Here is a 72,089-nt window from a genome sequence, read left to right on the forward strand (position 1 = left end):
AGGCAAAATGTTGGGGGTTGATGGTTGTGGGTTAGGTAGAAACTAGAAACACGAGTACAAATATAAAGAAAGAAATTATTAAAGTTACTGCGACTAATAATTACTCACAAGGTTTACTTATTCTATGTTAAGGATGGGAGGCTGCCACTCAGCTCCCAAGAGGCCTGATTGATTAGGAATCAGAATATACTACTCTAAACAGAGATAAAGAAAGAGGATAGAAAGATAATGACTTACCTTCCCATCTTTCATTGTGTATCCTCAAAATCACTGTTGCAAATGTTGGGGTGTTTGACTCTTTCGGAATAGTCGGATCATCTCGATAACCTTCATATTTCCGAGAACGACCTCCTCATCCTTTATGGATTAACTTGTTGAGGACCTTAAAAAGAAGTATTGACTCACAGTTAATAATTAAGCTTAAAACCAGTTACCACTTACAAGGCATGCATCCATATCTAAATTCATTTGACTATATTGCCTTTGGTAAACCTAAATCACTTGCACCTAGTTGGATCTCATATTGTACATCAAGGTGGATTTTTCAGTAAATATTGGTTCATAATTCGAACAAAAATGTCTAAACAAATTGCCTAAAATGAAAATTACATGGAATATGTTCAAATGTGATTTGTGGACCATTAAATAAGGACTACAGAAATTTTGAAGAACGATAGAGAGTTTATAACAAGTGAACTAGATGTTAAAGCTATGTCGCCCATCAATTACTACAAGTCTAGAACAGCTTGAAAGAATAGAACAATTAGTTTTTTTGAAAAATATGGTCCCATTCAAGGTTTAAGACAGATTAGAAGGAGGCCAACCTATCCAGGGCAGGCAATTTTTTTTTTTTTTTTTTGATAAGGTAAGAAAATTAGGTTGATCCTCTAGGGTAGGACCAACCTATCTCATCATTTCGAATGAGTGAGGTAAGTTGAAGCAACCGGCTTTCAAACCACCTTGAAAGAGTTGGACATTCATGTCCAATAGAAGCCATGAAGTCAGCAACCTTGTTGGCTTCACGAAAACAATATTTAATTGTCACTTCATCGAACAAATGAAGGTCTAATTTCACATCCTTGATAATACTAGAGATTTCCCAAGCAATTTGCCAAATACTACGGAGTGAGTTAATAACACATAAATTATCACCCTCCACAATTAACTTGGAGATTCCTAAGTGTTTAACGGCTAAGACACCTTTTAAAGCGAGAGCTTCCGCAACAAGAATACTATTAGATCCGCACTTTTTTGCTCCTAACACAACGACTTTCCCATTATGATCTCTTATACAATATCCTAAAGAAGCTTTATTGCCTTCCATTCTCGAACCGTCAAAATTTAGCTTTAGGAAATCGTTTCTAGGTTTTTCCCACCAGATTCTTCCTTACTAGAATCGATTCTAGTTGACTTGTCTTTTTCAGGGTTGTTGAGATCCTTATGTCTAGTCTCATTCCACATATTAATGCTATTATTACATAAAATAATAATTTTGCTGATATTGAAATGAACATTGTTAAAGATAATGTCATTTCTATAAAATCATACATTCCACCAAATAAAGATAATTTTAATGAAGTCATTTTTTGGAATTAAGTCTTTCAGATAATTGAGTTTCATAACAAAACTTTGACTTGTAGTATTATCATAATTCGACAAGAAAATGTTAAAGCAATTAATATTCATGTCTTGGATAACAGAACCAATCAAAGGACATTCGTAAAAGAAATGATCTTTGTTTTCAATATGATGGTTGCACAAAACACAATTAGGTGAGACATTAATATGACTTTTAAGAAGTCTGTCTTTCGTTGGAAGGCCATCAACACAGGCTTTCCAAAGGAAAAATTTTAACTTTGGAGGAATATTCAATTTCCAAATCCAGTGAAATTCACATTTTTCAAGATTTTGATCGAACAAACCTTGTGCCAACCATGTTGCTGTTTTTGTAGAAAAAATTTCATCTACGGATAACCCCCAAAGGAGCGTATTCGAAATATCATTATGTGGCAGTGGAATGTTAGTAATCTGATTGACAATATCGTTGTTTACTAAACTGGATAATTTACAAACATCCCATTGTTTATCAGAGGTTATGAAATCTTTAACCAAAAGATTAAGATCACGGGTACTCTCATCAACAATATTGCTGGTAATTGGGTGTGAAAAAACCCAATTATCAGTCCAAAATTTAATATTGCTACCATTCCCTATCTGCCATCTCAACCCTTTTTTAAATAGAGCCTGAAGACTCATAAGTTTACGCCATTGCCACGAAAAGACTGAATTAGGCTTATGATCAAAGAGTGAACAATTTCCCAGGTATTTTTGTGTAATTACTTTTACCCATATGCTTTCCTTATCCATAAAAATTTTCCATAAAAGTTTCATTTGAAGAGCTTTATTAGCTGCTTCCGAAGATTTTATCCCCAGTCCACCAACCGATTTCGGTAAACAAACTTGTCAACCAATCAAATTAGAGGAGCGCTGAGAAAGATTCTTATTCCAAAGAAAGTCTCGATTAACCTTATCTAATTTATTATGGATTGATGAAGGAAGGAGGAAGCTTTGCATTTGAAAAGTTCTCTTCGCGGCTAAATTAGCATTAACCAGAACTAGTCTACCTGCTTGCGATAATGAATTCGCTTTCCATTAAAATAATTGAGTGCAAGAAGATTGAATAATATTTTCAAAAGTATTCTTAGTCACTCTGCTGTCAATTATTGGACATCTTAAATACTTACCTAAATGAGCTTCTTCGTTCATACGAAGAATACCCCTAAAAGATTCACGAAGAGAGCAATCAATATTTCTAGTGCATTGAAAAGTAGATTTGTCAAAGTTAATAAACTGTCCAGATATCGTGCAAAATTTGTCTAATATAGACTTAGTAGTTCTACAACTCTGATTAGAGGCTTTAGCGAAAATGATAGTGTCGTCCGCAAAAGTAAGAAATGGAATTTTCTCCACCCCAGCTCCAATTCTAATACCAATATCACTAGAACTAAGTTAACTATTTTTTTGTAGTGATCTTGCTAAAACTTCGGCACACATAAATAAATATGTACGGCGAAAGCGGATCTCCCTGTCGAATACCTCGAGTAGGTCTAAAGACATCTCCTGGTGTTCCATTTACCAACATTGAGAAAGAAGCCGTTTTTATACATTCCATAATCCAAGAAATCCACTTAGAATTAAAACCCATTTGCTTAAAAATTTCTTCAATAAAGTTCCATTTTAGTCGGTCGTATGCTTTTTCCATATCAAGTTTAATCGCAATCCAACCTCCTTTGCCTTTTTTGCGTTTAAACGAGTTAAAAATCTCGTGTGCTAAAAGAATATTATCTTGAATGAAGTGATTAGGTGTAAAAGCACCTTGACAAGGGTGTATAATATTATGCAACACTCCGGAGTCGATTAGCTAGTATTTTTGAAATAATTTTATAAATTGTTGAACACAAACTAATCGGGCGAAAGTGGTTTGCTGTTTGAGGATTGTCAACTTTGGGAATCAATGCTATGAAAGTATGATTTATTTCTTTTAGTAATTTATCATAGTGGAAAAACGCTAAAACTGCTTTAGAGACAGAATTTCCTACAATATCCCAATATTTTTGAAAGAACTCGGCAGGAAATTCATCGGGACCTGGACATTTATCAGCAGCTAAACTAAACACAAATATTTTTAACCTCTTCCATACTAATACTACTAGTAAGAAAGTTGTTATCTTCATCTGTAATTAAGCCAGTAATAGACTTAAAATCCTCATTTTTGTCGAAGTTACAAAGTTGGTTTTTTGTAAACCTAATTTTAAACTCATCCGATATTTCTTGTTTAATAAGGTCTTTATCAGTAATACAAGCACCATCCTTATTAATAAACTGCTTAATGCCATTTCTACTACGTCTAATCGTGGCATAACTTTGAAAAAAACTTGGTATTGTTATCTCCAAAATTCGCTTTATTTATACAAGATTTTTGTTGCCAATAGAAACACTTATAGTCAAGAAGTGCATCACGCTTTTTCAGCCATCTCAATTGCGCGTTTTCTAAATCGGCAATATGAGAAGAGCCTAGTTGTTGTTGAATATTTTCTAACTTTTTTTCAGCAATTGAAAGTTGCCTAAAAATATTTCCAAAAGTAGACTGATTCCATTTTTTAGCCTTTTGTTTTAGAAATTTGCATTTTTGAGAAAGACAAAACATATACGATCCATGAAACTGATATTGCCAACAACTTTTGACCATTTTACTGAAATCATTCTGAAGAGTCCACATAAGTTCAAAACGGAAAGGAGGGGCTTTTTTGTGACTTTGGTTTTGGTTATGAAACTTCACTGAGATTTGGACAATGGTCCGAGCTAGTGAAAGCATGGTGGACAAACTGCATGTTTGGATATACACTCATCCAATTAGGAGAAGCTAAGGCTCTATCAAGGATTTCAAAAACATTATCAGAACCAGTTTTCTTTTTTCTCCAAGTAAAAAAATTACCGGAAAAGGGGAGATCTACACAATTAGTATTACTTAAGAAATTATTTAATCTTAAACAGCGTGCATTGGTAACCTTTGCACCTTCTTCTTTTTCACTAAGACTCTTAATCTCGTTAAGATCCCCTAATAATAAGAAAGGCAAATTAAGATTAAGGACAAAACTTTGGATCTCATTCCAAAAATCCAACTTTTCAGCCGGTTGAGCGGGAGCATAAACAAAAATGAGGCAAAAATTAACATTCTTCGTTAAGTCACACACTTCACAAGCAATGAATCTTTTCGACTTAAATATGATATTTAACGAAAAAGTCATGGAGATACTCTTTCCAAAATAACCATATACCGCCTGATAGTCCTGTACTAGGAATAAAATCACATTTATTAAACCCAAAATTAGCTATCAAATACGGTTCAGACATAGAAGTCGATTTAGTGTCACATATAGCTAAGATTTTAATCCCATTTGATGAGCAAAAGAAATTGAGTTCTTCGGCAAAATTCTTTCTTTTGGTGCCCCTAACATTTTAAAAGGCAATATTCATAATGGGTGATGTAAATCGTAACCGAGTTGCTTAAATAAAAGTCAGTCAAACCCAAAGCTAGTGAGATTCCAAAGCCGCACCGGAGTGGTAAAGCCAAATTATAAGGTTCATAAAGAACAGTGAAGAAGTGACAACAGACTTGAACTCCTCTCACAAAACTTTGAAATTGCTGATGAAAGATGGCAAATTTGCTTAGAAGACAATTTAGAACTGGTAAATACAGAGGGTATTCACCCTGAGCAATATCAAAGAACCTATGACTGAAGAACCAAAAAAGGAAAGCTTTGATAACAGCTAACCAATTAAGCTCATTTGCTAGGTTAGGACTGTGAATTTTACGAACACATCTATAAAAACTGAATCCATGATTGATTCTATAAGGGATAAAAAGGCCCCAACAAAGCTTAAATAAACCAAATAACAGGTTATCTATACTAAACAATTTCTGAAGACAAAATCTACCCAAATAAGCAATACATATTTGATAATATGCTAGAGTAGGCCAACAATAATACATTAAACTGTCAACAAGATGATTATTATCAACCTCAACACAAATAGATCTTCTCCTGGAAACTGAAAACATAGCAAGTTATGGAAATTCTAACAGAAACTTGTGACAAAACAATTCCTGCAGCTAAAAACACCCAGCTTAGCAAGGCCGATGAACAATCATACAAATGTGTCATCTTGACCGCAATGCTAAAATAAACATTCTTATCTGCAAAAATATTGACTGGAGAACCCTTGGCTTGGGAAATACCTGGTTCCAAAATTTCTTTAATGTAGACAACAAACTGACATAAGCTCTCCGGGGCTAAGATGGAGAGCAAATCAATGTCTACAAATAAAGAAATTGAAGGAATAGGCAAAAAATCGATATCCAAAAGGATCAAAGTCTCAGAACTGGACAGATTTATAGAGGAAAAACAACATACCCCTGAAAAATGTGACCAATTTGAAGATCTAGCAGTCAAAACGAGTTCCACCCTAACCGAGAAAAACAAAGACAAGGTTGTCTTCTCGAAACGGTACCTCGCCATTTCTTCAATTAACAACCACCACAAGAAAGGCAAGCTTGTCTTTGTGACACCTTCCAAATGGCTGAACTTGAGATTTTCCCCAAACTCTGACGATCTCCAACCGGATGAACACGAGAATGGATCTTGCGGCAAAACAGAAACGAGCAGCCCAAACGGTCGATCGATAACACTGCCGTCGTTCATCGGAAGCAGAATACAAGCCCAAGAGCACCGACTACAAGCTGGGTAACCATTAAAAGGACTTGAGCAAGGGAGATTCAAAATCCCAATAACAAATTTCTCAAAGAAGAGGGAAAAATAAGATCTGGAAAATGTGATGATGTTGATATGCAAATGAAAGCTAACGACTAAAGACGGAACATTTGCATAAATTTTACTAAACTGAAAGGGTACAATCAAAAGAGGGGAAAGAGCTGAAGACACATGAAGAGAGACATGGGAAATTTTTCTTGATTGGGATCTTTTTTCCAGATTTGGTTTTCTTTTTTTTTTATTTTCTTTTTTTTGGTTTTCTCATTTTAGAGAGTATTTTCTCTCTCTAAAAGTTTTCTCATTAGTGCAATTGATCTTAAATGCAAGGTCTTAGAAAACATAACTTCACTTTTGCATCCAAATAAGTGACCAGGAAGAAATGCAAACAATGGTCAACATGAAACATATTATGTCAACAGAATGGTGGAATATTACGTTTTATCTATTACTAATCAAACATGTAACTGGGCCAGGAAATAAAACCGCCAATATACTGAATGGTCCTCCCTCAAGACTGTCTTGCATAGTAAAAAGCAGAGTGTTTGTTCATATTACGAAACATTAGTTAGGTATATGGAAGAGCGATTTCAGTTTTACTAAATTGACCAAGTACACATGGGTATGGCTACCTACATCTGACACCCCGTCTCCCGCCTTATAATCTTGTTTCCGTACATATATAGAATTATAGATTAGTATCTCAGCTTTATTTGTGTTTCTGTTACCCTATAGAAGCCACTAGGACTGGAAGTAGCTATACATTCAGCTAGGTTGTGTGGACAAAATGTATTTGCTTAGAAAACTAGAGAGCACTGATCAAACTAGGGTTTCACCCTGTAGTCAAATAATTAACCTACTGTGAACATTATCAATGTTGTCCCTGAGAAAGCTAAAGAGAATCTAATACCTGCACATTATCAATGTTGTCCCGGTTCTAGAGAAGAAGTAAAAACCTATTGGCAAACCGCATGACGAGTTGCAAATAACAGAAGGTATGAGCACCAAGATTGCATTACAGAAATGAAAAAATATAACAAACCAAGGTACTTTATGAAGAAATCAATTATAATAGTACCAAGTATTTCAAATTACCCAATAAGTACGGAAACCAAAGGAGGGCAAGTGCAAACAGAGAGGAGAACTTAGTGCATTGAAGCCAGTGAGAGATGTAGCGGAAGTGTGAGAGCTTGCTGCATCACAACAACCTCACCCTTAATTATTATGAGTAAACATTCTCAGAATGCTATGTAGTAAACCATGGTATCTAAAACTGAAAAAAAAAAAACCCTTCTTCTAAGGACTTTCCTCAACAGTCATCAACATTAAATCAGTTACCTCAACGAGCATCATTTAACTCCCAGTCATATTATCAAAAGGGTAACCAACTTTAAGGGACTTGGCAAGGAGAGAAAACCCGAAATCAACACAACCTAAGTGGCAGTAAGAATTAGCAAGGATCCCAATGGAATACGAATCGGGTCTGGTACCAGCTAACTCAAGTTGCCTAGAAAGAGAAATGATAGTAGTGTGAGGTTTTAGACGTTTAAGTTTGAGCATGGCGGAGAATAGCCTGCTAAAATCGACGATCGAAGGTTGCCGATGGAAGAGACATCATTTGGTGGAATAGATTTAGGGGAATTTGAAGATAAGGAAACCCTAATTTACATTGTTCCCTCACATATTCCATAAACATACGAGGATCATCAATAGCAATAAGCTTGACATTAGTAGAATTGGAGAAATAACGGGATTTGAATTGAAAATTTAACAGGGAAAAGAAAACCCCAATTTGATTTCCATGTATGTACCTCAAAAATATCAACCAATACATCAACAACTCAAACTCAAAGATATAAAAAAAAATTCAATTGAAATAATAAACAATAAATAACACCCGAATTGAGTGACAAAATTAGGGTACAAACCTGAGATGAAAAGTCGCGAACGGTGGTGAGAGGTAGTTGCCAGTACAGTGGCCCGACGTGACTCAGCGATTACTAGATGAGGGTGATGAGTGGCTGATGCACATCAAAATGCCGCTACGACTGAAAGCATGACAGTAGAGGGTATTGCACTCAGGCAATTGGCAGTAACTGTCAATGCTATTGCGGAACCGGGAAGATATGGTGCACAGCACCTGGTGCAGGCCATCCCACAAAAGGAAGCTTCCATCCTCTGACAGCTCAGAATTATGGCTGTTGCAGTGTCACAGGAGAGTTAGTGGAGAATCTGGTGACTTAGCTAATAGTACTACCTAGCATGTGCTATTTTCTTAATATTGCTATTTCAGTAGAATAATTGTAGTGGTTATCCTTAGCCTCCAAGGCATTAATCCTATAAATAGCTGGCTGTAAGGAATTCTATGGTATGAAATGAAATATAACCTTCTTCCTCAAATTCTCTCAATCCATTGCAATTTATTTGCTTTATTCGTTCAGTACCCAGGTGGTTTTCTTAATCCATACCATTGCAGTTTGAATTAGTAAGTGGCCTATCAGTTTTATTGACTGAACAGCTACTAAGTGCATCACTTGGATATCAGAGATACCATCCTCTCGACCTGTGGAGTATACAATCAATAACCATTAGAGAAAACTTGAGAAAAAAATCAAGCAAAAACCCAAAAATTTTCAACAGTTCATTCATAACTCTCTTAACAAAAAACAAAAAAAACAAAAACTCTCCAAAAAAGAAAGCAGGTTCAAAACAGCCATGGAAGTGATAACTAATGATATTCAAACTCTCAAGGAGCAGATGGAGGTCATCACCAAGGCACTCTCAAATATTCCAGTTGACAAAATAGGTAACACACCCCATAATCCTATCAGATCTCCTACTATTAAATTTCCTACCTTTAAAGGAGATGACATTGATAGTTGGTTATTTAAGTGTGAGCAATACTTTACTGTGGCTGAGACTAATGACATAGAGAAGGTCACCTATGTGTCAATGCATTTGGAAGATAAAGCTTTAGCCTGGCACTTAGCTTACATAAAAAACAGAAACTCCCCAATTCCCTTAGGATGGAAAGAGTATAAGCTTGCTATTAAGGCTAGATTTGGTGACATGTATGAGGATCCCATGTCTGAACTAGTAGTATTAAAACAAACTGGTAAGGTTCAGGATTATCATGATGCTTTTGATATATTCATTAGCAAACTAAACCTCCAACCTGCATATGCATTAAGTTGTTTTCTTACTGGTTTGGATAGCAGCATCTCCTCCATGGTTAGGATGCTCAAACCCAAAAGCATACAGGAAGCCTTTGGCCTGGCAAAGCTTCAAGAAGCAGCCCTTAAACTTCAGAAAACCACCCACTCTTCACAAAAAAATCAACCCTTTCCTTCCTCAAAACAGTCAAAACCCCCCCTTCTTCCAAACCCTCCACAAAAATTGCCATTTACACCAACTCAGAAACCGCCCACCTCACAAGCCCCTCCACCCTATTCCAAACCCAGATACAGGCCTGTCAATAATGAACTAGAAGGCAGAAGAGAGAAAGGTATATGCTTTTATTGTGATGAGAAATACACACCATTACATGTGTGTAAAAACAAAAGGCAGTTATTTATGCTTGAACTAGAGGAAGCTGAAGAAAATGTAACAGTAGAGAATCCTACTGTAGAGGAAGACCCTGTCCTCATTGCCCAAATATCAGTTCATGCTTTGGCTGGTCATACTCATTGTCAAACAATGAGAATTCCTGGACAGGTGGGGAAGATAACGTTGAGCATCTTGGTAGATATTGGGAGCTCCCACAACTTCATTGATGTAGGGGTGATACAAAAGCTCGGCCTGAGAACTGAACCCATTCCCTCATTTAATATTTCTGTTGCAAATGGAGGAAAGCTTATGTGCTCTCATGTAATCCATCAACTCAAATGGAAAATAAGAAATACCGAGTTTATAGCAGACTTTTATGCTATACCCTTGGGTAGTTGTGATGCAGTCCTAGGTATACAGTGGTTGGAAACCCTCGGCCCCATTACATGGGACTTCAAGGAATTAACTATGAAGTTTCAATTCAATGGCAAGGGTCATATCCTCAAGGGAGCACAACCTACTAGCATGAAGATTCCTAGGCAGATTGACAGGGCTTTGGAAAATAGCTCTCAACTAGCAATCTTACACCAACAGCCTGTCCAAGGAGCAGAGTTTTTTGCCATACAACTCTCAAATACAGAAGCCTGTCAGGAAGACATTAATCAACTGCTGCATGCATATCCTGAAGTCTTTCAGGAGCCAAAGACTTTGCCACCCCTCAGGGAGGGACACAACCACAAGATAATCCAGAAAGCTGACTCAGTTCCCGTTAACATAAGGCCATATAGATATCCTATGGTCCAAAAGGACATTATTGAGTCTATGACTCAAGAACTCTTGGGAAGTGGAGTTATAAGGCATAGTACCAGCCCGTACACCTCTCCTGTGGTCTTAGTTAAAAAGAAGGATGGAACATGGAGGCTATGTGTTGACTACAGAGCTTTAAACAAACAGACTATTAAGGACAAGTTTCCAATCCCCTTGATAGAAGAGCTGCTAGATGAGCTTCATGGCTCCCAATTCTACTCCAAACTTGATTTAAGGTCTGGCTTTCATCAAATTAGAATGTCACCTGATGCCATAGCCAAGACAGCTTTCAGGACCCATCATGGTCACTAGGAATACTTGGTTATGCCCTTTGGGTTAACCAATGCACCTTCCACCTTTCAGTCACTAATGAATAGGATATTCCAACCATACCTTAGAAAATTTGTGCTAGTTTTCTTTGATGATATCCTTATATATAGTCCTGGATGGATGGAGCATGTTGAGCACCTTGAGCAAGTGTTGCGTTTAATGAAGGATCAACAATTGTATGCCAAACCTTCAAAATGCTGCTTTGGAGCAGTACAATTGGAATACTTGGGCCACATTGTCTCCAGGAGTGAGGTGGCAACTGACCCCTCTAAAATCTCTGCTGTTGAGGAGTGGCCTACCCCAGCCAATCTCAAGCAACTCAGAGGATTCCTTGGCCTCACGGATACTATAGAAGGTTTATTCAAGGCTATGGTAGCTTGAGTAAACCACTGACTAATCTCTTGAAAAAGAATGCTTTCCTTTGGGGAGATGCAGCTCAGGTTGCCTTCGAAAAACTCAAGATGGCTATGGTCACTGCACCAGTCTTAGCTCTGTCAAATTTTGCCAAACCATTCACCATAGAAACTGATGCATCAGGTGAGGGCATAGGAGCGGTGCTTATGCAAGACAACCACCCAATAGCATTCATCAGCAAGGCATTGGCTCTTAAACATCAGTCTATGTCAGTCTATGAAAAAGAGCTGCTGGCCATAATACATGCAGTCACTAAGTGGGGACAATATCTGGTTGGCAGGCCATTTATCATAAAAACAGACCATCAGAGCCTTAAATACCTTTTGGAGCAAAGGATTACAAGTCCATTACAACAAAAATGGCTCGCTAAACTCATGGGATATGACTATGAGATCCACTACAAGAAGGGAAAAGAGAATGTAGTGGCAGATGCACTCTCTAGAATTAAAAGTTCAGAGCTCAATCAATTACACCTTAGCACCATCAGTACTGATCTTTACACCACTCCAATCAGGGTGGAAAGAAGATGAATTGCTCATTAAAATCATTTCAGATTTGGTGAAAGACCCTGGTTCTCACAAGCACTATTCCTGGAGAGGTGAACAACTCAAGAAAAAAGGCAGATTTGTGGTCACAACAAAAGGGCAATTGACAGAAAAAATTATATCAATTATGCACAGTACATTACAAGGGGGACACTCGGTGATAGAGGCTACCTACCAAAGAATTAAGCAGAAATTTTTTTGGAAGGGGATGAAAGCTCAAATACACAAATATATTCAGAAATGTAGCATTTGTCAGCAATGCAAATATGAATCTATAGCCTACCCGGGCAAGTTACAACCTCTTCCTATCCCAAACTCTATTTGGACTGATATAAGCATGGATTTCATAGATGGTTTGCCTAAATCTATGGGCATGGATTCTATCTTGGTTGTGGTAGATAGATTGAGCAAAGCTGCCCACTTCATTCCCCTCAAACACCCTTATTCTGCCACAGAGGTTGCCCAAGCTTACTTCGACCATGTATACAAGTTACATGGCATGCCAGAAAGCATTGTCTTAGATAGGGACTCCATATTTCTCAGTAACTTTTGGCAGGAACTCTTTTCTGTCCAAGGAGGGATCTTAACCTTTCATCTTCTTACCATCCCCAGACTTAAGTCTTGAACAGGTGCCTTGAGACCTATCTCAGGTGTTTTTGCAGTGAGACACCGACAGAGTGGTGCAAGTGGATACCTGCAGCCGAATACTGGTACAACACTTCCTACCACTCTTCCCTCAAGGCCTCTCCTTATGAGGTGGTTTATGGCCAACCTCCCCCAATTCATCTCCCTTATCTCCCTGGGGAAAGCAAGGTCGACTCAGTAGACAGATCCTTGCTAGCCAGAGAAGAAGCTCTCCAAGGTATTAAATTAAATTTAGCTAGGGCCCAAAATAGGATGAGACAGCAGGCATCCAAACACAGAACTGATAGGGAATTTAAACCCGGAGAATTTGTTTTCCTCAAGCTCCAGCCTTACAGACAAACATCAGTGGCTAGTAGAGGCAATCAGAAGCTAGCCAAGAAATACTATGGCCCCTACAAGATCCTGAAGAAAATAGGGCCTGTGGCCTATAAACTGGACTTGCCCCCTTCTGCCAAAATACATCAAACCTTCCATGGCACCCCGCCACCAACTCCATCATTGCCTGATCATGACTCTGCCCCTAAGAAACCAGAACTTATTCTAGCAAAGAAGACAGTCAGAAGGGGTAGGATATCTGCCACTAAGGTCCTTGTCAAATGGAATGACTCACTGTTGGAGGACGCTACTTGGGAGTTCCTATATGATCTACAACAGTCCTATCCTGATTTTGATCCTTGGGGACAAGGATCTTTTCAAGGGGAAGGTAATGATGCACATCAAAATGCCGCTACGACTGAAAGCATGACAGTAGAGGGTATTGCATTCAGGCAATTGGCAGTAACTGTCAATGCTATTGCGGAACCGGGAAGATATGGTGCACAGCACCTGGTGCAGGCCATCCTACAAAAGGAAGCTTCCATCCTCTTACAGCTCAGAATTATGGCCGTTGCAGTGTCACAGGAGAGTTAGTGGAGAATCTGGTGACTCAGCTAATAGTACTACCTAGCATGTGCTATTTTCTTAATATTGCTATTTCAGTAGAATAATTGTAGTGGTTATCCTTAGCCTCCAAGGCATTAATCCTATAAATAGCTGGCTGTAAGGAATTCTATGGTATGAAATGAAATATAACCTTCTTCCTCAAATTCTCTCAGTCCCTTGCAATTTATTTGCTTTATTCGTTCAGTACCCAGGTGGTTTTCTTAATCCATACCACTGCAGTCTGAATTAGTAAGTGGCCTATCATTGACTGAACAGCTACTAAGTGCATCAGTGGTGGATTGGGAGAGTGTGAGATTGTGAAGGATGAGGGAGAGTGTGAGCCACCGTGAGGGATTTTGAGTTGGTATGTTTGACAGTGAGTCGGTGATTACTGGATGAAGAATGAGGGAAGGTTACTTGTTTTTCTTTTTAATAATATAATAGTGATAATTTATTTGCTGCGTTTTGGGGGAAGACGCCTCATATAGATCTATTTGCAGCGTTTGTTCACTAAACACCTCAAATAACTTTGTGTATTTAAAAAAAAAATTACATTTCTATTTGCTGCTACTTAGCTAAAACGCCTCAAATGAAGAGCTGCAAATTAATGTTTTTTTACTAGTGGCAGGAAGACTCTTCGACATGGAGTTGTTTCCACTGCCCACAATCCAACTGAAACAAGGCCGACGCAAGGCATTTATGTCCAGCCTTGAAAACACTCGTAAGACATTTGAAACCCATACTAAAGGTTTATACAAGGATTCAAATATGGCAATGCAAACTGAAAACGAATCGTGGTAGATGTGGCGCAAGTATAGCAAAGAGCAGTAAACAACCATTAGACTACGTTTATGGGTAGGTCTAAGGTGGGCTAGGTCTTGAATAAAGACAAAAGCATTGAAAAAGAAAAAAGGAAAAATAAAAGAAAAAAGCAAACCTGGTTTGCCAAATGCGTTCTACATGGTCTATTTTGGACCTCTTGGAACGAAATGAAGGACCTGGTCCTTTGATCCACGTGGTAACAAATCATTGGGGGATGAGAGTTTTTAACTTTAAAGACAAAGGCATCAGCATTTTTGTTTTCAAAAAGTTTTTTTTTTTTTTTTGTGAAATTTTACACATAAAATTGAAATATAATTTTACCAAAATTCATAATTTTTCATGATCTACAATTAGAGACCACATTTGATATACTTTAGAGCTTATTTTACTTATATTTTTGTTTATGCCAATCATTTTCAATAAATAAAAATAAAATTTTAAAAAATCTAAACTTTAACATATATCAAAAATATTAATTTTAAACTGCACAAAAATAAATTGGTCAAAAATTCGATTATTTGAATCATTTTTTTTATGTTGGTTAAAGCCGGTTAAGGGAGGGCTTGATAAAACAACAAAATCAGCAACTAGGTCTTCTAAATAGATTGAAACGTATATATTAATATTTTAATGCAGGAATTAGGTCTAAGTAGGGGTTCAAGACCAGCTGATAAACATGGTCTTAACTTACTCCATACTCCCTCCCAGTCGTCATAATGTTCCCCTTTGATAATGGCACGATACTTAAGGAAAAGTATTAAAATAGGAGTAAAAGAGTTGTGTGGGGTTGGTGATAGGAGAGAGGGATGGATTATTAGTAGTTAAATAAAGAATTGTGGGGCCAAAACATAAAGGAAAGTAATAAAATAGGAGTAAAAGAGTTGTGTGGGGTTTGGTGATAGGAGAGAGGAATGAATAAAATAAGAGTAAAAGTTTCTAAAAATAGAAAGGGAAACATTACTTGAATAATCCGTTTTGGGAAAGAGAGAACATTATAGTGACTGGGAGGGAGTATATTGCAAGAAATCGATAAGCTTTGAGGTTCAAGGTTATGATACCCATTACGGCCCTATTTTTGCATACCACCTAGAATTATAGTAGTCTTCAATATCTCCGCAATAACACTAGATGACTGACAAAAGGAGTAGCACCATTGTCATTCTCATGCCATTAAAAGAGTGAGCAGAATCATTTTGAAAGTGTTCTACTGCCAACTTGTATGCATTTACAGTCGACTTAAATAGGTTTTCAATATTTAGGGGTAATTAAAATGGAAAAAAAAAAAAATTGAAGATTGAAGAGTAAATAACAAATGTAATCCAGCAACTGTAACAAGAAATACCTTGAAGTCATGTTTTAACCTGATCGATGGATGAATCAAAGGCAAATTTATGAATCTTGGAACCTTGTTCAAGTAGAGATGGTAACGACATCTCCGCCTTCATTGATTCGCTCATTCATATTTTGAATAGAAGAGATTGAGTGAAAAATGGTGCGTGAATTTGGGGATTGAGGTACAAGAATCGATTGTTAAGTGTCTGCATTTCGGGAAAGTTTAAATTGCAGAAGGAGAGATGTTAAATGCCGCGATTTGTATTTTTTTTAGGATGAGGAGGCAGTGGATATATGGAGTGAGTGAAATTAGATCTGGACCATTGATCTTTAATATAATTGAATGGTTCAGATTTGAGCACAAATTCACCGTAAGAAACAAAACTTTTGAGCACAAACTCATCATAAGGAACAAAACTTACAAGATCTCAATTCTCTTTCTCTCTCTCTATATATATATATATACTAGTTGGTTGCACGGCATGCGCGCCGTCCCCCAAGTTATTCTAATCGTTTACGTTTCAAATGCGTAGTAGGGAATCTTGATTTGGTTTGGTTGATGGATACATTTTGAGTGTCGATCACAATGAAATTCTTGTCGTTATAATTTTCTATTGGTTGCACCGCGGCGCGATGCGCACGGTCCCCCAAGATATTTTGATCGTTGATATTTCATTTGCATGTTAGCGTATCTTTACTTGGTTCAGATATTTGTACATGTTGAGTGCAAATCACGGTGAAACTCTTGTAGTTATATTGTTTTGATTGTTGAATCGATTACAAACAAAATTACAACCGTTCATAACTTTGTTGAGAGCATGATATCCGAATATAACTACGCCTTTTGCTATTTAGATGGTTAAATGTTAAAAAACACAATTACATGGCATACATAAGACATTAGTATTCTGTTGTAGCTTCCGAAATAATATACACATATACCATACTATGTCCAAGTACACATAGATATTCTTAAACACGGTTCTCTCATAAAGTTCTACAAATTTTCACTCAAAACGTAAGTGTATCAACACATACTGCTCAAATAAACCTATTTACATAAACAATAAGACATTAGAATTATGTCTTAAATTGGGAAGTACCATAAACATAAGTAACTGAGCTAGATCGCTATTTTGGAGTTCTAGGTTCTTGGCTATATTTTGGGGCAAGTGGGATTTATCTCCAAATATAATATATAAAACTATAGTAAATCGTCTTCATTGTTTTTGCCTGAAATGGTAACTTTCACAATTACGGACTATGACATGAGATATTCTGAATTTCTACTATCCAATTAAGGTGCACGCAAGCAAGAAATGCAAATGTATACAATTGTTAGATCGTTTTATTTGCCTTCAATGTATGGGTCGTGATCGAGCTAAGTTCAAGGATCATTATATATATAAAAGAATCTTGATAAAAAGCTGAGGTGGCACAACCTCCTTTCAGAATTAAAGCAATGAAGCTCTCACATTCAACCTCACAAAATCAATTTTGTTTGAGCCAATCACGATTTTGCAATATGGCCACATCATCATGAACTGTACTAATTAAGCTGAAAACAAAGGGGCAAAATAGTCTGTCTCACGTCATTAATAACCTTTTAAACTAACAACCATATTCCGTGTATTTCAAATTCCAGTGCAATTTAACAATTACCCAAACTCATTCATCTCTTCCCCATGTCCCTTCATCTTTCCATCACCAGTCATGGAAAAAATAAAAATTATCTATCAATATGTTAAACGAATTTCACAAAATCCGTCCGAAGGAGTACCAAGTATAGATCTTGAGAAGCGGCTAATTGGCTTCGTCACTCAATGAATCTGTGAATCGACTCTCTGCGGCAGCGAATCTGCGACTCGATGCTTTAAGGCGGTTTTCTTCAGTTAGGTAAATCTATACTGTGTAATTTCCTTTACAGTTTGAGGATTTATCTATTCTTTCTCTCCTCAACAAATTTTGGCAAGATCGTTGTTATATGTGCAATGGGTGTTTTATAAGCCGGTTTAACAATAATTGATTGCAAGACAAATATGCATTTACACAATTGACTATTAAATGAGCGGGGCCTTAGTAATAGTTGAGTTTCTGTCAAGTTTACTCTCATGCAATAATTTATGTACATACTTGAACTTTGTGATCTCCTAAGATTCGGGTTAGGTTCTTGACATGCAACTTTTAAAAGATGACACCTAAAACATGTAGTTCACCTCATCTTATGGTATAACTTTTAACTCTAATCTTTGACTTTGTTGATGTGAAGATTAAGGTCAATACTGAATTCGTTTTTATTATTAGGCTATATACTAGATTTGCTACATTGTACACTAATTAGAAAGCCAATAATGTTGCAGGTCATGATATGAAGTGTCTGCGGGAGATCATTAGTAGATTAAACGAATACTACGAGAGCCAACATGAACAAGCTGATGGTTTCTTCCTCTTGGTTTCTATCTTGGTGTCCGAAATCGAAGGTGACGGAGTTAAATACGCATATGAACACCAACACTTAATTCATATCGTCAACTATGTATCCATTGATCACCGAGTGAAATCTCTCTCTTATCTGTTTTGCAGTTTATAAAGGCAATTCAACTTCCACGGGTCTTAGAAAATCAGATACTGATTATATGGATGTTATTCTCCCAAAATTAAGATATGATGCAGCAGAACTCTCACGATTTGTAAGTTTAACGTTTCTAAACAATATCCGTGTTTTAAGTTTGTAACAATAGATTCTTGCTGACCCTTGACTGTGAGTAATTATCGTCTTCAATATTAGTTTACTCTTTCCGTCACAATCATTTGCTCACCATCAATCAACTTAGAATTTATTGTCTATCCATTATTTATTGTATTTGTGTTTTGATCCTATTCTTTGTCATGGTTTTCTTTTAGTTATTAAAATATGGAATGCAGACATTTGGACTAAAACATTGCATTATAGATAGTTTGAGCACTTAGCGAGTTGGCGCGATGCAACAGTTTTATCTCTGTCAGTTGTTTTTATTGTTATCCTGTAAATTGCTGGGTTTGCCTCCTATTTTCATGAAGCTATTGGACATGGGTTTGTGAGGGAATGTGAAGTACTATAGTGATAATTCTATAACCATCCTTTACAAGCTGCTTACAGCTATTCATATTACGACCTCAGAACGAGCTGCAGGCCACGTCTATTGATAATCTTGCCAATGATTTCCAATGCATACCCGTCTTTGAAGTCACAGTTGCGCAGTTTGTATGATGACCATGTCGTGGGTCAGCCTCCTCAAATCTCCACGGAGAATGCAATACCACCAGTTTTGAGACAATCTACTTAAGTCTAGAAGGGTTGTGAATGGCTCTTCAACTGGCCATGTCAAATACACGGTGATTGGTTGAGGGTGTTGGGGAGAAATGTGAATATAGTGGCCATCAAATTGGACCTTTATTATTAAGGAAGAGGATGAGTAGTGTTTAAGAATATGTCTTAAACCCTTTTAAGCACACTTCTTTTTAGAGTTTGTACTTTGTATTCCAACTGTGGTAAAGTCTTTTGAGTTGGATCTTCTCTAAGTTCAGGAGTTATTGTGTGAGACGGTCTTAGACCGGTGAGACCGTTCCATTGTGTATAAAGAAAACTTATTTCTTAGCATTAAATTAATAGTTTTCTTATTAATATCGACCGTACCGTCTCACTGTGTGAGACCGTCTTAATCTATAATTTGTGCTTAATGTTTGTAGGTTTGTAACATTGGGTTTTGGAGTTCATGGGGTTACGGTTATATTTACGGTCTTTTAACTCCTCAAGTGCTCTTGACTTGAGATTTATTTTTTGCTTTCCAGTTTAAGAGATAAGAGTAAAGCTTCAAAGTTGTAACTTCTTATGAGTCGATGCTTTTGTAAATTCTTTTTGGAAATAAGGTTCTAAATGCAATGATTGTTTACTTATTCTCCTCTTATTTAGTTATAAGTAACACAAAGTCACCTAAAATGTTTCCAATTGTTTCAAATTTGATGTCCGTCTTAATCAGCTGCTAAGATGGCGCAAGTTGCGAGAGCTGCCATTACTGCAAAAGTTGTGGCTTAAGAGTGTCTTGGATTTGGTTGCATATCGTGACATGAGGAGTACAAATAAGCATTAGAAGAAGAGCAAGTCGAAAAAGCATGTGCCTCTTCAGCACTTTTATCATCAATAGAACCCGATTGAATACAAATATACATATAGTAAATTTTGTTAAATTTCTCCGCACACAGTGATAATGTTTGCCTTTGATACAAGTTAACTTATTCTCCATGGCCTCTATATCATCCATTTGTTTACATTTAAATTAAATAATTTTTACAAAGAATAAAAAAAGGTAAACAAACAATTTTAGCCGGAATAGCTAATATAAAGTCACTGATCAATGATTGGCTTGGAGTTTAGAACGTCTAAGTAACTCAAACCGTTTTACTAGACCATTTAATTTATGTACATAGATATATTAATATATATTTATAATGACCAGTTAAATAGTGAATCCGTAATGCATTCATCTCACAACTTTAACAAATAAATTTAGTTATTAATTTTTTTTTAACAATCCCGTGAATTTTCACGGGTGTTACACTAGTAGATCATTAAAGATGGTTGGACATTGTTTTTTTGCAAGTTTATTAAATCGTTCTCATTCCCATATGATTCCGTCGCTAGCTCCTCCCTTTCTCGTTTTACCTTGTCCTTTTTCCCTTCTATCGCCTCCGCATTTCCATCCTATCTTCATCTTTCTCCCTTCCCCATTTTCGTACCTTCTTATCCATCTCCTCATCCACACTCTCCATTTCCTCCTCCCTCGCTTCCCTCTTTTCTCCTTCTCCAACTTTCCTTGCCACCTCTCCCTCCTTCTCATCTACTTCTTTTTAATCAATGCATCCTCCTTCCCTTCCTCTTCTCCTTATCTTACCTTCCCTTTCTGAAAAAGTTCTGGCGCGAGTGCCTTTGAATTAAGACTTCCCTCTGGCCATTAGATCCAGACCGCATGTGAATTTGCCAGATAGAAAGATCTTTTAGAAACCGAATCAATTGCTTTGGTGATTGCCCCTTAGCCTTTTGTTTGGCTAAAAAGACTTCCCCTTCTGGATTCATGTCCTCCTTTTCCTTCCTCTCCTCTCACTATTTCCCTTTATCTTTCCCCTCCGCCACATTTTGATCGCTAACGTTGCGCATGCGAGCATATTAAACTATTGTTGTTGTACTCTATCGATGATTAAATCGTTTCTAAACAAAATTAGTGGGCTACCTTAATTGTTAACATTTTTTTTTTTGTTAAAAGGCAAATGACTACTTATGCTCTAGACGTAGCTAAAGTATGAGCAATCCTATTAAGACTCCTTGGACAATGACTAAGGGAGAAACAATGACACAAAGACACTAAAGACGTAAATGAGCGTAAAATGGAGGCTGCATCTTGATTGAAATCGCCACATCCATTGAGCTGGAGAACCAAGTTCAGACAGTCGGAAGTAGCATCAATATGTCGATATCCATGCTTAACAGCGTCCGTACAAGCAAAGAGAAGAGCCGAGGCTTCAGCCTGAAAAGCAGATTTTGCCCAAAAGGAAGTACGTCCAACATGAAAGATAGTTGCAGTACCATTTTGAAATAACCATCCAGCAGTAGCTTTTAAATTAGGTGTCCATGAGGCATCACATTTTATGCGTATGTGATTTGAGCAAATTACTGGACCAATGATGCATAGAGGAAAATGGTTTCGTAAAAGATAATCCGCATTCACATCCTCTAGATCAGCTGGTTGCAACTTACCCGTGTCCTTACATCGATCCAGTTCCAGTCGTGTATTATTGTTTGCCTCCGTGGTTATAGAAGAAAAAAGACGATAGTAGTCAATCGACCCATCTTGAAAGATGACCATATTTCTAAGACACCAAACATGCCAGAGAGTACTAACAAAAAGAGATATCGACGGAAGTGGATTGGGAAGCCGTCTGAAGTATTTCAGCCAGTTAATAACCCAATGCTGAATGGAAACACTATTTCCCACGTGTGACCGTATACCCAGTGATGATGCAGCCCAAACTCGGGAGGCCAAAGGACAATCGCGGAAAAGATGACTCAAGGATTCAGTAGGAGATTGAGAGGGACAAAGAACACAAGAATAACTCCATGGCAGATCCCGCCGTTGAGCTTCTTCCCCACATGGCAACGACTTAGTGTAACACCCCCATTTATTCAGGAGCCTTTAGCTAGACATTCCCAAGTAAATAAGACTGTTACCATCTCGGTTTCCCGAGATAGTGAATAACAAAGTACAACAATACCAAAGTACTTTAAATTAAAACTTTAGTGAATACATGTTTATTACAACTTAATCCAATCTTAAAACTTAATATAAAATAATTACAACTCGCAGCGGAAATAAATTAAGTGATATAATTATTCTATGTGATCTAGACTTCAACTATGGTCCAAGTCAAGCTCCCATCCCAATGCTCCCGAATCAGCTAATCTTTAGTACCTGTCAAATCTGCTCCCCATAAAACGGTTCACCGCAGGTGTTCACGAATACACAGTCAACCGCGAGGTTGAGTAGGAATAAAACTAAACAACAACAACATACAATTATCAATCCAATTCAATTCACTTTCATTGCACAACCCCCTGACAACGTGCTCCTTTCCTTTACTTAGCACAACTCCCTTAACAACGTGCTCACATTACTTTGGTACCCTCCCTTAACAACGTGCATCGCAAAATGTAATAGTACCCTCCCTCACAACGTACATATTACCAACACCCCAAAGGTACAAACTCCCTCAACAACGTACAACTGACTGTCGCACAGCTTTTCACAATAACCACATTCCAATCAACGATACAATCCAATTCACCTCATCAATATAACCGACACAAATCAACATAAGTCACCCTTCCAACCTTTACGATATTATCAACCAACACAAAATAATATAATTCTCCCTTTTCAACATATGAACAATTCCACTTTAACGTAAGTAATTCACCATACCAAAAATAGATAATTAAAAGTCGAGTTGAGTAGGATTATCCCTACCTGGCAAGCAATTCCAATTACGCAATCCAAATAAATAAAGCAAATCCAATCCGATTATAATTCTTCACAATTTCCGTCACCTATATAATAATAACAATTACAACAATTATAATTACTAACTTTATTTGTTTATTTATTTATTCCTTTTATTCAATTATTCAAATTAATTATTTATTATAATTATTAAAGGTTTATGATAACTAAAAACCCGATTTAACTACGAACCCGACTCACCCGAGCTAATTAAATAATTAAAACCCGTCACAAAAACAAACACACACCACCCTAACACGGTTTATAACCATGGCCAACACCTCTCTTAAAACCCACAAAACCCGACACCACAAGCCACCACAGCCACCACCCAGCCTCGACACCCCTAGCCCGCAACCCCACGCATCCAACTCGCCCTTAACCACCAGCTAAACCACCACCAACAACCCACAAACCCACGCCCTATCACACGACACAAACCGCAACACTCACCTGACATCCCATAAAACCCGTCCCAAAACCACCACCTAACACCACCTTCACCGCCACCTACAACCACTAATCAACTCACCAAACTACCCTCGACAAAATCCACCCAAAACCACCCCAACCCAGACCTCCTACAACCATTAAAAACCCCTCGAAACCGCCTTTGCCCAAAACGCGAGTCACTCCCCGTTTTCCCGTCACCACCGCACAACCACCATCTCGCCACCATACCAAAGACCACCAAAGTGGTCGACTCAACCACCCCAACACAACCCCTCTATACCCAGGTCACGACATAGCCAATTAGGGGTTCAATTACCCATTCCAATCACCCACAACCAACCCGTATAACCCCTCGACCACCACCTTTAGTCGCCCTAAACGCCACCCTACCACGGTCAATGACGGTCAACAATGGTCAGGTTATAAACTTGGCAGTCCAATGTCGCTATAGGTTCAATTCCCGAGTCCTATGGTGGTCTATATAAGTCATACTATCGATCTAAAGTTGCTTGCATGAAAAGAATATAAACCGCTTTAAGCTGAGTTAATTACCTCAAGTCGACCAATTGATTTTGTTAATTCTTCTTTCTTTCCGCCTCCTAAAGCTTCTTCTTTTTATTTGTAATTTATTTATCAGATTTAAGGTGGTATTTATAGTGTAAGATTTAGAGAATACGAGGCCAATTAGGAAACCATGTAACTTTCCTTATTCTAATTAGTAGTAGGAATTGTCATTATAATTATATCATTATTATTTATCATATACTATTAATCCTACCATAACTATGATTTCCTCATATAATACTTACTAATTTATTATTGCCATAACTTTATTATTTATTATTATAATCATAATTACCTTGATATATTATTATTAATTCCCGATATAAATCCCGATTACACTAATACCAATTTAATAAATTTGGCCCATATAATAATACCACATAGTCCAACACTCGATTACCAACTAAGCCCAAAGCAAAAACATTAGCTAACCCAATTCATGACTTGAATTATTAATTTATTATTTAATTAACGTCTTGTATTTATTATTAGAAATGTCATTTAATTACCCATTAAATTACATAAATTATTCTTATAAATTATTATTAAAATACGGAGTATTACAGTCTTCCCCCCTTAAAATGAACTTCGTCCCGAAGTTCGCCCATAACTACTACCAGAACACTTATAAAATTTCTCATAACGACTACCATCCAACACAATTATCCATTTATGATTATCACCCGTATCAATCATATCACAAGTTATACAAATAATAACTCAAAATATTTGTACTATTACATTCCTTCCCCCTAAAAATAAACTTCGTCCTCGAAGTTCGGAATAACAAACAATAGGAACAACCAAACCATTGTTGTAACGTCACCAAAACATGAAACACACATTGTAATATAAGACAATTATTATTTCCAACACAATACCCATTAATGGCTAAATGAATAACAAAATCTTTGATTTAGTTCTAAATAGCAAAACCACAACATACAAAAGATACTCGAACTAACTTTATTTAAACTCAACTACTTTACTTAACTACCGACTAAAAACGTTGCCAAAATAAATAACAATCTATAACAAAATAAAGACAATTGTTTAGTCTTTTCTTAATAATGATATCTAACTTAAACATGGATGCAATTATCGTGAACATATATATGGCTTAAGGCAACACATTCCGCATATCACTAGACATGTTATTCTACCTCACATAATTGACAACATCAAACATAATGTTCAAGAGATCAAAAACAAAACTTGTTATACATTTTACATGTTATAACTTCTAACAATCTTCAAGGCTAGGAAAACATGTTATCACTCCTAACAATCATTAATATATAATAGCATAACTACTTATTGAGAACATATACTTTTTAGAAAAATAAAGAAAGTTAATAAACCATTAGAAAAAAAAATCAAGTCAAAAACTCATAGGATCGATTTATAACATATTTTACAAACTACTTGATCGAAACAGAAATTTTACAGCAACTTGTCAGAAACTTAGGTCAACTTGTAAAAATCACCATAAATTGTCAAAATATTTTCTTATAACGTGGCTTACCAATTTAGAAACATACATGAGTCTATTAAACATTGGCGTTGGAATTATAACAATTAATTACGTAGTTTTTAAATGACAAATTTTACAAAAACATGGCGCGAAAACATCACTGTACAGGAACATTTCGACTACTGTCCACTAAAATATTTATTTCTGCTAAACAGTATATTATTTGAACATGAGACCAGTGGCATATGAAAGCTAACTCATAAAGATATTACTCATAAAATTTGCATACGAGAATTTTAAACAGGTAGTAAATGGCAGCCAAAATAATCAAGGGTAAAATTCCGGGAAATCAACTAAAATTACGTTCTTTACAATTTCGCACAATTCCCTTAATACTCCACATGTTAATCACACATGCCAACATATTTATCTCATAATCACATGTATATATCAATGCTTAAAACCATATCACATCCCCTCTTCCTAAAGGCAAAGTTACGTCCCCGTAACCACAGTCATCAATGAAAACAATATTCAAACAAGGCAAACAAAACTATTAAGGCAAACAAACGGTTTTTCATTTTAGATTACCCCACACTCTCAAATATTCCCTCAGGGTTACCGGTTCAAAACTGAAAGGGCCGGAAGTTTGGTTTGAGGGGCCCTACTCATCCCAAGCCTTAAGTGGCTCCTAACAGTTTCTACCCGAGGTTCATTTTATTAGACACATCCTATGTTCATTATTAAATTCATTGGTTAGGCTCGAGGATCGTTTTGCTCTGATACCACTTTGTAACACCCCCATTTATTCAGGAGCCTTTAGCTAGACATTCCCAAGTAAATAAGATCATTACCATCTCGGTTTCCCGAGATAGTGAATAACAAAGTACAACAATACCAAAGTACTTTAAATTAAAACTTTAGTGAATACATGTTTATTACAACTTAATCCAATCTTAAAACTTAATATAAAATAATTACAACTCATGTGCGAAATAAATTAAGTGATATAATTATTCTATGTGATCTAGACTTCAACTATGGTCCAAGTCAAGCTCCCATCCCAATGCTCCCGAGTCAGCTAATCTTTAGTACCTAACAAATCTGCTCCCCATAAAACGGTTCACCGCAGGTGTTCACGAATACACAGTCAACCGCGAGGTTGAGTAGGAATAAAACTAAACAACAACAACATACAATTATCAATCCAATTCAATTCACTTTCATTGCACAACCTCCTGACAACGTGCTCCTTTCCTTTACTTAGCACAACTCCCTTAACAACGTGCTCACATTACTTTGGTACCCCTCCCTTAACAACGTACCGCAAAATGTAATAGTACCCCTCCCTCACAACGTACATATTACCAACACCCCAGTGTACAAACTCCCTCAACAACGTACAACTGACTGTCGCACAGCAGCTTTTCACAATAACCACATTCCAATCAACGATACAATCCAATTCACCTCATCAATATAACCGACACAAATCAACATAAGTCACCCTTCCAACCTTTACGATATTATCAACCAACACAAAATAATATAATTCTCCCTTTTCAACATATGAACAATTCCACTTTAACGTAAGTAATTCACCATACCAAAAATAGATAATTAAAAGTCGAGTTGAGTAGGATTATCCCTACCTGGCAAGCAATTCCAATTACGCAATCCAAATAAATAAAGCAAATCCAATCCGATTATAATTCTTCACAATTTCCGTCACCTATATAATAATAACAATTACAACAATTATAATTACTAACTTTATTTGTTTATTTATTTATTCCTTTTATTCAATTATTCAAATTAATTATTTATTATAATTATTAAAGGTTTATGATAACTAAAAACCCGATTTAACTACGAACCCGACTCACCCGAGCTAATTAAATAATTAAAACCCGTCACAAAAACAAACACACACACCACCCTAACACGGTTTATAACCATGGCCAACACCTCTCTTAAAACCCACCAAACCCGACACCACAAGCCACCACAGCCACCACCCAACCTCGACACCCCTAGCCTGCAACCCCACGCATCCAACTCGCCCTTAACCACCAGCTAAACCACCACCAACAACCCACAAACCCACGCCCTATCACACGACACAAACCGCAACACTCACCTGACATCCCATAAAACCCGTCCCAAAACCACCACCTAACACCACCTTCACCGCCACCTACAACCACTAATCAACTCACCAAACTACCCTCGACAAAATCCACCCAAAACCACCCCAACCCAGACCTCCTACAACCATTAAAAACCCCCTCGAAACCGCCTGCCCAAAACGCGAGTCACTCCCCTGTTTTCCCGTCACCACCGCACAACCACCATCTGCCACCATACCAGCACCACCAAAGTGGTCGACTCAACCACCCCAACACAACCCCTCTATACCCAGGTCACGACATAGCCAATTAGGGGTTCAATTACCCATTCCAATCACCCACAACCAACCCGTATAACCCCCCGACCACCACCTTTAGCCGCCCTAAACGCCACCCTACCACGGTCAATGACGGTCAACAATGGTCAGGTTATAAACTTGGCAGTCCAATGTCGCTATAGGTTCAATTCCCGAGTCCTATGGTGGTCTATATAAGTCATACTATCGATCTAAAGTTGCTTGCATGAAAAGAATATAAACCGCTTTTAAGTCGAGTTAATTACCTCAAGTCGACCAATTGATTTTGTTAATTCTTCTTTCTTTCCGCCTCCTAAAGCTCCTTCTTTTTATTTGTAATTTATTTATCAGATTTAAGGTGGTATTTATAGTGTAAGATTTAGAGAATACGAGGCCAATTAGGAAACCATGTAACTTTCCTTATTCTAATTAGTAGTAGGAATTGTCATTATAATTATATCATTATTATTTATCATATACTATTAATCCTACCATAACTATGATTTCCTCATATAATACTTACTAATTTATTATTGCCATAACTTTATTATTTATTATTATAATCATAATTACCTTGATATATTATTATTAATTCCCGATATAAATCCCGATTACACTAATACCAATTTAATAAATTTGGCCCATATAATAATACCACATAGTCCAACACTCGATTACCAACTAAGCCCAAAGCAAAAACATTAGCCGAACCCAATTCATGACTTGAATTATTAATTTATTATTTAATTAACGTCTTACTTGTATTTATTATTAGAAATGTCATTTAATTACCCATTAAATTACATAAATTATTCTTATAAATTATTATTAAAATACGGAGTATTACACTTAGAAAGAAGTTTCCATAAGAAAATCTTCCATTTGTTAAAAACTGGAAGATGCCACAGAATAGATTTGCAGAAAACAGTTGTTGAAGAATCCATACGGGTCCTATCCTTTAATGATGAATGTGCATCCCACAATTTTGAGAAAGCCACAGTGTAACCACTCTTACTAGAGTAGCGACCATTAGAAGTTAAATTCCAATAGAGATAATCTGGGTCATCTTGCAACGGAATAGAAATGGAAAACACAAGGGGTGCAATATTCTGTCCACAAATTTGTTGTACAGCGTCATAATCCCAATGACCAGACTGTTGTTGAAGCATTGAGACCGCCCATAAAGGCTTTGCATGAAGGTCCATATCAGAAAGAGAATGAAGCTGTGCGAGAGATGAATTTTGAATCCATTTATCCCGCCATAAATCTAGAGACGAAGGAAAACCAATCTGCCATGAAAGATGGTTCTGTAACAATTGAATTCCCCATTGAAGTCCTCTAGCACCCCAAGACAATGATCCTGATAATGTTAAATCTTCCTGCATAATTGATTCTTTTGTGATTCGATATCGACATCCCAACACCTTACTGAATAAGCAATTAGGATCCGATATAATCTTCCATCCAAGTTTGGCGAGTAAACTTTGATTTAAACACCCAACATGACGAATTCCTAAGCCACCGTGTTGTTTAGAAGAATGTAGAAACAATCTACTACTCCAATGAACACCTTTCCCCGTCTTGGAACCACCCCACCAAAATTGTGAAATCAAAGCATTAATCTTTGAAGTCACACTTACCGGCATTCGAAATGCAGATAGAGAGAAAATGGAAAGTGAGGATAAAACCGAGGAGATAAGAGTTAATCGTCCAGCAGGAGATAAGAATACATTATTCCAACTAAAAATCCGCTTAGAAACCTTGTCAATAACCCGGGAGAAAATATCTTTCTTGCTCGAACCAAACTCCGTTGGTAAACCCAAGTATAAACCCATTGTGTTGCCACCAGGAATCCTTAGAATCTTGAGACAATCACTAATAGTACGAAGAGTACAGTTTGGACTAAACGTAACCGCCGATTTATTACTATTTATTATCTGTCCAGAATAGAGACAATATTGATCCAGAACTTCCCTGAGTGTAAGACAATTATCAATGGTAGCTGGTACAAAGAAGATTGAGTCATCCGCAAAAAGAAGATGTAACATTTCATGCGCAAGTTAACATCGTTCTTTACCGGGCAAAATTGAAGGTCGAAGTCAGTATATTTCCATTCTTATCGCAAAGACCAAGACAATATGCAACCAACATTCTAATAGTAAGAAAAAACACCATTTCACATCAAGATTTCACATCAAGATTACCACCCTCGTAGTACAAGGTATCTGTTTTTACATCCACACTATTCTACATTCCACTCCATACAATATTCCAATTGTATTTATTAGTAAAACCTACCAGATTATAACAGATGAGTAACTTGATGTACTCTCCGTCAGAAGCTCTGATCCAACCTGAAGTAAACGGAAAATCAACTTGATGAGTAACTTAATGTACATTCCGCCAATCTTTTCATCTTTTCCCTAGTGAAAAACCTGGGAATCACGAGTGAACGGAGGTTCTTGAGTGGACGGAAGAGACCGAGAAACGGAAGGTCATTGAGAGTGCTTTCAGATATAGACTAGATCCCCAAGTTCTCCGGGTTCAAACCTAAGCATAACATACTTGGACAACCGAGGTGGGTTTATAATCAGGTACATCGAACAGTTATCCGCCAACAAAGTCGCCTTCTGCAATGACTCAAAATCGTTACAGTTAAATCACACTTCATGCCGTGTTGCCTCGTTTTCGTGCTCAGGGTAATCTTGCAATGCAGTATGGTGTGCATGCACTCCTGGTGCGATGAGTGTAGCATCAGCTGCCTATTATGTAAGGTACTAAACAATAGTGTTAACAATAAAGATTAGCTATGCATGATGAGTGGAATCGTAGACTCGTATTTTTAAAATGCATTTTCTGGAATTTTCTTTGGTAAGCTAATTATGCAGCCCTGAATCAACTATGGTAAGTTTAGGAGCTAGACAAATGTTAAACTACTTTCTTAACTGCTACAAGAAAGCTTCACTGAACTCTAAGTCATTAAGTCGTTATTTAAATTGATTGCTAAGGTTACACTATTTACAACAGGACAGGGATGCAATGCCTAGAAGTTACCACTTCATATGCAAAAGTGATTCTTCGATATGTCGGTGTTTTGTTGTTTTTGTTGTTCGGCGAAGTTTGCACATTCGACTTGTGGATGACCTTCACTTTAATAGAATAAGAGACATTCTTATCCTTAAGTTCTTTGACGAGCTTCTTGATAGGTTTCATGGCGAAACTGCAGAAGTTGTACATATACGATTCAATTAAATAAATCATTTACTGAACATTATGGTTCTAACCAACCCAGCTCTTCAGGGATAACAGACAACAAAGAACGATATGAGATTATAAAAGTATTTGGTTTGTTCACAGCCATGTGATTCCAGACCTGTAGTGTGAAACAATTATAAAGCGGCCACAACAATCCGATACAACACTGGTTCAGGATCCTAAATGGTCAGCATGTGTATTAACTATTAACCATCTAATGCCAAAAGTTACACTGCAAACGCACAAATCAAACCTCTCTATAAACACACACCTGCAACACAAATAACCACACTATGTAGTACCCCTCCCAATGTTCAAATTTTAGAACACAAATAAACAGAGTCATTGGAGCCATCCCCCTCTAAACGACTCATTGCAAAGTCTTTATTAACCTTGCTCTAAAAATCCAATTACAATTGTAGCTAAGTTCCTGCTCACAATCCACAATCTACACGATCCCTGCCTCGAAACACCAAATTGAACGACAATCTGGTAATCACTTTCTCATGTACCCAGACAAACCACCACCACTAATGTTTTTCTTCTATTTAGGATCGCCATCTAAGCGAACTACTATAAGCACACAAAAGAGCAAATTTACACTATCCATCTACATACCACCTGATTAGAGGGTGGCCAACGCCAACCCGAATAGATGTACATACCTCCACGGACATCGGTTCCTTGGTCCATTAAATCAAGTTTTATCAAAACTCTAAAACTTCATTTTCCCTGCCAAAGAAAGAGGAAACATGAATGGCCAACCAGCCTAAAATCCTAGACTTAAGTGCTAAGATTTTGTTTCAGTGTGAAGGCACACATAAAATTGGGTTACCTAATGGGTCAAATTCTCTAGAAAGTTTTATATCATGACAAATAGCCAGAATAATACAGTTCGACTACAAAACCAAAAAGAAAAAGAATAACCATTGCTTATAGTTGAACTTACATTACTCCAACTTACATTACTCCGTGTCTAACAATTACCTCGGCCTAAACCTAAATGACCCGGTATGAATCCATAATTACCCAAATGGCAATATCAAAGCCAAATGATCGGGTTTGTTAGATCTAGGGTTTTTTTCCTGGAATAGTTTGTGGAATTTGAGATCTGTTTTGGAAGTGAGCAGAAAATATTTGTAGTACTGAAATCAGAAAGAGAAGGTTTCTGAGATTTACCTGATGCAGAAATTGAGCATAATTTCTTAAGAACAATGGGCTACCAGGATTCTCCTCCACCATTTTCTTGAGAGCTTATTAGGAAAAAATGATATTAATTGGATGTTAAGATTCAGTAGCTCCCATCAGTTTCTATAAATGTCTTAATATGATAGTATTAGAAAATGAGAAGCATTGAGGAAGGACTGCTTGGAGGTTTTCTTCGCAACTGAAGCCGTTTAGTAAGCGCGTCTTTCAAGATATCCGATGGTATAATAGCGCCTCAAACCCATAGTTGACAACAGTAGGGAACTTTTCTTACGTTGGTTTGACATCATACAATTCAACAGAGATTGAAAAACCAAATCCAATATCTGCTATTAAAGAAAATAAACAGCAACATCAACCACACTTCCAAGCAAATTACTTTTAATCTAGACTTTTATTATTATTACACAGTTGATGATAACATCATAGTCTACCCATAAGCAGTAAACTATTTTGATACTGTCGCATTCGAACCATGTCACGAGAAATGAGAATCACCACTCATAGCACTCGATAATTTTACCAACTAAACGCCTAAGGTAGCAAACATCTGCCGGTAATGTTTTAACAGTTTCTTAGATGCACTCTAATGAAAGTATTTGTCAAAACTGAAAAAAAAAAGTTTAAAAACTCGGCATGCATTATCCATTTATCCAGTATAGTTTGGATTTAAGCAGGGAAGGACTACAATATGAATACATCCTGTAAGACAGTAACTGACCTATTCATCAATAGCAAGGCCTTCACCAATGATCTTGCGACCAATGTTTCCTGCGGGTTTCTTTCGTTGAATGCCTCAGCCAATCTAAGCAAAGATTTAATTTGTCAAGTGCATTTAGAAATAAGAAAATATGTAAAACCAATCAAGAGGCAGCTTATAGTTAATTGGTTGTTCAATGTGTTTTTAGAAAGAATGCAATTCTAAACAAAACAATGAAAAAAATAGGGAAAAAAATGAACAATAGAAGCTAAAATACACAGGACTTCCAGCACTGGAACGCTCGACATCTGAGAAAAATACTCTGTAACATGTAGTATCTGTTAATGTACAGAACAGAACAGAACTCATCAAAAGTCTTTGATATGCTAAATGCTGTCATGATGAGGCAGATTGAATTATCACAATGGACGAATGCAAAGACACAGCGGCTGAACTAATAAGACCGTCTTAAACTGCGAGATGGCCCTTTGTTTGTTAAATACTCAGTTTTTTACTATCAATAGTGAGGTATTTAACAAACAAAAGAATCCTTGTACAGTGAACAACAGTCTCGCACAAATAGTAATCTTACCTTCCAGGCAGCTTGAAGAACTAATAAACCTCAGATTAACCCTAGGCACAGCGGCTCCTGTTTGATCGTGTTTTTTTTAGCTCATATTAAAGATGAATCTTGCAAACAGCAGGGAAAGTGGATCAAGAGCTTCACCAGGTGCCTTGTATACTGGTTGTTCTGTACTGCAGAAGGGAGCATAAAAATTGCAGTTTCAGTTTAGTTTTAGCGCTGGACTCTCCATACCCTTAAACATCGGGGTTTAAAACCATCAAACCAGGCATAACCGGAAACAACGGATATCGTAAAACAGTGTCACAAGTACTTCCTCCATTCAACTCCACTCTACCTATTTCTATTTTTTACACTATTTACAAATGCACATTCAATCTCGATTTTCTCTCAATACATAAGTGATAATATATTCATGTGGGATCTTGTTTGATTAAATCTTTTACGAAAGACATTAAAAATATCTAACTTTTATAATTTTTGCAAATACGTAGCTAACGATATTTCCCGCGTAAAACACGCATTGACGAACGTGAAAAAGCAAAGTGGTAGAGTGGAGTTGAATGGAGGAAGTATATCTCTGCAGAAAGGAAAATAGGAATACAACAACACAACTTGTTGGGTTCCTTATGTTGATGATAACATGCCCATTTGATTTGTGCTATCTTAGTTTACCTTTTCAGGATATATGATCATATCAAGCATGGATTAAGAAGTGTTGAAGTTGTTAATCATCCCATTGTATTAAGTCAAGTGTCATCTAATGTACAAGTGAGAAAGTAGAGTATATTAGAGTAATAGAAAGCGTCAGACATTTTATTCTTTCACGAGTAAACAAATTTGCTTGGATTATTGCCACAACTCGTAAAACTTGAAGTCCCTTTTATCTTTCAAAAGCTTTCACGTGACTCTTATTTTTCAAAGATAAAAATCAGATTTTTATTAAGGAGATGGTCTTCAATAAAGAGTGGTTTGAATTATTATTATTTTCAAAATGTTTCCTCTTTATGCAAATTCAACCCTTTGCTTCTTTAAGAAAACAAAGAATGCTTTTTGCCATTTTAGTGTTAACTTGTCATCATGTGACTTGCCTTTTCTCTCTTTGTTTTCTGAATTTGCATGAGCTTTTAAGGATATCTTTCAAACCATCTTTCCCTATTCTTGCCTTTGCAAAAGAGCCCTCTTTGGTGCAAGTTTTGGGTGATTGCAAATACCCTTCACATGTGAGGTCTTTGACCCTTCAAAACCCTAGCAACCTCCTCACCCATTTCCTCTATAAAAGGCGAACCCCTCCTTCATAAATCCTTAAAACTTCTTTCTGAATTTATTTTCAAGTTTGCAAATTTGTTTTTCAAAGTTTTAAAACCGTGTCATTTGCAAAACCTTCAAAGAGTCTTCAAGTTGTTACTGATCATGGCTCTATTTTTTTATACTAAACTCTCTTGCTTAACAATTGTTGATCTTGTAAAAGTTGTCCATCTCTATTCTTTGCTAAGAATATGTTAGTGGAAACTTGATCCTATAACATTCTAAGTGTGTTAGTAGAGTTTAGGACGGAGCAGTCTTTAACTCTTGGCAACCGGAGTAGGTTGCGAGTTAGCTTGTCATAAGAACGGAGTAGTTCTTGTACTAGCTTTACAACCGGAGTAGGTTGGTGTCTTTTATTGTAAGGGTCTTTTAGTTGTCGGAGTAGATCACTAAAAGAAAGCAATAAAAAGGTAGATTGGACGTAGGCACTTGAGTATTTGCCGAACCAATTCAAAAATCTCGTGTTCAATTGTTTTACTTTATTTCCGCTGCAATTTACTTTGTTTGTTTGTCTTGCTTTGCTTAACCTTAGAAGTAACAGTTCATCATACTGTCACATTTGGTCTGCAGTCGTATTCCACAAACTGAGACAAATAGCTAGAGTTAGAACGATTGTTACTTTCATACTTCAGCAAACATTCATCGTGATACCTAAGTATCTTCTCATCTCTTTTGTCCTCGTAACTCACTTTAATTCAATAAAGTTGAAGTTATAAATTTTTAAATAGTACCTAATTCACCCCCTCCCTCTCTTAGGTACTTGAATCCATAAACTCTACACAACTTGAACCTTAGCAAAGCATAAATCAATTTGAACTTATTCTATGATGCGGTTATTGTCGCTTAAACATTGTAATCTGTAATAGTGAATACACTATAAAATCATCAATTGATGCAGACGCATTGTGTTAGAATGATCAGAGCATTCATTGACATTGTTATAATTATGCGGGAGCTAATTCGCTGCACATCGAAACTCTGATAGAAGTGAAACCTAACAAAGTTTTATCATCAACGCTCGCTTATTATACAATGTCGAACACTCAAATACACTCAATTATGTTAATTGTGATGAACTCTGTTATCTTTTGAAGGAAGAATTAGATGGAAAGGAAGGAATGAAGGCTTACTTTCACTTACCTGTCTGTTATGGGAAAAATTCACATTTTCATATCGTTACACGTGGCAAGCAACGAGTGGACAATCAAGGCTTGAGAGGATCAATGCCGTGGATGAATCTGGGCCGTAGGATGAGAAAAACACATATGGGATATTAAAACAAGCGCAGTCAAAGAGGTTAAGGGTCAACTCACCTACTTCCTATCTTTGGGCGACTGGACCTAGAAGTCGGGAAACAAATTCTAGAGGAGCCTGATCCTGGAAGAGCGAGCTTGATTCTGGAAGAGCCTCATTCCGGAGGATCCTGACTCTAGAGGAGCCTGATTCTAGAGTGACTCGACTCTAGAGGAACCTGATTCTAGAGGAGCCTGATTCCGGAGGAGCCTGATTCTAGAGTGACTCGACTCTAGAGGAGCCTGATTCTGGAGGAGCCTGACTCCGGAGGAGCCTGACTATGGAGGAGCCTGACTCCGGAGGAGCCTGAGGAAACGACACTCTAGAGGAAGCAGCAATATTAGAGGAATAAAGATTAGCAATAAATGGGGGAATTAATGGAGAATTTGGACAAATAACGGCTAACATTGAATGGGGCATTTAGTTGAGCATTTAGTGCATTAAGTGGAGGAATTAAATGAGTAATAAAAGGAGTCAACCAACAAACCCCTATTTGAGTGTAACAACTTCTTGAAAAATAGGGAGGTTGGAGTAAATTAGGGGAGTTACAAGAGCAATAATGGGCTGCAATATAAGAGAGCATCTAGGGTTTATACACTATAAAAAGAGCAATAACCGCAAGGAAAAAGAGGGCATGACAACGTACAACAAAACACATATCCACACCTCACACCTTTCCATCATCATCTCTCACTAGATAATCTCTACCATCGTCATTGATCCATATCTACGCAACAACAACACTCTTGAATCCAGAAATTACACTCAGGCTCCAGCAGCAGTTCAAACAAAAACTCCAGTAGAGGCTCCAGCAGAAACTCCGACAGAGGATCCAGCACAAAACGTTCCTAAAGAGCTTTATTTCCTAACTTTGGTCTTGTAGTTCCACCGGAATAACTCCTAAAGAATTATAGTGCATACTTGGCGGGATTCCGACTCCCCCGCGGTTGTTCCCTCATTGGGTTTTCCGCGTCACCAATCTCTCGTGTCATTATTCCTTTACTTCGTTGTTATCTTTATTTTTGCTTAATTTTCATTCATATTTCACCATAAACTCACCGATAAATTAACCCGAGTTTTGAGGCTAAATAGAGTAGATCGCTTTGACCCACCACATAATGATTTAACAATATTTGGTCAATTTTTGGCTAAAACAATTTGGCGCCCACAGTGGGGCCTAGTGATCATTCTCTATAACCTAATTTCGCAAGCGCAATTTTATTCATTACCATGTCTGGAGCCAGTTCGAATCCGTCCAGTACCCAGGGAGCACCCCCTCAACCTTCTGGTGGAAGGCCTCTTCTAGCATCCACGGGACCAGTCACTGCGTCAATAGCAGCCAGCCAGATGGTCCCCGTCAGCGTTTCTCCCAAAGCCATGCCACCACCTTTCAAGCCACCGCAGGTACCTAAAGCATCAGCAGCACCCAGTGTGACGGAATCTAGCAGGGAGAGCGGCCCCAAAGGGAGTGAAGTCCTTACTAGGACCCGATCCGGGAGGCGAAAGATCGGGAGGAATTCCCAAGAAATCGGAGCCTCGCCACCATTCAATGCGAGTGGTGCTAGAAGGAATGGATACCCCGCACCGGGCCATTGAAAGCTTGAGGAAGGACAATCGGGATCTCGGGAACCGGATCGCAATGGGGCACAGCTAGGCCAAAGATCTGCTCCACTACCTCCACCTTCCGAGGCCCCGGTTTCACCACCGGTGGAGGATTTTTCCGCGATTTCATCGAATCGGTCACCGATTGGATCTCGAAGGAGTACCACCCGGAGGAGCCATCGAGCCCGGCGGATTAGGGTTCTTGTATTTTGATCGGCCACCCACCTACAAACGACTCCGGGTAGTACTTTATCGAATAGCTTGCCAGGGACTAACTTGCAATCTCTTGCGGAACACCCGTCCGGAAAGCGATATGATGGAATCCAGGATCCAAAGACTAACATGATGAATCCAAAGAAGTCGTCATTTCTCCGGAGGAACCTGGCTTGAGGAACCTCCTCTCACAGGCACCGAATGCCAACCAGGAACCATTATTCACACCACGCCTTTGGCGAGTCAAACAGCAATCGGTTCCCGGAGGAACCTGGTTCGAGGTACAAATTGTTGGCTCTTTTCCGCCTTCCTCTAACCCTCTTGCGAACAGGTAGCTTCGGAGCAAAGAATACCAGGAGTTAAGGGACCTGATGTACGATTTCAAAGTAGCACGACCCCGGAGAAGGCAAAGACGCAATAGCTACGCAGACTCCCCTTTTGTGGATGACATAGCCCTCGTTGGTGTCCCCAAAGGATGCGTACCACCAACCATGACACTCTACGACGGCACCACGGATCCTCTCGATCACATCAACCATTACAAGCAGAAGATGATGGTGCAACAGGGTCCCTGAAGGAAGCTTGTATGTGCAAAGGGTTCGGTCCACGTTGTCCGGAGCGACCTTGCGGTGGTTCGTCACCGCCTAACAAGAGCATAGCACGCTCACCGACTTAGTCAACACCTTCCACCAGCAGTTCGCTAGTAGCCGGAAACCAGAAAAACAAACCAGCGACCGGTATCAGATAGTGCAAGGATCCCAGGAGTCTACCCGAGATTTTCTGAACAGGTTCAACAGGGAGAAGGTGGCAATTCCCCGGTGCGACATAGCCACAACTATAGAAGCCTTCCGACAAGGGCTCCACCAGGACTCAGACTTATATAAAGACTTAACCAAGTATCCATGCACTACCTTCGAGGAAGTACAAATGAAGGCATTCGCTGTTATTCGGTTGGAGCAAGACTCAGGGCCCAGGAAGGGCTAGAAAGGCTCTTGTGGCAAACCAGACTCGGGAGAACCACTGTTCCTATATCTACCACTAACTGAGGTGGAAGTCGGTGCAGTAGTGGTACGACAGCAGGAAGAAGCTCAACATACATTATACTATGTCAGTAAGTCTCTGCTACCTGCAGAGACCAAGGCACCAGGAGGGGACCTAATCGTCCAAGCTTGAAGAGTCCCTGAAAGTCAAGTACCTGAAACCAGACAGATCCCCGGTTGCGAACCAGAATCTGGGGCCAGACACTCTCATTACCCTCTCATTACCCTGGGGGCAACATCCAAGCCAGGACCAGTATTTTTGCAGATCCAATAGATAATCATGCTAGCTGGCAGATCCATCAGACGACTCTGCTTCCAGAATAACATTCAGATAGAACAATTTCTGCAGGATCAACAAGGAGGTGAGGTATTCAGTAGTTGGTTGTTCGTTATCTTGCATTGTGATGCTTGGCAGGGTAGAGATCCATGGTCTGGGGGCAGTGCATGTCGTCGAACCATCAATGAGTCCGAATGACTGAGGATCCGGAGATATGCAAAGAACCGAATACAAACAACAAATTCTCACAGGTGCTTCCTCAAATAAATAAAAAATGATATACTTGCAATCAGTCAGGGTCCTAAAGCTGCCACAACAAAGAGTATCCAATGATGAGTAGTCCTACAACAAGCGAGATAAAATGAAATAATGGAAGAAAAACTTGCAAACAAAGAGCTACAAGAATAGGGGCATTCTCGCAACCCGCTTGGAACATAACTAGTTATTGCTCGGCAAGAGAAAGGTGATCGGGAGCAGGCTGTTTTGCATGCCCTCCACAAATGCCGAGCAAGACATGCGGGGGCAAGAACCTCTCCAACAATTCGCCAACAGACCGCATATTTTGGTACATAGTCTACCGGATGGAACTCCGTGATTCCGTTTTCGGGCTTTATCGCCAAAGACCTCTCAACTTTTAAGACGACATATGTTGGTACACAGTCTACCAGATACAACTCTGCCGGGTCTCAGGTTTTGCTAAATGTTCCTATCTTTCTAAGAGCCCTGATTTCTGATTAAACTTAAAAAAAAAAAAAAAAATCCTTTTTAGGATCCTACTCAAATCTTTTGACTTTCTTCCATTAGCGTGCTCAAACTTTTGAACTATAAATAATTTTTAGCATGTTTTAAGCATTATGAATCTTAAACCCTAAGCTTATCTATATTACATTCTCAAGACCTACTTTTAAAGCATTTCTGAAATCATGTGTTTTGGAGAAATGAGCTTGCAAAAACTAATCTGATGGAGTTTGTATGTCTATACAGTGAAGCGTGGGCCTATGGCTGAGTACCCATAGATCGGACGAACGAGGCTCCTGTAGTACTCAGCACCCACGCAAGCGGGGCCCCTCTGAACAGAGTAGGCAATTGAATCCTAGAGCCTCCAATCAACGAAGGCCGGCAACAAAACAACGAAAAAAGGTGCACGCACGATAAAACAAAAGTACGCCAGAAACGGCAGAATACAAAACAAACGATAGAAAACTCGCGACATTATAACACACGCTCAAACGTGATCATTCTCACGACACATTGATAGACATTGCATTCATAGCATATAAAGGTCACAACGTGTCTAGCCACCATATAGAGTGGATCATGCATTAGTATATCGTCGCATACACCTATGTTGCATCACTGACATTTTTTCGATACAGTTTGCATACTAACTGCAGGAGCAAGTTCTGCTCGAGGTTCTCACCGCCAGAATCACCCTTGACATTCAGAGGCAGAATGGTAAAGTCAGGAGGGGGCTGGTCCCAGCCGGACCCTGCATCCACCAGTTCCATCTGCTGGACCCAGCGTCCATCAGCATCCACCGGTTGGAATCCATAGGTCGATATCTACAAAGCATCTACTTGCTGCTACTTCCAGAGTAGGAGAACCGTAGAGAGCCTGAAAGAAGATCCTGGAGGAGGCAGCTTTGCCTACCTGTCAACTTCACTCCAATGAGAATCTACCAGCAGCGCTCTGCCTGGGTAACTACATAACCTTACTTCCAAACCAGCACAAACAAAGAGACCCAGAAATCAGCCTGCCAGAGCCATATGCTACGGTCCAGCAAAAGCGAGCATATTAGACTACCAGGAGCCTCGAGTAAAAGTCTCGGTACAGAGAAGGGGTTCAGAACTAAGCCCGGTGTATCCAGCAGGTAGGTATTTGTTCTAGCAGAATGACGACCACATCCAGAACCTGAAAGACTAATTTCCCTCCTCATCTTGAGCCCGAGGAGGAAAATTGGGGGCAATTGTTATGGGAAAAATTCACATTTTCATATCGTTACACGTGGCAAGCAACGAGTGGACAATCAAGGCTTGAGAGGATCAATGCCGTGGATGAATCTGGGCCGTAGGATGAGAAAAACACATATGGGATATTAAAACAAGCGCAGTCAAAGAGGTTAAGGGTCAACTCACCTACTTCCTATCTTTGGGCGACTGGACCTAGAAGTCGGGAAACAAATTCTAGAGGAGCCTGATCCTGGAAGAGCGAGCTTGATTCTGGAAGAGCCTCATTCCGGAGGATCCTGACTCTAGAGGAGCCTGATTCTAGAGTGACTCGACTCTAGAGGAACCTGATTCTAGAGGAGCCTGATTCCGGAGGAGCCTGATTCTAGAGTGACTCGACTCTAGAGGAGCCTGATTCTGGAGGAGCCTGACTCCGGAGGAGCCTGACTATGGAGGAGCCTGACTCCGGAGGAGCCTGAGGAAACGACACTCTAGAGGAAGCAGCAATATTAGAGGAATAAAGATTAGCAATAAATGGGGGAATTAATGGAGAATTTGGACAAATAACGGCTAACATTGAATGGGGCATTTAGTTGAGCATTTAGTGCATTAAGTGGAGGAATTAAATGAGTAATAAAAGGAGTCAACCAACAAACCCCTATTTGAGTGTAACAACTGCTGAAAAATAGGGGAGGTTGGAGTAAATTAGGGGGAGTTACAAGAGCAATAATGGGCTGCAATATAAGAGAGCATCTAGGGTTTATACACTATAAAAAGAGCAATAACCGCAAGGAAAAAGGGGGCATGACAACGTACAACAAAACACATATCCACACCTCACACCTTTCCATCATCATCTCTCACTAGATAATCTCTACCATCGTCATTGATCCATATCTACGCAACAACAACACTCTTGAATCCAGAAATTACACTCAGGCTCCAGCAGCAGTTCAAACAAAAACTCCAGTAGAGGCTCCAGCAGAAACTCCGACAGAGGATCCAGCACAAAACGTTCCTAAAGAGCTTTATTTCCTAACTTTGGTCTTGTAGTTCCACCGGAATAACTCCTAAAGAATTATAGTGCATACTTGGCGGGATTCCGACTCCCCCGCGGTTGTTCCCTCATTGGGTTTTCCGCGTCACCAATCTCTCGTGTCATTATTCCTTTACTTCGTTGTTATCTTTATTTTTGCTTAATTTTCATTCATATTTCACCATAAACTCACCGATAAATTAACCCGAGTTTTGAGGCTAAATAGAGTAGATCGCTTTGACCCACCACATAATGATTTAACAATATTTGGTCAATTTTTGGCTAAAACACTGTCGATTCCCTTCCGCTTTTGCCTTGTCTCTCCACTTTGGGTTAATTATTCGCAGGTGAGATGCCTCTTGTTTCCTGTGTTGATCATTTTCTTTAGGCAAAACATGTAATTTGTTTTATATACCACAGTAAATCATAACCGAAAACATTCAAATAAGGAGAAACCCACATCTTAGTGACCTTAGGTAATCAATTAAGCTGACTTATTCATTTATGATCAAACTTTCAACATATTACGAACCAATAAACCTCAAACTTTCTCAAAATTAGTATAGGCAACTTATCTTAATACCCAAAAGCTTATATACCCTTCAGCTCAATCATTTATTTACGTGGTATAAAAAGGTAAACAAATGATTGGGAATGAGAGTATTAATTGTTTAGTTATCTCAATACCCCCTCTGTCTCAATTGTTAGTTTACCGAGACTAAAAACGTAAACAGATGATTGGGAGGGAGGGAGTAATAGTCTAGTTATCTCAATACCCAAAAGCGAATAATCCCTCCGTCTCAAAAAGCAACTTAACATACCATGAATGACCCACCTAAGTTATATGGCTTTAAGCATATGCTTGATGAAACAACCACAACCTTCTCAAATTTAAAATCGATTGTGTCAACCCAGATACATAATTAACCTTACTAATCGTAGTTCTACTTCAAAAACACGAGAATATCCAAGCGTGATACATAATTACATATCAATATTTGCTAGGCACTAAACACATACAATCATAAAAAAGAAAACCCCTAAACATATATAATCATGGAATAAGCAATTTGATAATAAAGAAGTGGTAATTTAAATGAGACAAAAATAACTAAACAAAAATCGTAAATGATAAGAATAGGAATCAATATACCAAGTTGAAAAGCCAGATTACAAAGAGAGAAGAGTTGTGAATAATAAGGATTTTTTTAACCTAATGATGTCTACCCAGCGGGCATACGTTAGAAAAATAATAAGGATTTTTCTAACCTATTAAAGTGTGCCCAATGGGCAATTCTTTTAACCTATTAAAAAAACAATTAAGGATTTTTTTAACATATTAACGTGTGTCCGTTGGCACACATTAGAAAAATAATGAGGATCTTTTTTAACCAATTAATGTGTGCCCAGCGGGCACACGTTAAAAAAATAATAGATTTTTTTAACCTATTAATGTATGTCCAGCCGATACACGTAAAAAAAGATAATAGGAATTCGTTCCTTAGACCTAATGTTTACTATTGTAAAGTATAGAGTACACGTCACTTATGAGTTGTGAGTCTGTGACCGAATTATCATTATAAGAAATTTGATCACTATTCATTATAATAGTTGAGTATATTGCCAGGAGGGAATTCGATCCCTAAAGCTAATGATGACTGTAACTCTATGGTTGACCGACTGACCTTTATAAGGAACTTGATTATAATTCATATATTATAATACCTGAGTATATTCCTAAGAGGGAATTCAATCTCTAAAGCTAATGTCGACTGTAATTCTATAGTTGATCAATTGACCTTTATAAGGAATTTGATCACGATTCAAATACTATAATACTTGAGTATATTCCTAAGACGAGGGAATTCAATCCCTAAATCTAATGTCGACTGTAACTTTATAGCTGATCAACTAACCTTTGTAAGGAACTTGATCACTTGAGTATATTCCAAAGAGGGAATTCGATCCCTAAAGCTAATGTCGACTGTAAGTCTATGGTTGACCGACTAACTTTTATAAGGAACTTGATTATAATTTATATATTATAATACCTCAGTATATTCCTAAGAGGGAATTCAATCCCTAAAGCTAATGTCGATTGTAACTCTATAGTTGATCAACTAACCTTTATAAGGAACTTGATCACGAATGTCGACTATAACTCTATAGTTGATCAACTAACCTTTATAAGGAACTTGATCACGAATGTCGACTGTAACTCTATAGTTGATCAACTAACCTTTATAAGGAACTTGATCACGAATGTCGACTGTAACTCTATAGTTGATCAACTAACCTTTATAAGTAACTTGATCACGATTCATATATTATAATACCTGAGTATATTCTTAAGACGAAGGAATTCAATCCCCAAAGCTAATGTCGACTTTGTAAGTCAATAACTGACCGATTGGCCTTTATAAGGAACTTGATCACGATTCATTTATAATAAGTACGGAGTAGTTGATTATCGAAAAGGAAATTCGATTGCTAAAGCTAATGTCAACTTGCTTAATTTTGTACAACATATTTACAATAAAAATATCCTTACAAATATTTATAATATTTAATTTAAGTAAATTCAATTTACAATTAGAAAAAAAAAAATAACAATTAAAAAATCAAAACAATCTAGATCCTATCTATAGTTTTAGACTTTCAGTCAATACACGTTTATTATGTACCAGACTCATCATCTTCCTTCACTTCATATTCCTACTCCATTAATTTAACCATCAACGACACCCAATTAATGGCCTAACCTTGGCAATATAAATACATCATTCTACAACAATGGAAATCATATTCTTTTCAACTATCCCTCCCTTAATCAAATACTCCATATTCAGTATGTTTAACAAACACAATAAAACTTCCCAAGCCTCCCAAAGTAGTGCCATTGAAAATATCATTTCGGATTCTTCGAATTCATCTGATGAAGATAACAATGGCACTATTAACCCAACCGAGCCCGATACAAGAAAAAAACGCAAATATAAGAAGAAAAATTCAAATACACCGGATGTAAAGCCACTGCTTGCTTTCATCGAGTATACTAATAAGGAAGCTGAAGATAAACTTGCAAAAGATTCGAACCGATCTTGGATTTGCAAGTTTTGTCATACTAGGGATAAGAGTACATATACTAGAATTCATGCCCATTTCTTTGGTTTCGGTGGCAAAAAATCTGATGGTAAGCGTTGCCCAGTGATGGAGAATAATCCAGCGGAGTAAAACAAAGTAAAAAAGGCCGAGGCAGAAAAATTTGGAGTGTCAAACACACTAAAAAGTTCGGTCATTATAAAAAAGCCTAAAAGAGAAACATCCAACCCACTTGAAGCTGCATTCGGCTTAGTAGAGAGGGATGTTGTTGATCAAGCAATAATGCGTTTCTTTTGTGCAAATGGCATTGCATTCAATGCTATGCGTAGTCCGCACTTTGTTGATATGGTAAACGCCATACGGCGTGCTCCGGGGGATACAAACCCCCATCCTACGAAAGGGCAAGGACGACCCTACTGGATGAATTGAAAAGAAAGGTTGATAAAGATCTAGCTCCGATCAAAGATACATGGAGCACACAAGGAATGTCCATAATCTATGATGGTTGGTCTAATGTTAAAAATGAGCCACTTATTAATGTCATTGCTGAGAATAGCAGGGGCGCAATGTTTATGAATGCTTCCGATTTTTCAGGGGTAGTGAAAACAGGCCCGGTGATTTCAGATTACTTGATAAAGGCTATTGACGAGGTAGATCCTTCAAATGTTGTTAAAGTTATAACTGATAATACGGCTAACTGTATTAGCAGGTAAAGAAATTGAGAAGGTGCATAAGCATATTTTTTGGTCCCCATGTGTGGTCCATACAATGAATCTAGTGTTCAAAGATATTGCAAAAACATTCCCTTGGTTGAGTGATACATATAAGAAGGGAAAGCTGTTGAGTTTATGGATTCAAGTACCTAAGAGGGGGAGGGGGTGAATTAGGTACTATTTAAAAATTATAACTTCAACTTTATTGAATTAAAGTGAGTTACGAGGACAAAAGAGATGAGAGGATACTTTGAATAATATTGAAAGACTAAACAAGTATCACGATGAATGTTTGCTGAAGTATGAAAGTAACAATCGTTCTGACTGTGGCTATTTGTCTCGGTTTGTGGAATACGATTGCACCAAATGTGACAGTATGATGAACTGTTACTTCGAAGGTTTAGCAAAGCAAAACAAACAAACAAAATAAATTGCAGTGGAAATAAAGTAAAACAATTGAACACGAGATTTTTGAATTGGTTCGGCAAGAAACTCAAGTGCCTACGTCCAATCTACCTTTTTATTGCTTTCTTTTAGTGATCTACTCCGACAACTAAAAGACCCTTACAATAAAAGACATCAACCTACTCCGGTTGTAAAGCTAGTACAAGAACTACTCCGTTCTTATGACAAGCTAACTCGCAACCTACTCCGGTTGCCAAGAGTTAAAGACTACTCCGTCCTAAACTCTACTAACACACTTAGAATGTTATAGGATCAAGTTTCCACTAACATATTCTTAGCAAAGAATAGAGATGGACAACTTTTACAAGATCAACAATTCTTAAGCAAGAGAGTTTAGTATTATAAAAACAACAGAGCCACGATCGTAACAATTTGAAGACTTTTAAAGGTTTTTGCAAAGACACACGATTTTTAAGCTTTAAAAACAATTTGCAAAGTTGGAAAAATTATTTCAGAAAAGTCTTGGGATTTTATGAAGGAGAGGCACGCCTTTTATAGAGGAAATGGGTGAGGAGGTTGCTAGGGTTTTGAAGGGTCAAAGACCACACATGTGAAGGACATTTGCAACCACCCAAAACTTGCACCAAAGAGGGCTCTTTTGCAAAGGCAAGAATAGAGAAAGAGTGTTTGAAAGATATCCTTAAAAGCTCATGCAAATTCAGAAAACAAAGAATGTGAGACAAGTCACATGATGACAAGTTAACACAAATATGGCAAAAAACATTTTTTGTTTTCTAAAAGACCAAATGGTTGAATTTGCATAAAGAGGAAATATTTTGAAATTAATAATAATTCAAACCACTCTTTATTGAAGACCATCTCGTAATAAAATCTGAAGTTTTATCTTTGAAAAATAAGAGTCACGTGAAAGCTTTTTGAAAGATAAAAATGACTTCAAGTTTTACGAATTGTGGCAACAATCCAAGCAAATTTTTACTAATGAAAGCAACAAATGACTTGATTTTTTCTATTACTCTATGATACTCTACTTTCTTGCTTGTACATTAGATGACACTAAGACTCAATACAAAGGGATGATTAACAACTTCAACACTTCTTAATCCATGCTTGATTACATCAATAATCCTGAAAAGGTAAACTAAGATAACACAAATCAAATGGGCATGTCATCATCAACCATAAGGAACCCAACAAATTCCCCCTTTGATGATGACAAGCCCCAAACGATTGTATAAGCAATGTAAACACCTTCATTCAAGATTTTAAGCAAGCAAGATCAAATCAGAGAAGGAACAATATTACCTTACCTAAGGCAAGAGCTAGAATCAAACTACCATGACAATTTTACATTGCCCCAAAACAAGATTCAAAACTAAGAAGGTTAGACAAGGCATTAGTTAATCAATATGCAAAGAGATTAAGAGCATGAGTTTACCTTTTCCCCCTCTTGACATCATCAAACGGATAGGGATGTCAAAAGCATTAGAGTGCAAATAATTCACAAGAAAACGCAAAAAGACACATGTAATCGTGACAAGGTAACAAAGTCAACATAAACATATGGATTAAACATAAGTTAACCATAGCTCACCATGGCTAAATAAAGTTTAACATACACTACCAAATGTCAAAATAACAAGTAAAGAAAATAATGTCTTAGAAGGGCACAATCAAGGTGGGGCAAAATGAAAAAGGCAGGGATAAGGGTTAAGGGGGACGAGAGTAAAAGGGATAGGCTAAGGGGAGGAAGCTTGTTCACCATCCGAGCCACTACCCAAAGGATCATCATCCACATGAGCATCATCACCAATTTCCTTTGTTGACACGAGGGTGGAGATAATATCCACCTCACCACGAATAAGGTCCACTGTGGAAGCAAGGGCCGAGATAGCTAAATCTTTTTGATGGGCATCTTGCTTAATCCAAGCACTTAACTCAGCCACGGCTTGAAGAACTTCCCGCATACTACCCGTATTCACTTGACTAGATGACCCACCCTCCGGATCCTTCTTAATTTTCACCGAGATTAATTCATCATTTTAAACTTTGATAAGCATTTTCCCCATTTGACCATCACTCATAATGTCACACATGTCCAATGACCCCAAGCTAGTACTCACTAAAAACCCATGTGTCTTGAGCACAACCGACAACCATATTCCATAGGGTAAGTGTAGCACGCTAGAAGAGGGTCTACGAAGTTTGGTCGAAATAAGATGAAAACGCTTGAACATTAACCCAACTAAGTTCACCTTCTTATGAGTTGCAATGTGATAAATAAGGTATTGTTGGGCTATGGTGAGTTTTTCCCGATCACCTGAGGGATAAATTGACCGACAAAGCATGTTAAAAATGATTCGAAGAGGAGGGGGTATTTGGGTATTACTCACAGGACCACAAGTGACGGCTTTGGGACACACGACTTGAGCAACATTAAGGGGTGAGGCATAAGGTAAAGCAACCCATGTTTCGGAGGGGAGTTTGTCGTAACCTCCGACTGGGATATCAAGGGCGGTAGCAAAATCAGATTGAGAAAGTTTAAGAGGCTTACCATTCACCTTAGCCGTAAGAAATTCACTCGATTTATCAATACGAACGGTTGCAAAGAATTGAATCACCTCACTCACAAAGACCGGTTCACGCGTTTCCAACAATTTTTCCCAACCTTGAGCCAATATCATGTCACGGACAGTATGAAAAGCAGGAGGCTCGAACCAAGTTTGGTTGTAAACCCGAGGAGAATGGATAGCTTTGGGATTCATCAACCTCTCACAATTTTTGTAGATGGAGGTAGGGAGATCTATGCTTTCAAGGTGATCCCAAACAATAGCCAAGTCCCATTTAGAGGTTAGAGAAACCGGATCTGAGGGAGAGAGGTACACCAATTTTTTCTTTGGTTGTTTTGATTTTTTCAGAGGTGGTTCACTGGGTGTGGGTGTTTCATCAGGGGAATTAACAAGAGGGTTTTCGATGTTGCTTTGTTCGATATTTTCAGAAATTGGGAGTAATTGGGATGAAGAGGCTTTTTCTTTCCTTTTGTTGTTTTTCTTCACCGGAATCGGGTCAGACTCGGCGGACTTGGTAGGATTTTCATTCAAATCAAACTCAGTTTCTTCAGTATCTTCGACATCCACCGTAACTGGTTCAGAGGAAGAGCTTGGGACAGAAGTGCTCTTCTTCCGACCTCCTCGAGTGCGACGTCCTACCATGGTGGAGATAGGGATGTCGTCTGGTGATGATGAAACAGTGGAGATCGGTGATGGTTGTGGGTTTGGTGGATCTGGGTTAGGTGAAGGAATCGTGTTTGAGGTTTGTGGAGGAAAGGCGTGGGAGATTTTGTGTGGGGGCATGGTTTGAGGAGTTGTTGTCGGTGGGTTAGATGTGACAGGTGGGGATGTCATGTTAGCTGGTTTAATGGGTATATGGGTATTGAAAGAGGTCTTGACCATGGTGGGTTAAGAGGTAGGTGATATTTGAGGGAGTTTGTGGATTTGGGAGATGAAAGGATAAGTGGATTAGGAGGTTTGGACGAGTATAGGGATAGATGGTGGGTTGAGGTAGTAAATGGCCCAATAAATGTGGGAGGTGAGGTAGTTGGCCCAACTTAAACACATTTAATTACTCGAAATAAAAACGCAAGGTAGCATATAATAAACGTAAATTTAGATATGAGGTTGAGTGATTACCGACTCACAAATACGGTGTCAATTTTTGGTCTAAAAATGATGTCAATGCACTTAGAATACTCAAGCATATATCCAATTTCAATTTAATCAATTAAGGAAATTTGTAAAACTCACACTTAAAAATCACAAGATATTAATTAACCCAATTTCTAGTCTAAATTTCTCAAAATATTCTCTTGCAAGTGGCTTAGTGAAAATATCGGCAATTTGATTTTCGGTTTTGCAAAAGATAAGTTTAATATGTCCTTTTTCCACATGATCACGAATAAAGTGATGACGAATATCAATATATTTGGTTTTAGAGTGTTGAATAGGATTTTTGGAAATATTTATTGCACTCGTATTATCACACATTAAGGGAATGGAGTCAAAAATAATACCAAAATCCAAGAGTTGTTGTTTTACCCAAAGGAGTTGAGAACAACAATGTGCCGCACTAACATACTCACTTTCGGCCGTAGAAAGAGCTACCATATTTTTTTTCTTTGAGCCCCAAGAAGTCAAGCAAGGACCCAAGAACGTTGCAATTCCGGAGGTACTCTTTCTATCCACCGTGCACCCCGCATAGTCCGCATCCGAAAAGCCTATGAGATCAAAAGGACAATGTAAAGGGTACCATAAGTAAAGATTTTGTGTTCCAATCAAATACCGAAGAATTCGTTTAACGGCTTTAAAATGTGATTCTTTCGGATTTGCTTGGAACCTAGCACATAAACAAACACTAAAGAGAATGTCGGGACGACTTGCGGTCAAGTAGAGAAGTGAGCCTATCATACCTCTATACACTTTATCACTAACATTCTTACCGAGTTCATCTTTGTCCAATTTGGACCCGGCTACCATAGGTGTATCATGAGGCTTACCATTAGTCATCCCAAATTTCTTAAGCATTTCCTTAATATACTTTTGTTGATGGATCATGATTCCATCCTTTGATTGCTTAATTTGGAGCCCAAGGAAAAATCCTAGCTCACCCATCATGCTCATTTCAAACTCCGATTTCATTAGTTCCGAAAAATATAAGTAAAGGAGTTCATTTGTTGCACCAAATATAATGTCATCAACATATACTTGTACAACCAACAGTTCACTGGACTGTTGCTTTAAGAACAATGTTTTGTCAATGGAGCCTCTTTTAAAACCATTTTCAATAAGAAATTTAGACAATCTATCATACCAACATCTTGGTGCTTGTTTTAAACCATAAAGAGCTTTGTCTAATTTGAAAACATGGTTAGGCAAGTCATTGTTCTCAAAACCCGGTGGTTGCTCTACAAAGACATCTTCTTCCAAATATCCATTTAAGAAAGCGGTTTTGACATCCATTTGGAAGAGTTTAATGCCTTTGTGAGCCGCAAAAGCTATAAGCAATCGTATGGCCTCAAGTCTAGCTACCGGTGCATAGGTTTCATCGTAATCAATACCCTCCTGTTGGTTATAACCTTGCACCACTAGTCTAGCCTTGTTCCTTACAATTTCTCCCGAGTCATCAAGCTTGTTGCGAAAGACCCACCTAGTACCAATGATGGTACGATTAGGCGGTCTAGGGACTAAGTGCCATACCTCGTTTGTTTTGAATTGATTGAGTTCTTCTTGCATAGCAAGCAACCAGTCTGCATCAGTCAAGGCGACTGTTACATTTGAAGGTTCAATTTGAGAAAGGAAGGCATTATTGGCACAATACTCATTGAGATGAGCGAGATTGTTGAGGGATGATCTTGTTCGAATTCCCGAGTTGAGATCACTTATAAGATTAGTGAGTGGATGAGAGCTTTGATGTTTCCACTTCTTTGGAACAATGGTTTCTTGTTCCCCCTCAACAACATCAGTCACAGTGACTGTTTCTTTTGGCCTGGAAGGATCTTCATCCTCACTTTTTTTGGGTTACATCGCGATTCTGGAGGTGGAGGCAACGATCGTTGGTCTTTGCTTCCAGAGAAGAAACAAAGAGAGGTGCTACGTGTTCCCCCTGAGTTGCTGATCTCCTTTGAAGGTGACAGTCTCTGTGTCTGTTGCAATTCAGTGCTGGGAGCTTCTTCATCCGCGAACACGAAGTCCTTTCGAACAAGACCAATCTCAAACTCATCGTCATCGCTATCATCATCATCATTCACGTTTTGTACCTGTCCAAGCATACTAGATTCATCAAAAATGACATGAATGCTTTCTTCAATTAACAAGGTTCGTTTATTGTAGACTTTATAGGCCTTGCTATGGTCGGAGTACCCAATAAATACTCCTTCATCACTACGTGGATCGAACTTACCCAAGTTGTTTTTACCATTGTTATGAACAAAACATTTGCTTCCAAAACATCTAAAATATGAAATGTTGGGTTTTCTTCCACGTAGCGATTCATAGGGAGTTTTATTCAATATACTCCTTATCATGACACGATTATGAATGTAGCAAGCGGTATTTACCGCTTCGGCCCAAAAGTTCTTAGGCAACTTACTAGATAATAACATTGTTCTAGCCATTCCTTCAAGGGTTCTATTCATCCTTTCAACCACACCATTTTGTTGTGGGGTTCTAGGAGCCGAGAAGTTATGGTCTACATTGTCATCACAATAAGCACCAAATGATGAGTTTTCGAATTCGGTTCCGTGATCGGTTCTCATTGAAACAAGTTTTAAACCAAGTTTATTTTGAATCTTTCTTAACCAAATTAGAAACTCATCAAATGTCTCATCCTTAGAGCTTAGGAAGAGTGCCCAAACGAACCTAGAGTAATCATCAACAATGACACACACATAACGACTACCACCTCTACTTCTAGTTCTCATTGGTCCACATAAATCGATATGTAAAAGTTGCAAAGGTTGAGATGTACTCATAATTCTTTTGGATTTAAAGGAACTTCTAACATGTTTACCTCTAGCACATTCATCACATACTTTATCAAAATCAAACTTTATATTAGGAATGCCTTCAACTAAGTCAAGTCTTTTAAGGGTATTAAGAGTTTTTGTACTAACATGACCAAACCTTTTATGCCATAACCAAGGATCATTGTTCATTACACTCATGCAAGACATGGTGTGACCGGATAGAGAGTTCAAATTAGTTAAGTAAACATCTTTGACACGTCTTCCTTCGAGTATTAGTTCATTAGTAGTGGCATCAAATATTCGACACACATTAGCACTAAATTCTACAAAGTTACCCTTATCACAAAGTTGAGAGATGCTAAGGAGATTATGTTTCAAACCTTTGACAAGCCGCACATTGTCGACACAAAGTAATGATGACTTACCAACTTTTCCAATGCCAATTACTTCACCTTTCTTGTTGTCACCAAACCTTACCGTGCCACCATCATATGCTTTAAGTGAGAGGAATTGGCTTCTATCACCTGTCATGTGACGAGAGCATCCACTATCCAAGTACCAATTGCGGCTGCCTCTCACCAAGCCCTACACAAAATTAGTTTTTGAGTTTAGGAACCCAAATGAATTTGGGTCCCTTTTTGTGATCAACATAACTTGTGGTGTCTTTCTTAATGCTCATTTGCTTTAATGTTTTGGTATTCTTGTCAATGTCATCAAACCGTTTTGTACATCCATTGAAAACATGACCATTGTCACCACAATAATTGCAAATGATGTATTCGGGAAGACCCACGTATTTCCTTCCTCTAAAATCAGTTTTAGGCTTCTGGATGCAATAGTCGATCCCGACTGTTCCATTTGAACCCCAAACCAAAGAACTTTATCACATTTCTCGGTTTGATTCGTGAGGAAGTTTAACACGGTTTGACTTCCTTCCCATTTTTCAGTGATGTTCTTAGCATTAACAAGTTCATTGGTCAAGTCATTGACACGTGAGAGAAGATGCAAATTCTTTTCTTTTTCTCTCTTGAGTTCATCATTGTTAACACTTTATATGGACAATCTTTTCTCAATAATGAAGTCATGGGTGTGGTTATTGAGTTTAAACACGAGATATATGATTCTTTCTTTGGAATCTTCATATTTAGATGTCATCTCGTCAAGTCTTTGGTTTAGATCAACGATTTCATCGGATCTATGATGAGGAGAAGACCTAGAAGTGCTACATTCGGGCATACCTTTTTGAAAGAAAGTAAGCCTATCATGGAGGACTTCTATTTCATTCTTGAGACAAACAACCTCACCCTTAAGACACGTGTTTTCATTTTCCAAACATTCAATCTTTTCTTTAGACTTGTCTAAATTCTTGTCAGAAGCAACAGTCTTAGACATTGTTTCTCTTAAGTCTACAACTTCAACTACAAGGTCATAGATCTCATTCTTAAGAGCATCTTTGTCCTTCAAAAGATCATCACGTTCCTTGGTTAGTGAGGAAACTTGCATCACCAAGGTAGTGTTGACATTTTCAAGGTCAGAGACGTCCGTGGGTGTCAACCTAAGACGCTCTAGTTCTTTAGTCAAATGTTTGTTTAACTTGTTGACTCTTTTAACTTCATCATATGCCTCAGAGGTGACAGTGACACTGTCTGTTGCTTTCAGTTCATTTTTCAGATTAAAGTTCTCTTGAGCAATTTTCTCAATCTCATTTTGCATTACCTCGAGTTTATCATTTTGAAACCTACACTTATCAAAAAGTTGGTCAAGAAGCTTACATACTTTCTCTTTGGAGTAAGTTCTAGCCTTGGCCTTTAGATGATTTACCTCGTTGTCGGAATCGGAGTCGGAATCGTCGGGGTTAGCCATGAGGCATCTTAAGTGTTCAAGTTTTGAGGTTTTTGAGACTTTTTCTTTACCATGATTTGCAAGGCACATTTTAGCCTCAAGTTCCTCCTCGATGAGTTCCTCATCTTCCTCGGAGTCGGACATTCCCCAAATAGCACTCATGACTCGATGTTTATAGTCCTTTTTAACTTTTTCTCTTCTTTCCTTTGATTTGATTTCTTCCCACTTGGGACATTCTTTAATTTGGTGAGTTTTATCATCACATTTAAAGCATCCCACGGTGGAGTTAGGTCGTTTCTTAGGAAAGCGTTTTTTCGAGTAATTATTAGTGAACCTTTTGTTTCCTTGTCCATTGACCAACCCGGCTAGATTCCTTGTGAACATAGCAAACTCGTCTTCCTCCTCATCTTCTCAATCACTTGGAGAGGATGTGAGGGCGAGACTCTTTCCCTTTGATGACTCACTAGAATGCTTATCGAGGTTAAACTCGTGAGCCATTAGTGATCCCATTAGTTCATGAAGAGATAGGGTTGACAAGTCTTTAGCTTCCTCTATGGCGGTGACTTTAGGTTGCCATTTAGGGGTTAGACTACGAAGGATTTTTCGAATGATGTCCTCGGACTCGAAATTCCTTCCTAGACTTTTAAGCTCATTAATAATACAAGAAAAACGTGAAGAGAAACTATTTAAGGACTCGTCTTTTGACATTCTAAACATCTCATATTGTTGCATGAGAAGGTCAATACGGTGTTTTCTTACTTGGGACGTCCCTTCATAGGCAAGTACAAGGGAATCCCAAATAGATTTTGCCGTAGGACATCCGGAAATACGACTAACTTCCCCCTCACCAACACAACGTTGAAGAATCGACATTGCTTTGGAATTCTTTTCGGCAAGTTTGAAGTCGTTCTCATTGTAATTTCTTTCCTCTTTTGTCTTGGTGAAACCGTTTAGAATATCGGTTTCCTCAATGGCAAGAGGTCCATTTTGGATGATGTTCCAACATTGATAATCGATACTTTTGATGTAATGTTCCATTTTGAGTTTCCACCATCCAAAATTCGAACCGGTAAAGACCGGGATCTTGGAGTGTTTCCCGGAATCCATTACCCACGAATCAAACTCTAAGGCGATTAGCCTCGATCAAGTGCACGAGGCTCTGATACCAATTGTTGAGTTTATGGATTCAAGTACCTAAGAGGGGGAGGGGGTGAATTAGGTACTATTTAAAAATTATAACTTCAACTTTATTGAATTAAAGTGAGTTACGAGGACAAAAGAGATGAGAGGATACTTTGAATAATATTGAAAGACTAAACAAGTATCACGATGAATGTTTGCTGAAGTATGAAAGTAACAATCGTTCTGACTGTGGCTATTTGTCTCAGTTTGTGGAATACGATCTGCAGACCAAATGTGACAAAGATGATGAATGTTACTTTCAAGGTTTAGCAAAGCAAAACAAACAAACAAAATAAATTGCAGCGGAAATAAAGTAAAACAATTGAACACGAGATTTTTGAATTGGTTCGGCAAGAAACTCAAGTGCCTACGTCCAATCTACCTTTTTATTGCTTTCTTTTTGTGATCTACTCCGACAACTAAAAGACCCTTACAATAAAAGACACCAACCTACTCCGGTTGTAAAGCTAGTACAAGAGCTACTCCGTTCTTATGACAAGCTAACTCGCAACCTACTCCGGTTGCCAAGAGTTAAAGACTACTCCGTCCTAAACTCTACTAACACACTTAGAATGTTATAGGATCAAGTTTCCACTAACATATTCTTAGCAAAGAATAGAGATGGACAACTTTTACAAGATCAACAATTCTTAAGTAAGAGAGTTTAGTATTATAAAGTAACAGTAGCCACGACTGTAACAACTTGAATACTTTTAAAGGTTTTTGCAAAGACACACTATTTTTAAGCTTTAAAAACAATTTGCAAAGTTGGAAAAATTATTTCAGAAAAGTCTTGGGATTTTATGAAGGAGAGGCACGCCTTTTATAGAGGAAATGGGTGAGGAGGTTGCTAGGGTTTTGAAGGGTCAAAGACCACACATGTGAAGGACATTTGCAACCACCCAAAACTTGCACCAAAGAGGGCTCTTTTGCAAAGGCAAGAATAGAGAAAGAGTGTTTGAAAGATATCCTTAAAAGCTCATGCAAATTCAGAAAACAAAGGATGTGAGACAAGTCACATGATGACAAGTTAACACAAATATGGCAAAAAGCATTTTTGGTTTTCTAAAAGACCAAAGGGTTGAATTTGCATAAAGAGGAAATATTTTGAAATTAATAATAATTCAAACCACTCTTTATTGAAGACCATCTCCTAATAAAATCTGAAGTTTTATCTTTGAAAAATAAGAGTCACGTGAAAGCTTTTTGAAAGATAAAAAGGACTTCAAGTTTTACGAATTGTGGCAACAATCCAAGCAGCTGTTCACTAATGAAAGCAACAGTCGACTTGACTGTTTCTATTACTCTATGATACTCTACTTTCTTGCTTGTACATTAGATGACACTAAGACTCAATACAAAGGGATGATTAACAACTTCAACACTTCTTAATCCATGCTTGATTACATCAATAATCCTGAAAAGGTAAACTAAGATAACACAAATCAAATGGGCATGTCATCATCAACCATAAGGAACCCAACAAAAGCCAATTGTGAAATATGTTAAAAATCATCAAAATGCTTTAGCAATGTTCAGGTCTCACTCAGATTTAGAGCTACTAAAAGTTGCGGAAACACGATTTGCTAGTCACTATATACTGCTTAAGAGGATTTTGGATTGTAGAGAAGCTTTAGTAACTTTGGTTTGCCAAAAGAAATGGAAAGATTGGCTAAAAAAGGGAGACGAAAACTCTCGGAAACAGGGTAGTGAAATTGCTGAATATATAAAAGATGAGAGCTTTTGGGACGATGTAGAAAGTGTTCTAAAAATTTTGGAACCTCTTTACCATGTATTGAAGTTTGCTGATGGTGAAGGTCCTCTCATGGGTGAAATATATGAAAAAATGGACAATATGCTTGGAGAGGTAAAGGATGTTATGGCTACAAGCAGGTATCTTCATACTTCATAAGCCTTTATAGCACAATTTTTCATTGCCTTATATCTGTAAATCACACTGCAAAGTTTCAGAAAAAGAAACAGGCTGCAAAATTTCATTGCCGTATGTTTATTACTCACAAGTAGTTTTTATGTAGGTACTCTTCTGATTTTGATGCAATGGCACATCTTATTACTGAAAGATGGGAGAAAATGAATGTTCCTCTTCATTGCTTAGGATTTGCCTTAAATCCTCGTTTCTACAATGCTAAGTATCTTATGTCCACTGCTCCCGGAGGTGTTAAAAGAAAGGCTCCTAACACCGATAAAGAAGTGGTTACCAGAGTAATGAAAGCTTTTGAAAAGTTTGCTACAAATTCTTCGGAGGAGGTTAAACTAAGAGAACAATTTGGACAATTTCACATGAAAATGGGGTTATTTGGTATGAAGGCAGCCCAAGAAGATGCGCTAATAATGGACGGTATTACTTGGTGCTCCTCATATGGTGCTGAAACTCCAGAGCTGGCTCAAATTGCGATTAAAATATTATCGCAACCGATTAGTAGCTCCTTGGCTGAAAGAAATTGGAGTACGTACAAGTTTGTTCACAGCGTTGTTAGGAATAGGCTAAATAATGTACGAGCAGAGAAACTTGTCTTCATCCACTCGAATCTCCGCCTCCTATCCCGATTTACAGCTGAATACAAGACCGGAGAATTTAAGAAGTGGGATGTCGAACCTGACGATGCGAGTTTGGAGGATTCATCAGTTCAACTTCAAGACATGACTTGGGAGAGATTGGACATCACCCATAATGCTTAATAATTCAAGCAAGAGTTCAGTGGGCACCAAGGCAGCAAGTCAGCAACTACTTATTTATTTCTAGCTTTTTCATTTATCGAACTTTGTTATTTTTATTTAGGTACTTTGGAGACTTGTTTAAAGTAATTTTATCAAAAATAAGTATTTTGCTAAAATAATTTTCGTATTTTATTCATTTTGTAGAGTAGGCGAATTGATTTGAATTAGCGAATTATGATTTCCTTTTGCGAATTGGATTCGACGAATTACCGAATTTTAAAGAATTGTAATTCGCCAGCGAATCGAATTCGCTAAATTGAGCGAATCGCGAATTAGAATTAAGAAAGCGAATTGAACGAATTGCGAATCCGGTAACCCTGCATGGTTCAATAATAAGTGGACACGGCCCACTACTTTGCTCAACGCTTCTCAATGCGTCAACAGGAAATCGTTAGAAACACAAGGAGATTTTAGTAGTAAGAGAGAGTACTATGAAATTTTATAAACTAGTTTTATATCCGTGCAAAAAATGCACAGGTTATAATAGCAGGCACTCTCATTAGATACATAAACATATAATTGAGCGTGATTAAGTGTTCAATACAGTGACAATAGAAACAGACCATATTTGGAGATTCGAATATTTGATAAATATATTAGATAATATACAAACGTATTTTATTAGAATTATATTAAAGATATTTGACATGTTAGACCCGTTGAATATATGTAAATTGCAGTATTTTATGTAAATGGTGACATTTTTACTTATGTTTTAATATAAGTAATTAATATAGGAATAAGAGATATCAACAGGAATTGTGTTGAGCAGAGAGGGTAATTAAATAGAATAAGAAAACATGGGGGGACCTACATGTAAAAACTCAGCAGCCAATCAGAAACTAAGAAAAAACTTAGCTTTTATACTATGTAGATTGTAGATTCTTGGACATCCCAAAATGAAACCAAGGATATTTTATCATAGACGTGTTTATTATCTAAATCTAAAAAATTGCAGATCAAATTTGGCAGCACCCAAACAGTTGAAAAATAAACCTGCCAGGCTATAAAGAAAGAAGGATGTCAAAGTACCGGGAGACATTGCCACTGCTGCCATTGATAGTCAGAATAGCACCATATATAACCAACACTATAATTGATAGGGTGGATGCTGCATTTAGTCCACCAAAGAACGCTCCTGTCACTTTTTGTAACAACCAATTGCTGGTGTTAAAAGATGCCAAAGACTGTAAATTAAAATACTAATAAAATCCGGGAAAAGAATGTAAGTCACAAGAGTAACGCACAACCTGTGTGAGTCCTACGTTTAATGTCTCATCCACTTTCTCAGAGCACCATTGAATCTTAAAGGACCTTACTGCACGGAAGGCGCCAAAAGTTTCCTGTAGAAATGTGCATTACAACAACAACAACATCAGAGCCTTAATCCCAAAATGATTTGGGGTCGGCTGACATGAATCATCCTTTCGTACCGTCCATGGGTGAACGCACACCTCAAAATGCGAATAAAAAAAGGGAAGATGAAAAACAAAAAGGAAGAACGAAAATGTAATGGAAAGTCAAGGTAAACTTAGAGGTTTTAAAATCGAATTCCGTCTTTCTTTTATAAAAACTTAAAATTTAAATCGAGAGAAGAGATTAAAACGATTTTTAAAAACCGAAATAGAGTTAAGGCTCCGGAAAGAACCATGTAAAATCTATAAGAAATTGGTTGGTGAAAAAGTGTAATAAAGGAGAGAAAAATAAATAATTTAATTTTTAAATTAAACAAAAAACATTAAATCTGTAAAAAAAAAACATCAAATACTAAAAATCCACATGTATCCTTTCCCTCCATTGTGTCCTCTCCGTCACCATACTCTCCTCAAGCCCCAGAACTCTCATATCGTGCTCTATCACTCTCAACCATGTCTGTCTCGGTCTTCCTCTGCCTTTAGGGACCTTTTCTGTTCTCCAAGTCTCCAGCCTCCTAAATGGTGCGTCCATAGGTCTCCTTCTCACATGGCCAAACCATCTTAGCCTGTTTTCCATCATCTCGTCCTCTATTGGCGCCACTTTTACCTTTTCCCTAATCACCTCATTCCTTAACCGATCTTGCCTTGTATGTCCGCACATCCACCTCAACATGCGCATCTCCGCCACACTCATCTTTTGAATGTGACAATGCTTCACGGCCCAACACTCGGAGCCGTAAAGTAGGGCAGGCCTAATTGCCGTGCGATAAAATTTTCCCTTTAATCTTTGGGGCATATCTTTATCGCATAGAAACCCTGAAGCCCTCTTCCATTTCAACCATCCCGCTTTAATTCTGTGAGCCACATCTCCATCTAACTCCCCATCTTTTTGAATAATAGATCCTAGATATCTGAAGAAATCCGAACCCTCAACAACATTCCCATCGAAAATAATACTCCCCGCCTCTGTCGATCTCAACCCCGCCACCTTAGTGAACTGACACCTCAAAAACTCGGTCTTACTCCCGCTCGGCTGAACCCACGAGTCTCTAAAGTCTGCCTCCACAATTCCAACTTTCTCTCCACCCCCTCTTTTGTCTCATCAATCAACACAATATCATCAGCAAACATCATACACCAAGGGATGTCGTCCTGAATATCCCTTGTCAACTCATCCATAACTATAGCAAAGAGAAAAGGACTAAGTGCGGAACCTTGATGCACCCCGATGGTAATAGGAAATTCTTCCGTTCTCCCAACATTAGTGCGAACACTTGCACTAGCTCCCTCATACATGTCCTTTATGAGGTCAATATATTTTCGCGACACACCCTTTCTCGCCAAAGCCCACCAAAGTACTTCTCTTGGGACCCTATCATATGCCTTTTCCAAGTCAATAAAAACCATATGTAAGTCCTTCTTCTTGTCCCGATGGTATTCCATCAACTGTCTCATGATAAAAATCGCATCCATAGTCGATCTCCCGGGCATAAATCCAAATTGGTTTTCTGAGATGTCTACACATCTCCTAAGCCTTTGCTCGATAACCCGCTCCCATAACTTCATCGTATGACTCATAAGCTTAATTCCCCGATAATTGGAACACTCTTGAACATCACCTTTGTTCTTGTACAAAGGGACAAGAGTGCTTCTCCTCCAAGCCGATGGCATCTTGTTGCTCCTCCAAATCTTGTTGAAGAGCATGGTTACCCATTCGATCCCTTTCTCCCCGAAGCACCTCCAGACTTCTATGGGTATACCATCCGGTCCCTCTGCTTTCTTTGACCCCATCTTCCTTAACGCCTTTCTAACTTCACTCTTTTGTATTCTACGCACAAATTCCCGATTCACCATGCTTGGTGTTACCTCTACATCCCCAAAACCTTGTTCCTGATGTCCATTGAATAAATTATCGAAGTAAGAACTCCATCTAGCCTTTATTTCGTTATCCTGAACGAGAACCTTATCGTCCATATCTTTCACACACCTAACTCTCCCAATATCTCTCGTCTTTCGGTCTCTTATGCGAGCCAGTTTATAGATATCCTTCTCTCCTTCTCTCGTGTCCAACCTGGCATACACTTCTTGGTTAACTTTTGCCCTCGCATCCCGTACGGCCTTTTTAGCGGCTCGTCTAGCCTCCTTGTACTTTTCAAAGTTCTCATCACTCATGCATTTCCCCAGAACCTTATAGCATTCACGTTTAGTCTTTATCGCTTGTCTCACCACATCATTCCACCAAGATGTGTCCTTACTTGATGGTCTATTCCCTTTAGATTCCCCTAACACCTCCCTCGCCAAATCCTTTACAACATGCTCCAATTTATCCCACGTTGCATCAATATCTTTCTCCTAACAATCCGACCAAATATCGCTCGTTCCAACCTTATCCAAAAATGCTTGTTGGGTTCCCCCTTGTAGCTTCCACCACTTGATCCGTGCCTCACCGATTATCTTTCTCTTCCTCAAGTCTCTCTTACCCCGAAAATCAAGAACCACTAGTCTATGTTGTGTTGCGGCACTTTCCCCGGGTATGACCTTGCAATCGGTGTACTCTTTCCTCCACACATTCCTTACCAAAAGAAAGTCAATCTGACTAGCATTACCTCCACTTCTATAAGTCACCAAATGAGAATGTCTTTTCTCGAACCAAGTGTTCATTACACCCAAGTCATATGCCAAAGCAAAATCCAATATGTCACTTCTTGCTTCATTTCTCTCTCCGAACCCAAAACCCCCATGAATGTTCTCAAAGCCGACTCGACTAGTACCCACATGCCCATTGAGGTCACCACCAATGATCAATTTCTCTCCAATAGGGACTCGTTCTACAACCTCTTCCAAATCTTCCCAGAAGGCTCGTCGAAAAGAAGCATCCAAACCTACTTGAGGTGCGTAAGCACTTATAACCGTCACCACCTCATCCCCGAGTACAAGCTTAATGCTCATAATCCTATCACTCTTTCTCGATACTTCTACCACATCATCAATATAATCTTTATCAATGACAATACCCACTCCATTACGACTTTTGTCTTTACCCGTGTACCAAAGCTTATAACCCCAAGGCGCTATCACCCTTGCTTTATCTCCGGCCCACTTTGTCTCTTGTAGACACATTATATCCACTCTCCTCCTTTTCATAACCTCCCCTACTTCAGCTAATCTCCCTGTCAAAGAGCCAACATTCCAAGTACCAAAACGTAACCTACTACCCTTCCTAAAGTCATGTCCTGATTTCTTTACCCGCTCTTGACCTTGCTTCCTAGATCCAAACCTATTTGACACCACACCCATACTTCAAGGTGGCGCGCCGCTTTTGGGCGACGACCTAACAACCCTTGCATATTTTTCACTACACCCGGGTCTAGAAGATGTAGCGCACCCTTGCCTATTTGACACCACCCCCAGATGTAAATATGGCGCGTCGCTTCCGGGCGACGACCTAGCAACCCTCACATACTTTTCACTACACCCGGGTCTAAGAAGTGCAGCGCGTCGCTTCTGAGGAGACGCCCCAACGATGTTAAAATTCCGATTCATGTCCATAAAATGTGACTAAGTTTTTATGCTGGCTGCCACAGACCTACCGCAACCCTCCTCCTTTATCCGGGCTTGGGACCGGCAGTGAATGCCCGAAAACACACACACAAATGTGCATTATGAAATGATTTTTCAATGCAAAATGAAAATACTTCTACAGCTCTTCAGGTACCAAAGAAAGATAACACCAGCTCAGAAAAACTATAACTAAACTAAATGCTACCAGTATATCTTATCTTTAAGTTATGCCCCAATGGACCTCCCGTATGTATTACTCCCTCCACCCTTTTGATCAGTTTTCATTTGACTATAGCGGCCATACAAATACAACTTCCTCCACCGCCATTTATCTCAATTGACTAAGGTGGCCATACAAATACAACATTGACCTTTTTTTTAATTAGCTACGGGCAATTTAAATCGGTAATGTGATAATTGTCGTTTTTATTACTCAAATGAGATATATTTTACATCTATTTCGTTATGTATTATGTTTGAAGAACTCAGTGGCCAAAGTAAAAAAGACTTGAGTATTTGACCGCCAAACCAGGACAAATAAGAATGGGATGTAGACAGTAACTTTTAATGCTAATGGATCAACAAACCTATGCAATTGAAGAAGCTGCTGCAGCCGCAGCTTGAGTTTTGTGTGAAAGTTCACGGAGAAAGCGAAGGAATTTCCATACAGCAACAGAAATTGGAGGCACAACCACCGAAGCCAACACTGATCATGAATAGATGAGAAACTGATTGATATAATCATCATAATATTATATAAAAACATTGAATGCTCAATAACAAAAGAGTGCAAATCTTCTCCACAAACAAACTAATCTCGTTCCTAACTTGAAAACCAATAAAACCAGAGGAAATTTAAAAACTGACCACAAAGACAACAAAAAAATACCAGCTTACCATAATCATCCTCTTCGTTGACGATGAATGTGAGTTCAACTGTCATCCAAACGCTACTTCAAAGCTTGCCCGATGTGATAAGATACAATAAACCCATCAAACAAAATAAATAAAATCAAAAGATCAATTAACAAACCCATAAATCAAATACTTTCGATTAGGTTGCCATCTTTCTTTGAGGGAGTGGAGAGACGGCGAGAAAAAGGAGAAACAGAAAAGGTGTGTAAGTGACGATGTAGATGAAAATGAATGGAGGAAAATGATGGACTTGCTGTAAGAAGATGTGGGTAAGAGTGAAAGAGGAATGAAGGGCGTGGATTGCATTAGGGAGAATAGACGGTTGAGATGCGGGAGAAGAGTTGGATGGTTCTAGAGTTGGGACTGTTTATTAGAAGTGGAACTGTTCATTTGTGAACAGTGTCAGGGCTTTCTCAGTAAGGCCATGTTCTTTCTGGCTTTTTAGAGCTGAGCTGAATTGAATGGAGCTGAACTGAACTGAACTGAATGGAGCTGAGCTGGGCTGAACTGAACTGAATAGAGCTGAGCTGAACTGAACTGAACTAAATAAAGCTGAATTGAGCTGAATTGAACTGAAATAATCATATTAATATTAATAATAATAATATTTAATATTATTGTTATTATCAACTATAATAATACTAATATTCATAGTATAATACTATTTATATTCATACTAAAAATTTTAAGAAAAAAATTATAATATTATATATGAATAATCATAAATTATAATAATGAAAAAATAGTAATTTTTAATAATAATATTCTTAATAACAATAATAAATAATAATGTCAATATTAATAATGATATTAGTAAAAATAGTTGTTTCGAATAAAAACACTCAAGTAAGAGTTGCTCGAATCCGGGTCGGGTCAACGCGCTCCTCTCAGACGATTGCACCTCGAATCTATGCTTGCTCTCTCCGGATGGATCTTTTACGCGTAACAAATAGGGCCTCGAAAGGTTCGCAATAGGTCCTTCTCTGATGCCTTACGGTACTGGTGGATAGTTGAGACCTTGCTTGAAGCTAAGGTTTTCGTGCCCTCTCATAGTAGCTCGAGTAGTCTTACTTCTAGAGAGAGGAAGTTGTTGGTGAGAAGTATTTTACCATTGATTGGTCAATAATGAGGTATTTATAGGTTTCTATGTGTACCTCAAATGATGGCTTGGAAAGCATGGTTACCATATTCGCTATGAATACGCCTTTACCGATTCGCGATTAAACTTATAGAAAATGTGTGATATGTATTTTTAGTAATCAATTTGATAGAATTCGCTTTTAACGATTCGTGATTCGTAGGGTATCAAGCGAATCCGTAACCATGTTTGCAAGCGTGTTGACTTGTATGATCCCGTATTGGCTAGTGGGTCAAGTCGGTTGAGCGTGCCCCGTCAATAATATTAATAATAAATGTTATTAATTTTAATAATAATACCAATAATAATTATAACAACAACAACAACAACAACAACAGTAATAATAATAATAATAATAATAATAATAATAATAATAATAATAATAATAATAATAATAATAATAATAATAATAATAATAATAATAACATTAATAACATTATTATTCACCACAACAACAACAACAACAACAACAACATTAACATTAATAACATTATTATTCATTTTAATAATAATATTCATAATAATAATAGTAATTATTATAAATAAATTATTATTAACATTATTATTAATAATATTATTAAATATAATAATAATAATAATAAAGAATAATAATATTAAAAAATAGTATTATTGATAACAAAATTAATAATAACTATTAAATTTAAGATGAGTAAAGCTGAAATGAGCTGAACTTAATGGAGCCAATCGAATCGAATCGAATCGAATGGAGCTGAGCTGAGCTGAACTGAACTGAATGGAGCTGAGCTGAACTGAACTGAATTGAACTGAACTGAACTGAGCTGAACTGAACTGAATAGAGCTGAACTGAAATGGACTGAAAATAAGCCAGAAAGAACAGGGCCTAAGGAGATATATATATATATATATATATATATATATATATATATATATATATATATATATATATATATATATATATAATTAGGATCACATGAGTCCACCCTATCTTTTTGAGTCCCGTGAGTCCACTTATGTATCACACACTTTACACAAAAATATCACAATTTTTTTTTTATGAATAAAAAAAATTATGGATAAAAAAAAGTTTTTTTGTTTTTCTTAAGTCTGAGCTGTGATATTGTTTAGTATAACCTGTGATATTGTATCTTAGTCTGTGAGTCAAATAAAAGAGTATCACAAGTTATACAAAACAATATCACACCTTACAATAAACAATATCACTGGTTGTACTAAACAATATCACGGGTTATACTATATAATATCACACCACTGAACCTAACTCCGCCTGATATTGAACCGACCCGTTTGTTGAACACCCGTTTACCCAGTTTGTTAACAAGGACTCCAGATGATTTGTTAACAAGTATAAATTCATAAAATAAAGATAGAAATGGACTTTATATATTATTGAGTAAGAATGGATAAATGGCCTCAAAAGTAGTCGTCGTGTTTTGAGATCACTTGCCCTCATTCTTGTATGATTTGCGGATATGTTAGCAGAGAGGGGATACTGTAAATGAAATTGAAGAACGATCCAACTCTTAATACATTATACATGCATAATCAGGTCTTGGTTAGTCTAGTTAACACTTCCTTCTCTTGCTTGTGAAATACTTATAGATGTTAATAATATGACTAAAAGCAGCATTTTCAGTAAACGGTAATGAATTTTAGTCTAAATTTTTAACATTATTTCACAAAATTTACTCCTTCGGAAACTCTTGGTGAAGATCACTACTTTCTGATTTTTGTCTGTGTAGAAGGGAATATGAACTTGTTAACTGAATTTGCTATTGTTAGACTCATGTTACATTCTGGTGTTAGACCCGTCCCATTCCTAACCCCACTTCCCTCGCCCTTTATTTTTTCTGGGCAAGCTGATTTGAGTTATGCTTAAATTTGTTGTGTTTTCACGATACTCACTATTTGAGAGCCAGATGTAATGACATAACATAATTTGCTGAATTGCAGGAAGGTGTTCAACAAATTGTATTGGGTTTGTATATTATAAGAGGCGATAACATGTATGATTCTCTTCATCCTGAACAGCTATTTACTCACCAATTGGTGGCTTCTTAAGTCTAAACTGGGTAAACGGGTGTTCAACAAACGGGTCGGAATATGAACAGTTATTGTGCAAGTAAGGAATTCTTGCATTCATGTTGCGCGGATAGGCTTATTGTTTGGTTTAAAAATTAACAAGTGATATTCTTGTGTATAGCGTGTGATATATAAAGTGGACTCATGAGACTCAAAAATATAGGTGGACTCACCGGATCTTGCCTCTATATATATATATATATATATATATATATATATATATATATATATATATATATATATATATATATATGATCAAATGAGTTAGGGCACTTTTCGTGAGTTACCTCTCTAAATCTGGATCATTCATCTAACATAAGATATGTGGCTAAGATTTAATTTTACATTTCATATATAAACCAAATTTTTGACAGTTGAACTTCTTTTTTTCCCAATTTTCTCGTCAGTTTCTACTCACTCTCTCTCTCTCTCTCTCTCTCTCTCTCTCTCTATATATATATATATATATATATATATATATATATATATATATATATATATCTATCTCTCTCTCTGTCTCTCTCATATTTTGCCTCTCAAAATTCAACTGCGTTCTCCATTTTCGTTCGTTGTTCTTCATCTTCGCTGTTGTCAGTTATTGTGCTCAATTTGTTCGTCCTTCTACTTCATTATCGTCGTTTTCTCTCATAAATCATTGTTCTCAATTCGTTCGTGCTTCTCAACAGGTAATCAATGAACTGAACTAAATTTTTCCGCTGATTTTGCATTTGTCCTCTTCTTGTTCTCTACTTGATTTTCTTGTGTTTTTTGTGTTTATTCTTCATTTTGTTTAGTATATAGTTTAATTTGTTGTGTTTTTGTTGTTAAATTAAATTTTTTCATTGTTTTCGCATAATTTAGGGTTTCGTAATTCATTTTTTCATTTTTGTATCTTTTGTTGAGGTTTTTCTTTTTGTCGTGAATTCCTGTACATTCTAATGAACATAATGTGTGTGTGTGTGTGTGTGTGTTTGGAATTATTTTTGTTATTGTAATATATTGATGTTGTTATTGTAATGTATTTGTGGTAGTTATTGTAATTTAGAAAATCAGTTATTGTAATGAGTATTATTTTAGTTATTGATCTTTGGTTAGTGTTTTAAAGTCAGCTTTTAGTCAAGTCCAGTTATTTTAATATGAAAAGTTTGTTATTGTAATATATTGATGTTGTTATTGTAATATAGTGATATTTATTATTGTAATGTATTGGGATAGTTATTGTAATATAGTAATTTAGTTATTCTATACGTAGTATTATTTAGTTAACATTTTAGTCAAGTCCAGTTATTGTATTACTGTATCCTGATTATTGTATTATTAAAACTCAGTTATTGTATTAGTTGTTATCATATTTTTTGTGTTTATTCTGATAATTTTGTATTCTGTTGCTCAGTGATAAAAACAAATGGGTCCTAAACGTAATAGGGAGCCTGAAGATGGTAATAAAGCTGATTTGAAACGCTCAAAAGTAAATTTTCCAAAAAAGAAGCTTAGTAAAGTTCCTGGAACTCCAAGATTGAATATGTGAGTATATGTGTCCTGCCCCCTGTTATGAGTTTCTGTTTATTTCTCCTTTGTTTTGATGTGTCACTCTTTTTATATTTTGCTTGATTTTCCATTTCATCTTTCAGCAAACATTAAAGTGGGTACGTCCTAATGGTTTGGTTAATCTGGTAAAACAACTTGGTCCAAATCAGCGAAAGGCTGTCATTGAGATCGGATTTGGTGGTTTGCTTGATTTTAAAGTGAACAGTTTGCCATTGGGTGTTATACCATTGTTTATAAAACACTTTAATGCAACTGCTCATATTTTTCAAGCAAGAGATGTCAAATTTTTTTCTGTCAAAAGATGATGTGTATGATGTTTTTGGATTGCCAAATGGTGGTGATAAAGTTGAGGTTGTTTACACTGGACATAGTTTATTGTCTTCACAAGAAACGTTGAAAGCTGAGTTCCGGAAGAAGTTTAATGTAGAAGGGACAAATTATGTTACTATCCCTGCTGTTTATAATGCAATTACTGATATGGGGGATGGTGGGGGAGATGAATTTCGGAGGCTGTTTGTGCTTTATGCTATGTCCATTGTCCTTGTTCCCCCTTTAAATTATGGAATTGACTTTTCAATTCTTAAAGCGGTGCAAGATGTTTCACGTATCCACCATTTGGATTGGTGTGGGTATGTGTTTGATAAATTAGTCGAAGGTGTTGAGCGGTGTAGAACTGGGTCGTCTACTTTGCGTGGTTGTATACTTGTTGTTATGGTGGAATACTTCCATCGTATGCGTTTTAAGGAACATACAATGTCTTCCGAGACTCCTCTTATCAAGCACTGGGATGAGAAGTCTTATTAGTAGAGGTACTTTAGAGCTCAATTCTGGTTCGTTAGGGAATGGGGAATATGTCAATGGTGTCTATCCTGTCTGCAAACGCTTAAGAGAAGCAAAAGCTGCTGAGGTATGTGCAGTCGTTGTTGATAAACTTGAACCTGGGAAAAAGTATCTGGAACTGCCTGACTGTTTTGATACTAATGATGTTATTCGAGCAAAGGCTGCTGATGTAAGTTCCAATCATTCTTCCCATCATTTTTGTAGTTATTGTAAAGGTATAGTGTAGTTATTTTAAAGCTTTGTAGCAGTTATTTTTTTCAATTATTGTAAAAACTTAGTATAATTATTGTAAGGACTTAGTATAATTATTCTTTCATTCTTTTTGTTTTTCTTAGGTTTTCCAAGCACATCTTTTGATGATGAAGAGGGATGTTGAGATATTTCTCCATTTGTACACGCAACGGAAGGAAGCGATGGGAAAGGAGTGTGGTTCTTCAACAGTGTTGAAGATTCTTCTACAGCCACTTCAGTTTCTTTGACTCCTGCTTTCATTAGTAACGATGATTCTTTGTTCATTAAATATTTTAATTTTATTTGTGAAAAAGCTGAGGAAATGAAACAGGCGGGAAGTAAACTGCCGTTGTATGAAAGTTTTTGAAAGGAGCATGAAAAGGGGAAAGATGAAAGGAATGGGGGTTTAGCGTTTGATCCAGAAAAATATAAGGTGGTTTATTCTCGGGAGAAAGGTAAAAATAAGATCCCTGATGTAGCGGTTGAGAAACCGAATGAGGAAGTGCCAACTAATGACGACATTGATAATATTGATGTTGAGAATGAAGCTGTGCACTTGAGTAGTGTGGATGACGTTGTTAACAAAGTTGTCAACGAGGCTTTTGTTGGGGCTAGAATGCAAGATAGTTCTGTTATAAATGCTTACCTGCTACATTCAGACGTTATGCCTGAGCATACGTTTTTTGGGAATTGTGGTATAGGGTGTGATTTAGATTGTGAATCACCCGATCCTGATGCAGTTGTAGTGTCTGTTTTTTTTTGTGAGTACAAGGAGCTTTTTGCTCCTATTTTAATGCAGAGGAAGACTGTACTTGATTACTGTTTTCTGCACGATTATGACCTACGCATTGGGTAAGCATTATATGTTTTTCGTTTCCTCTCTTTTTTTTTTTTGCTATTATATCTATTTTTTAAAAGCTTTTATTGTTGTTTGTGTTTTTGTTTTTACTATATAATTTGTTTCAATGTGGCAGGGAGGATTTGGTTGTGTTTTCATTTCACAACATGTTAACTCGAGATGACATTATTTCACTGTCTGCTAAGACTATGATCACATCGAACGTGATTGATTGCTGGTCATTTTTACTTAATGACATGCTGGTCAAGGCTGGGAAAGGGTTATCCCCCACAAGAAGTTTTTTTTGTACAAGTCATTCGGTATGTGAATTTTTTTTATATATTTCTGTATCAGTAAATTTACAATGTTTATGACAGTTATTCTATTGTAGTTACTTGATTATTGTAAAGCATGTTAGCTGTTATTTTATTCAGTTAAACAAGTTTTCCTATTCTTCAGTTTTTGTTATTTTATTTTTATTATTTCAATATATTAGTGTGGTTATTGTATTATAATGAAGCTGTTATTGTGTTTTTATTTTTGTGATTTATTATTTTAAATTTTATAGAGGTTATTGTATTGTATAATGATAGTTATTGTAAAGCAGAATAGTAATTATTGTATTCAGTTAACCATGTTTTTTCAATTGTAATACTTTATTTTCTCTTATAGTGTGGTAATATTTTTCATAGGCTTCTTTGTTTAACCTCATCAAAGCTGCTGATGATGAGAAAGATTTATACATAAAGGAAATTTGTAATGCTTGGGACACTGTCATTGAGAACAGCCAAGGTTCTCTTGACATTGGTGCCGATTTGGTAATTTTTCCAATCCTTTCTCTTC

At 37.5% G+C, this 72,089-nt stretch overlaps 1 protein-coding gene and 2 long non-coding RNA genes across 3 annotated transcripts; 2 read left to right on the forward strand and 1 right to left on the reverse strand.

Moving 5' to 3' along the window:
* Positions 1–5,537: 5,537 nt before the first annotated feature.
* On the reverse strand, positions 5,538–15,934 carry LOC141634010 (uncharacterized). Its single transcript, XR_012538752.1, has 4 exons — positions 15,702–15,934; positions 8,717–8,892; positions 8,258–8,527; positions 5,538–6,301 (listed from the first exon to the last, which is right to left on the reverse strand). It is a non-coding gene; the product is annotated as an uncharacterized LOC141634010 (long non-coding RNA).
* Positions 15,935–17,280: 1,346 nt separating this feature from the next.
* LOC141634087 (uncharacterized) lies at positions 17,281–19,355 on the forward strand. The gene is made up of 3 exons (XR_012538818.1): positions 17,281–17,587; positions 18,052–18,171; positions 18,275–19,355. It is a non-coding gene; the product is annotated as an uncharacterized LOC141634087 (long non-coding RNA).
* Positions 19,356–49,605: 30,250 nt separating this feature from the next.
* LOC141627876 (uncharacterized) lies at positions 49,606–58,639 on the forward strand. Its single transcript, XM_074441083.1, has 3 exons — positions 49,606–49,736; positions 57,479–57,832; positions 57,976–58,639. The coding sequence occupies exons 1-3, from the start codon at positions 49,606–49,608 to the stop codon at positions 58,637–58,639; spliced, it is 1,149 nt and encodes a 382-aa protein (XP_074297184.1).
* Positions 58,640–72,089: the final 13,450 nt, after the last annotated feature.

The sequence above is a fragment of the Silene latifolia genome, chromosome Y (assembly GCF_048544455.1).
Source record: "Silene latifolia isolate original U9 population chromosome Y, ASM4854445v1, whole genome shotgun sequence".
Lineage (NCBI taxonomy): Eukaryota > Viridiplantae > Streptophyta > Magnoliopsida > Caryophyllales > Caryophyllaceae > Silene > Silene latifolia.

Bases quoted from the DNA above. Each gene is read 5' to 3' on its own strand.
- LOC141627876 (XM_074441083.1), top strand. From the start codon at position 49,606: ATGGTGGAGATAGGGATGTCGTCTGGTGATGATGAAACAGTGGAGATC. The intron at 49,737-57,478 runs GTGTGGGGGCAT...AGCAATGTTCAG, and splicing joins GGAAAGGCGTGGGAGATTTT to GTCTCACTCAGATTTAGAGC. The intron at 57,833-57,975 runs GTATCTTCATAC...GTTTTTATGTAG, and splicing joins GATGTTATGGCTACAAGCAG to GTACTCTTCTGATTTTGATG.